The 71850-nt window shown below is 45.7% G+C and overlaps 2 protein-coding genes across 2 annotated transcripts; both read left to right on the top strand.

The window, feature by feature from the left end:
• The first annotated feature begins 30259 nt into the window (after window positions 1–30259).
• rrs1 (ribosome biogenesis regulator 1 homolog) lies at window positions 30260–31425 on the top strand. Its single transcript, XM_072571514.1, has one exon. It carries the CDS (start codon window positions 30291–30293, stop codon window positions 31278–31280), a length of 990 nt encoding a protein of 329 aa, XP_072427615.1. The 5' UTR covers window positions 30260–30290; the 3' UTR covers window positions 31281–31425.
• A 3379-nt stretch (window positions 31426–34804) lies between these two features.
• On the top strand, window positions 34805–70359 carry adhfe1 (alcohol dehydrogenase iron containing 1). The gene is made up of 14 exons (XM_072571513.1): window positions 34805–34921; window positions 37431–37468; window positions 38335–38378; window positions 38522–38575; window positions 41375–41529; window positions 43490–43686; window positions 48363–48440; window positions 50577–50682; window positions 54366–54518; window positions 60860–60958; window positions 63220–63298; window positions 66401–66497; window positions 67207–67364; window positions 69932–70359. The coding sequence occupies exons 1-14, from the start codon at window positions 34869–34871 to the stop codon at window positions 70013–70015; spliced, it is 1395 nt and encodes a 464-aa protein (XP_072427614.1). The 5' UTR covers window positions 34805–34868; the 3' UTR covers window positions 70016–70359.
• Window positions 70360–71850: the final 1491 nt, after the last annotated feature.

Raw genomic sequence — 71850 nt, 5'->3', positions numbered from 1 at the left:
AGAAACACTCAGTATTGCAGGAAGGGTCAGAAGACTCTGCTAGGGTCAGTGCCACCATCTTCACTCTGAAACCTCACATTCACTCTATCTCTGCTCCTGTCAGAGGTCAAGACCTACCATCCACATGATAGCCTGTAACTCCTTTCCTAACTCATTCTCACTCACCCCACTACCCAGACTATTGACCCAGCCGGCCCTCTACAAATGCAACCCACCACCAGGGATATATTTCCCTCCCCACCCCTATCCGCATTCCGCAAAGACCATTCCCTCCGCGACTACCTGGTCAGGTCCACTCCCCCTAACAAGGCACTGTCCCCTCCTGGCACCTTCCCCTGCCACCACAAACCTGTGCCTAAACCTCCCCCCTCACCTCCATCCAAGGCCCCAAAGGAGCTTTCCACATCCATCAAAGTTTCACCTGCACTTTCACATATGTCATTTATTGTATCCATTGCTCCCGATGCTGTCTCCTCTACATTGAGGAGATTGGATGCCTTCTCACAGAGCACTTTAGAAAACATCTCCGGGACACCCGCACCAATCAACCCCACCACCCCGTGGCTGAACATTTCAACTCTCCTTCCCACTCCGCCAAGGGCATGTAGGTCCTGGGCCTCCTCCACCGCCGCTCCCTCACCACCCAACGCCTGGAGAAGAATGCCTTATCTTCTGCCTTGGGACCCTTCAACCCCAGGCTATCAATATGGACTTCATCAGTTTCCTCATTTCCCCACCGCCCACCTTACTCCAGTTCCAAACTTCCTGCTCAGCACCATCCTCACGACCTGTCCCATCTGTCAATCATCCTTCCCACCTATCCGCTCCACCCTCCTCTCTGACCTATCACCTTTACCCCCACCTCCATCCACCTATTGCGCTCTCAGCTACCTTCTCCCCAGCCCCACCCCCTCCCATTTATCTCTCCATTCTTGAGGCTTCCAGCCTCATTCCTGATGAAGGGCTCTGGCCTGAAATGTCGATTCTCCTGCTCCTCAGATGCTGCCTGACCTGCTGTGCTTTTCCAGCACCACACTCTCGACTCTGATCTCCAGCATCTGCAGACCTCACTTTGCCCTCTGTGCTGCCTATTCATTCCCTCAGGACCCCTGCCCACCTTTCCCCACCTCATCAGCACCTGTGTCACTTGCTTTCACCTCACTCTATCCGTCGCTTTCTCGTATTAATGAGAAAATGCTCCCTAACAGTGTTAGAAAAGTCAGGATCAGGGTGATGTCATAGAGTCATACAGATGTACACAGAAACAGACCCTTTGGTCCACCTCATCCATGCTGACCAGATGGGCTGTTGAATATTCATCTCCTCAGTCATGAGGTAAAGAGGAGCAGGTAAAGACCAGGAGTGTTACTGTGGAGATGCTGCAACTTTGCTGTCCTCGTCACTGAGTGAGAAGCATCAGTCATTGCACAACCCTCCCATTTCTCCCATGTTGGATCTATTGTTAATGTGCCATGACTCCCTACCCTTGGTTGTGAGGGGGATTTCAACATGGCCTTGGTCAAGAGGGTGGCACCGCAAAACATGTCCACCTCCATCTCCAAGGAAGAGAGTATGGGTGCCTCAGCAAGACGGCCTCCTGCACCTTCCACCAGCTCAGAATCTAACACCTCAAGGGCTATGTAGTCCAGAATGAGCCAGGGCAGCTGCTGGTGAATCCGACTCTGCCATGTCTCCGCAGCTGGTTGAGGAGCTGCCACTCACAGGCAGGACTGGATCCCATGCTCATTACTACCTCTTGGTCTTGTTTTCAGAGGAACATCCCAGAATTCGTTTTCCTCAATTGCCCTCAGTTTTTGTTTAAAAACCCGTTTCTTTTGACTTTTGGCAAATTCATGGGCAGCTGCAACCTGCCGAAGGGGCCTGAAACTGGGGTTCGGTTGTATCTCTCAGATTCCACTCTAGATGGAGGGTTTTCTTCAGACACAAGGTTTAAAGATGCAGATTGCAAACTGCATCAATGACACTCAGACTCTCGAATGTGTTGGTACATTTCTGACCAACAGCAACTCCCAGAATAAATGCTCACTTTCAAAACAAAATTTAGGGCATGTTTTCAGGATGCAGTCCTCACGTCAATCATAAAAGAAAGAGACTTGGGTCAACAATAAATGTTGTCATTTAAAAAATAAAGAATTCTACCCAGAAATCACATTCAGGAAAGGAAATGGTTTCCATATCAAGCACTTTACAAGTTACTGGTGTGAAAAACATTTCTACTGAAGAGACAAGCCAAATGGAATGCTAGCCTTCATCTCAAAGGTAATGAAGACCATCTACATTTGAGACACCACCCACACCCTTCACTTCCTCCAAAATTTCTGTTCCCTCTGCCCTCAATGCCTCACCTTCGCCATGGACATCCAGTCCATGTACACATCCATCTACCATGACAAAGGTCTCCAAGCCTTCCGTTTCTTCCTCTCACACTGTCCCAAATAGTACCCTTCCACCGACACCCTCATCCACCTGGCTGAACTGGTCCTCTCGCTCAACAACTTCCCCTTCCAATCCTCTCACTTCCTCCAAACCAAAAGCATAATCAGGGGCACCTGCATGGGACCCAGCTATGCCTGCCTCTTCATCGAGTACATGGAACAGTCCATCTTCCGCAGTTACACCAGCACTACGCCCCAACTCTTCCCCCGCTACATTGATCACTGTATCAGCACCACCTCATGCTCCTACGAGGAGGTTGAACAGTTCATCAACTTCACCAACACCTTCCACCCCCGCCTCAAATTCAGCTTGACCATCTCTGACACCTCCTTCCCCTTCCTTGATCTCTCAATCTCTATCTCCAGCGACCAACTAACCACGGACATCTACTACATGGCCACTGACTCCCACAGCTACCTGGATTACTCCTCCCACTCTATCTCCTGTAAAGATGCAATCCCTTATTCCCAATTCCTCTGCCTCTGACATATCTGTTCCCAGGATGACCAATTCCACCTCAGAAAACCCCAGATGGCTCTTTCTTCAAAGATCGTAATTTCCCTTCCCAATCATTAACGATGCCCTCCATCACATCTCCTCCATTTCCCGCACCTCCACCATTGAACCCCACCCCTCCCAATGCAACAAGGACAACCCCACCAACCTTCACATACATCGCATCATCCTCTGTCACTTCTGCCACATACAAACGGACCCCATTACCACAGATATATTTCCCTCCCCACCCATATCAGTACTCCAGAGAGACCATTCCCTGTGCAACTCCCTCATCAGTCCCACCACACACCCCCCCCCACCCCACCAGCCCACACCCCACTCCCAGCACCTTCTCCTGCCACTGCAGGAAATGCAAAACCTGCACCCACACCACTCCCCTCACCTCTGTCCAAGGCTCCAAAGGATCCTTTCACATCTGACAGAAATTTATCTGTACCTTCACCAATGTCATCTACTGTATCCATTGCACCCAATGGGGTCTCCTCTGCATCAGGGAGACAGGATGCCTACTTGCAAATCATATCAGAGAACATCTCTAGGACACCCACACCAACCAACCCCACTGCCCCTGGGCTGAACACTTCAACTCCCCCTCCCACTCCGTCAAGGACATGCAGGTCCTGGGCCTCCTCCCCGACCAAATCATTACCACCCAATGCCTGGAGGAGGAATACCTCATAATCCACCTTGAGACTCTCCAACCACACGGGATAAATGTGGATTTCATCAGTTTCTTCATTTCCCCTGCCCCCACATTATCCCAGTCCCAAGGCTCCAACTCAGCACCACCCTCTTGACCTGTCCATCACCTTTCCCATTTATCCTCTCCACCATCCTCTCCAATCTTTTACTTTCTTCCCCTCCTTCATCCACCTAGCACATTCTCAGCTGCCTTCCCTGCAGCTCCATCACCCCTTGCATTTATCTCTCAGCCCACCCGGCCCACAATCCTCATTCCTGATGAAAGGCTTTTGCCTGAAACATTGATTCTCCTGCTCCTTGGATGCTGCCTGACCTGCTGTGCTTTTCCAGCACCATACTCTCGACTCTGATCTCCAGCATCTGCAGTCCTCACTTTCTCCAAATGAAACCCATAAGTCCATTAGATGTAAGGGCAGAACGAATCCACTCAGCCATCAGATCTATTCCACCATTCAATGATGCCTCTTACCTTTCTCAATCCCATTCTTCTGCCTTCTCCCCATATCCCATAATCTCTTCAAATGTCTTCCGTCAGGATCAACAGGTTCCAGAACAGTTTCTTTCCCGCTGTTATTGGATTTCTGAATGGACCTCTCAGATTTCAAATTTAATGTTGATCTTGTTTTTTTTTGTGCACCTTCTTTGCAGCAGTAACTCTGTATTCCTCGCTCTGTCCAGTCACCCTATGATCTTTGTATGTATGATCTGCCTGTACTGCACACAACACAAAACTTTTCACTATAGTTAGGTACAAATGACAATAATAAATCAAATCAAATAACAAACCAGTTAGGCAGCTCTTCTGGCTTCAGTCAGCACAGTACATCTGAATGTTGGGCAGTGAACTCTCTCAGGATATCGAGCAGAATCATCCCCTTGTGACTCTTGCTGTCTTATCCAGCCCCCAGTCGCGAACTTTATGGATATTTTCAATGAACCTGTTAAGGCACATCTCTGGAGCAGGTAGGATTAGAACCCAGGACACTTGGGGTCAGAGGGAGGGACACTACCACTGAACCACAGAAGACCCCTTTTTAACAAGCTATTCAGAGTTGATATTACACACCTCAGGAGCAGGTAGCACTTGAACCCCGGACTCCTAGCTTTGAGGTACGGACACTACCACAGCATCACATTGTTAGCCAAAGTATCACCTGGACTTAACATTTTTAAAATTGGCGTTATGAGTTTGCCTTGACTGAATCGACTGCAGTGATTGGTTTGCTGGACACATTATTGATCAAACCGAAACAGAGATGTGGAAATTGCAAACAAGCTAAAACCAAAGTAAGTTTGTCTCGTTCATTAATTTCAGATTGTACACTGCCATCTGCTGTATTTTGGATACATTCCAGTTACTTTCATGCTTTTTATAACTTTAACAAAGTCTCTTCATTCAAAGCAGTAACATGAACATGGAAGATTCATTTTAATTTTTTTGCCTGCAATGATTGCAGTAATGTGAAATAAATATACATTTCCCACTGTTTGTCTAATGTATATAAACCCATGCCCTGTTCTTCTCACTATCTCCATTACTTTTCCTTCATTTCTTGAGGTTACTGACGTACAAAGCTAGGTTTACATTGACCCCTGAATTCCTGACACCCCTCCAAAGTACTCAGCAGGTTGGGCAGCATCTGTGGAGAGAATTCAATGTTTATGTTTTGAGTGAGTTCAGTATTGAAGAAGAATCACTGGACTCACAGCATTCACTCTGTTTCTTTCTCCACAGATGCTCCCAGACCAGCTGCGTTTCTCCAGCGATTTCTGTCTTTGTTCAGAAAATCCCAACATATGCAATTTCACTTCTCATAAAATGAATACCAGATCCTTGATTGATTGTTGTTTTATTTTAGTTAACCTGTTCAGGCATGCTGTGATACACATCTGGGACAGATAGGACCTGAACCCAGGCCTTCTAACTCAGAGGTAAGGACACTATCACTGTACCACAAGTCCCTCAGATCCCTAACTTAGATCCAAGCCACAGCCCACAGCATGATCACTTACAACATTCCAATCTGATTAGCATACCTTAGAAGAGGCTGATGGCTAATTGGTTTAAGGGAAACATGAACAATCTCTAATTGGTTGTTGACTGATTGATTCTTCGTCTCCCACTATCTCCTGACTGATTCCTTACGCTGTCAATTATTTATGTCTTTATTAATTTTTTTATTGTCATTTTACTGATATAAATAAACTTTCCCTCTTTGTCAAAGAAAACAAGGGATGCACTTGCAGTCCGGACTCAAAATCTGAAAGAGTTGAGCTGAGTTTGGCTGAGTTTCCATTAAATCAGACACTGACTTCTCACTGACCATTTGTTGTTGCTGTGTTGAATGCATGGAAACAGTTCATGTTGCCTTAAGACAGAAGATCAGAAAGAATACAAACTGTTTTAAAGTCTGACAGAGTACACAATTACAAACTTAAACACATTAACTCTAAAATAATGATTGCACTTTAGTCAATTGCCATATTTCGAATATAGCAATACAAGCTATGGTTATGATTAGTCACTAAGGGCTAATACGCTCAGGGGTGCACTGTGTCTGCTTTATTCAACATTGGAAACCTGAATCTGAAACTAAACAGACCTACCTCAGCCTCACAGTTATTTAAAGCACTAAGCCATTGTCTTCACCCTATTCACAACCCTATGGTGTATTTCTTTGTTAAATGAAGCTAAGCAGAGTCACATGATGTTAAGAGTGCTAAACCCTGCATTGGCTGCACATAAGCAGAATAATATATTAGATTAATCAATGAACCTGATTTACTCACGTGATTTATAACGAAACTAAGTTAATCATGATAGTTTCACTACAATGGCATCTACGAGATGCATGACAGTAATTCACTAACTCTTTTTACCAGTATCTCCCAAGGCCGTGACCTCTATCACTTTGAAATTCAAGATTTGGAGACGCCGGTGTTGGACTGGGGTGGACAAAGTTAAAAATCACACAACACCAGGTTATAGTCCAACAGGTTTATTTGGAAGCACTTGCTTTCAGAACACTGCTCCTTCATCAGCTAGCACTTCCAAATAAACCTGTTGGACTATAACCTGGTGTTGTGTGATTTTTAACTTTGAAATTCAACGCAGTAAGTGAGCATAAGAAGTACATGAGAAAGTCATCACCCGCACATTCCCCTGCACCCTGACTTCAACCTATGATGCTACTATTTCACTGTCAACGGTCAAATTCCTGGAACTCCTGTGTGTCCTCACACCTGAACAACAGTGGCAATTCAAGGAGGCTGCTTCTCCACAGCAATTAAGAATGGGTAATAGATGCTGACCAAGACAGTGGTTCCTATCCCATAAACTAATTTCTAAAACTTTTCCCCATGCCCCCTCAGATTCTCCCACGCCAGCTCATATTCTCTAAGCCATCCTAATCATCAGACTCCCTATGCCATCCTGTGCCATTTCTTTGCTGCCCTGCATCCTCCCAACCAGTCAGCCAGTAGGCATTATGTAGTTTTCAGGAGCAGAGAAATATTTTAAAAACATTGGGCAAACAGTAAACCTCTAAAACCTCTAGTGGGCGGCACGGTGGCACAGTGGTACAGTGGTTAGCACTGCTGCCTCACAGCACCAGAGACCCGGGTTCAATTCCCGCCTCAGGCGACTGACTGTGTGGAGTTTGCACATTCTCCCCGTGTCTGCGTGGGTTTCCTCCGGGTGCTCCGGTTTCCTCCCACAGTCCAAAGATGTGCAGGTCAGGTGAATTGGCCATGTTAAATTGCCCGTAGTGTTAGGTAAGGGGTAGATGTAGGGGTATGGGTGGGTTGCGCTTCGGCGGGGCGGTGTGGACTTGTTGGGCCGAAGTAAGTAATCTAATCTAATCTTAAGAAAACGCTGAATTTCAAATCACTATCAGTGATACTGGACTGAAAAACCCTAAGCATAAGGAATTTTTTTTTAAGTGTTATTAGGTTTGTACACAAACAAGAAACCATATCACAGACATATTCTGTTATTATGGGCTCAGCAAAGTTTCAACCATTTTTGGATTAATAGGATCTACTGCAGATCTGAGTCCTTTAAACCTTCACCAAGCATTCATAATTTAATTTGGATAAATGCGAGGTATAGCATTTTGGTTAAAAAAAACAAGGGCAGGACTTATGCAATTAACAGTCAGGCCCTGGGTAGTGTTGTAGAAAGTAGAGACCTCTGGATTAGATTAGATTCCCTACAGTGTGGAAACAGTCCCTTCAGCCCAACAACTCCACCCCATCACCCCCTACATTTTCCAAAACAGCATACCTGTTTGAAATGGGTATATCCACAAAAGACCCCTGCCCTAGGTGCCGACCTCTCACCCTTCCTGGAGTTAACCCATCTCTGTGACTGTACCTGAGACTTTCCCCCCTTCCTATAACTGCCATCCATCACATACTGTTGCTGTTGCAAATTCCTCATCACTTCTATCTGTCTTTCCAACTGATCCACTCGATCTGATAAGATTCACATCGAACAGCATTTATGACAGATATAATCCGCAGTAACTCTTAAACTCTCTTTAAACTGCCACATCTGACAAGAAGTATATGTCACTGCAAAGGCCATTTTTGCTCCTTCACAATCTACAGACCCAGAAAAAAACACCGTCTTATTCCTCTGCACAACACTGCACCAGGTTAAATTAATAGCTATGGCTTAGGTTTTAAGTTTAATCAAGAGACTTATCTCCAAAAACATATAATCAAGAAAGAACCGACTGTACTCACTAAAACAGCTTTACTCTTGGACAGACTTAAAACAACAATGAACTTATCTGATTCTGTGTTGTGAACTTCACCCAAACCGGTTCCTCCAAGAGTAGTTGTGAAATTCACTGTTTGTTAATTTTCCCAGATACACTCCGATGTCCAGCGACACAAGAATTCAAAAACAGCAAAGGCAGTGACTGTGCAGTCTCTTTCTCTCTCTCTCTCTCTCTCTCCTGCACTGTTTGCAGATGACACCAAAATTGGAGGTGTAGTGGACAGTGAAGAGGGTTACCTCAGATTACAACAGGATCTTGACCAGATGGGCCAATGGGCTGAGAAGTGGCAGATGGAGTTTAATTCAGATAAATGCGAGGTGCTACATTTTGGGAAAGCAAATCTTAGCAGGACTTATACACTTAATGGTAAGGTCCTCGGGAGTGTTGCTGAACAAAGAGACCTTGGAGTGCAGGTTCATAGCTCCTTGAAAGTGGAGTCGCAGGTAGATAGGATAGTGAAGAAGGTGTTTGGTATGCTTTCCTTTATTGGTCAGAGTATTGAGTACGGGAGTTGGGAGGTCATGTTGCGGCTGTACAGGACATTGGTTAGGCCACTGTTAGAATATTGCGTGCAATTCTGGTCTCCTTCCTATCGGAAAGATATTGTGAAACTTGAAAGGGTTCAGAAAAGATTTACAAGGATGTTGCCAGGGTTGGAGGATTTGAGCTATAGGGAGAGGCTGAACAGGCTGGGGCTGTTTTCCCTGGAGCGTCGGAGGCTGAGGGGTGATATAAAAGAGACCTAAGGGGCAACTTTTTCACACAGAGGGTGGTACACATGGAATGAGCTGCCAGAGGATGTGGTGGAGGCTGATACAATTGCAACATTTAAGAGGCATTTGGATGAGTATATGAATAGGAAAGGTTTGGAGGGATATGGGCCAGGTGCTGGCAGGTGGGACTAGGTTGGGTTGGGATATCTGGTCGGCATGGACAGGTTGGACCGAAGGGTCTGTTTCCATGCTGTACATCTCTATGACTCTATGACTCTATGACTCTACAGATGACCAAACCACAAAATAGGATATCCAAATATTACTAACAATAAACAAAAAGGTAGATAAATAACTAGATACATGTTCAAAATAGATTTTTATCAAGTCATAACAAAACCTGTATTTATAAGGGATTCCTTCTCCTGGGGACCCCGAACCAGATTGAACCATTACAACAGCTAAGCAAACGCCCTGGATGTAATGACCGAAACATCTGTGTCGGCATAGTTCAAAAAGGGCTGCCATGTTCTGTAAAATAATTCCATTTTTTTTCGTAAGGAAGTCAAGGGGGATATATTCCATGACTAGCCTGTGTCAATTTAAAAGTCCTGGCGGACCTTCGGATACCCAATTCACTAAAATATTTTTCCTTGCACAGGAAAGGATAGTAAATAATTTCCTCCCGTATACATCCAGAGAGGGAAAATTTGGGGAGCATAAAAGTAAAAACACTGGATCCAATCCAATCTCTGTACCTAAAATCTTTGTCAAGGCATTCGCTACTCTGTCCCAATACCTGCAGATCTTATGGCATGTCCACACACAATGCGTGAGAGTACCAACTTCAATTTTGCATTTAGGACACATTGGGGACGCTCCTGCCTTGAACTTTGCGAGTCGTTCAGGTGCCATGTGAGCCCTGTGAAGTATCTTCAATTGTATAGCCTGAGTTCTATTACAGATAGAGATCTTCCTGGCATTTTCCCAGACGTCCTCCCATATTTCTAAAGAGATTTCCGACCCTAATTCTTGATTCCAGGTTTTATATAACCATTCAATGTCCTTCGGTTGGACCTCATTGCATAGTGAGTGGTGGAGAGTACTGACCAAGGGTGGCCCCATCGGCCAAAGCACTCTCCTTTCCCTATCCGATTTATGAGGATTGACTATCTGTGTGGTCTTCTTTTGTATAAAGTCTCGTATTTGGAAATACCAAAAGAGGTCCTTGCTGGGCAGTCCAAACTTCTGGCGCAGCTGCTCGAAGGACATCATGACCTGCCCATCGAACAGATCTCCCAAACAGGAGATACCTCTGGACTCCCAAATTTTGAATGTAGCATCGGTCAACCCTGGCTGGAATCCTGATGTTCCCACTATGGCAGTGTAAGGGGAGGTTTTTTTTGCAGATTACCCTCATTAGCCTCCAGGCTTTAATTGTATTTAAAACAATAGGGTTTTTACAATAGTCCGTAATAATTCTCATCTTGTCCATAAACAATAGATTGATGAGGGGACATTTTGCTTGGGAGGTCTCAATATCTAACCAGATTGATTGTGGGTCACAAGAGACCTAATCAGCTATGTAGGATAATAGGGAGCTCAATTGGTACCTCCTGAAATCTGGAAAATTCAGCTCTCCCCTTGCTTATGGAAGCTGCAGCTTTTCTAATTTAATAAGGGGCCGTCTATGATACCAAATAAAGGAGCCGAGCCAGCTGTAAGGCTTACGCAGCGCCTGTCTCAGCAGCACGAGGGGGAGCATTCTCATAGGGTATAGAAGACAAGGTAGAATATTCGTCTTAACTAAGGCTACTCTGCCTAGCCAAAATATTGGGAGATCTTCCCAGCGTTGAAGGTCCTGCCTTATTTTCTTTAATAAGTGTGTAAAATTGGCTTTATACAGCTGACCAAATACCAGAGTAATAAAAATACCTAGGTACAGAAAACCTTCTAGTGATAACCGAAAGGGAAAACAAGATCCGTCCGGAAAATTGGATACACTGGCATTGCCTCCGACTTCACAAAATTGATTTTGTAACCTGAAACATACTAAAAAGATTGACCACTCGAATTAAGCTGGGCACAGATGTCAAAGAATCACTTAAGAAATGGAGGACATCATCCGCATAGAGAGTAATTTTGTGCTTGCCCGATCCAACCCTCGGGGCCGTTATGTTAGGGTCAGTTTGTATAGCTTCCGCCACAGGTTCAATCACTAGCGTAAATAATAATGGTGAGAGAGGACATCCCTGACAACAGCCTCTGCCAACACTAAAGCTATCCGAACTTAAACCGTTGGTGATCACCGCTGCTTTGGGATCATTATATAATACTGAAACCCACTTAGTAAATACCTTTCCAACACCGAACTTTTCGAGCGTATAGAAAAGATATGGCCATTCTACCCAATCAAATGCCTTCTCTGCATCTAGGGAGACAACTAAACTCGGTATTGTTCCCTGTTGACAGGCTTATTTAAGATCCTTCTGTTATTATTAGTTGATTTGCGACCCTTTACAAACCCCGTCTGCTCCTCTTTCGTAATGTACGGTAAGACCCTCTCCAGTCTTAATGCTAACATTTTTGAAAGAATTTTGAAATCCACATTTAACAAGGATATGGGTCTATATGAAGAGCAATCTTCTGGGGCCTTCCCCTTCTTAAGAATGAGAGAAATATTTGCTTCACTCAACAAAAGCGGGGGGCAGCCCTGACTATGTGAATAGTTATACATATTTAACTGGCCCGGCCAGTTCCCCTATAAATTCATTATAGAACTCAGCCTGGAATCCACCTGGCCCAGGTGCTTTGCCACTCTGAAGCTGCCTAACTGCCTCCTGTACTTCCTGGGTTGTCAGGGGGACATTCAAGAGCAACACCTGTTCTGAGGTTAGGCCCGGGAGGCCCAGATTTTTAAATAAAGACTCCATCTTCCTAGTTCTACCATCACAGTCCTGCGACTTATACAATTTAAAATAGTGGTCATGATTTGGAGATGCCGTGTTGGAATGGGGTGTACAAAGTTAAAAATCACACAACATCAGGTTATAGTCCAACAGGTTTATAGCTATAAATTCTGTGTCTTACAATTGTGTCCTCCACAACCACCGATGAAAGAGCGTCGCTCCTAAAGCTAGTGTGCTTCCAATTAAACCTGTTGGACTATAACCTGGTGTTATGTGATTTTTAAATTTAAAATACAACTTTGATCTTTTTACAATTACAAGTCAGGGTACCAGCACTCTCTGTAATAAAGAATTGGGGAGCCTTTTTCTTTCTGGCAAGGTACCAGGCTTGTCACCGTATTCAAATAATCTCTGCTTCGTGAATAATATCGCCCTCTTTGCTGTTTGAGTAAATGCAGTATTCAAGGCTGCCCTAAGGGCTGTGATCCTCTGTAGCTTAGTAATGGAGGGCCTGTCAACGTACACTGTCTCAGCTGCCTTCAGGCCAGCCTCGAGCAGGCGCTGCTGTTCTCCCTTTTATCTTTTCCGGGTCACAGAATATGAGATGACCAAAGCTCGCGTGTATGCCTTAGCAGTCTCCCACATTGTCGAGGGGTTACTGGCTGTACCTGAGTTGATATCCCAGAAGGTTTTAAATTCCTGCGAAAAATACTTTATGAACTTGCTATCCTTCAATAAGAAAGGGTCCATACACCAATGTCAGGGAACTATCCCATCATCACTAGTCTTAACTTCCATGTATACTGTGGCATGATCAGATATAGCTATGTTGCCCATTTTACAAGACAATATCAGATTCAAAAGGGTTGAGGGGACAAAAAACATATCAATTCTGGTATGACACTTGTGTGGGTTAGAATAGAAAGTAACATTTCTACCCTGGGGATGGAGACACCTCCATGCAGCTGCCAGCCCCAGCTCCCTGTTCAGATCTGCCAGTTGCCTAGATCTCAGAGTTATGCCCACAGAACTCCTAGGTATCCTGTACGTCTCTGGGTCAATGATACAGTTAAAATCTCCCCCTATAGTTATATGGCGGACCCTGAGAGCCATCAACTTAGAGAACGCTTCCGTTACAAATTTAAAAGGGTGTGGCGGGGGGGGGGGCAATAAAAATTCAAAATCCCATATTCCTCTGTATATTAGGGCTTTGATCAATATATGCCGTCCAGACTCATCTTTTATCTGGCTTAGCATTTGGAAGGAAAGACTCTTCTGAACAAGAATGGCTATTGCCCTATGTTTTGAGCTGAAAGATGAAAAGAACACCTGGCCAAACCCACCCTGTTGCAGCTTCTTATCAAGTAGATGTGTCTCCTATAAGAGAGCTATGTCAACCATTTCTTTTTTACGACTTTATAATATCTTTGTCTTTTTGATTGGTGAATTACTCCCCTTGACATTCCAGGTGCACCACCTAAGTAAATGGCTAGCCATGATCGTCCAGGTAGGCCCAAAACCCCCCAGGCAGAAGAACCTCACCCAAAACACATTGAATAAAGACCAGAAAAAATTCACATATAAAAAAACTCTTTAAAATAGTTAAATCAACACAATTAAGAACTACTCCTAAGTAAAAATAACATAAAACATATTTAAAAGGAGCCATTCCACCCCCCCCCCCCCCTTGCTCACAGGGGGCACCACTACCTTCCAATAACCCCCGCCATAACCTCTCCCAGTTATGGCCCTGCCCTCAGCTCAGGCATTACAAAATAGAGTAAATAAATTCCAGTATCTTATACAACAGGAGTTAAAAGTGGATGACCCACCCATACTATCACCTAGATACGCTTAATAAAACAACACAAGATAGAAATATATAAAATTTAAAAACTACAATCCCAGCAAGTATTAAGCAACTAAATAAGAAAAAAGAAATAAAACCCCACTCAGGAACATCCCCCAAAAATTAAATAAGCCGCACGAGCTATAGATAAGAGACCAAAGAAAGAATAGAGAACAAGCAACCCGACCCCCCCCCCCCGCCCGACCCCCAGGGAAAGATGGACAAAAGAAAGATGGAGAAAGAGAGAAGGATAAACAAAGGGGGGGGGGGGCAAATAAAGTTGATATCAATACAGTTCAAGTCCCGCAGTCTATTTGAGAGCATCCAGGAATTATTTTACTTTCTCCCATGATCCAAAGTTATATTCAGATCCTCCATGACTGAAGTGCAGCGTTGCCAGATATTGCATGGAGTATTGAATATTTAAGTCTCTCAGACACTTCTTCACCTCGTCGAATGCTCTCCTCTTGCGGACCACGACCGGTGAAAAGTCCTGAAACAGCATTATCTTGGAGCCCTTGTATATCACGGCTTGGGGATCCTTCCCCAAGACTCTGGAGGCCTCCGGGAGCATTTGCTTTTCCCTGTAGTGTTGAAGTCGAACTAGAACTGGGCGGGGGCACTGGTCCGACCCCAGCCTGCGCACAGCAACCCTGTGGGCCCACTCCACCCCCACCCAGCCCAGCTCCGACTCCAATTTCAGTAATTGTGGGAGCCACTGCTTCAGGAAATCCACAAGCTGGCCTTCCTCCTCCTGTTCAGGAAGGCCCAGCAACCGGACCAGCGCCCCCGCCCAGTTCTAATTTAACTTCAACACTACAGAACCTTACCCAAAAGACATTGAATAAAGACCAGAGTCTTGGGGAAGGATCTCCATGCCTTGATTTTTGAGGTTGTCGATGCGCTCCTCCAGGGTCCGGATTCGCTACTCGAAAGCCCAGACCTGACCTACGGACAATTCAGCAGCAGTCTCCGAGGCCACGGCCCTTTGCTCTGCCCCTCCGACACGCTGCCCAAGTTTTTCGATCTCTCGGTCATGCTTTTCCCCAGAGTTTGACGATCTCGGAGATCAGGCTCGTCTCTGCAGGTACGTCGCCCCAAAGTGGCCGCGGAAGTCTCTGCTGCTGCGGGAGGGGGTGGGGGAGAGGTCCCTGCCTGTTGTGAGCTGCAAGTGTTTTTGCCCTTAGTCTTTTTAAAAAAAGCACCAAACTGTTAAAGTTTGATGCAAAATGGCCAAGAGTGCTGGGCAAAAGCTATTTTGAGTAATTTAACAGGTGAGGTGAAGGTAGGCACTCCACTTTGCCTGAGTCTTGGGCAGAGTTCTGCAGACTCAGACCTACTGGGTCGCTGCCATCTTGAATCTCCCCAGGGAGCATATTCTTAAGCTGAGAGGGGAAAGATTTAAAAGAGACTTGAGAGGCAACGTTTTTTACACAGAGTGCAGTTCGTGCATGGAATAAACTTCTAGAAAAAGTCGTGGATGTGGGTACAGGTACAATGTTTAAAAGACGTTTTTGATTAGTACAAAAATAAGAAATGTTTGGAGGGAAATAGACTAAGCCCGGGCAGGTGGGACTAGTTTAGTTTGGGATTATGGTCGGCATGGACTTACTGGATCGAAAAGTCAATTTCCGAGGTGTATGACTCAATAATAAAATAGCTATCAGATGCAAAGTTTCCAGTACCATTGACAGAAGAGACATTGATTTTAAAACAGAGCATCTATCAAAAAAACAGAGTAGCTTTTTCACTGTGAGGAAAAATACAGCTACACCTGGCTGAGCTAGCTTGGTAATGAAAACTGTCACAGCCTCATAGATTTGCCATTGCAAGTGGAAAAGCTGCCAATTCTGTTTCATTGTGCCTTTTATTTCAGTTGGTGCTGGGAAAGCAACACTTGCAGCCGTTGTGACATACCCACTAATTTCAGTGATGGCTTGTTGATATTCTGTGGATTCCTGTGTTTTGTTTTAGCAGCTTTCAGCAGCTCTGAACATTGCTGTGTTCCTCTTATAGCAGCTGCACTTCTCTACAACTCCTCAACACTTGATTACAGTTCCATTCTGACGCCATGTTATAAGTTTGTAGCACAACAATCTAGCTTGTACTGTGCCTTTATTAAAATAGCTGTAAGATGTATGCCTGCAGTAAGTGCCTCCTGGTAGAGTTGGGAGGTATATTAGTCTTGTATTACATTGCTGTCACAAACACTGTGATACCATTACCTGACCCAAGCAGCTGCAACATGCCCTCAAAGGGGAAGGCTGTTGACTTTGGATTATTTGAGAATTCAAAGGACCCAGCTTTAGACTACATCATCTGAGCAGCAGTGTGGGTTGGCTGGCTGGATAACTGAGTGGCAGTGATGGGAGCGAGAATGCTTAACCGTGGAAGAAGAAAGCAGGTAACAGAATGGCTCCTCAGGAATCTGCTGGAGCACAGATTGCTAGACTACAATGACAGCTTGCATTATCCATTGGGATCCATGTCTACCATCAGCCTGGATGTCACCAGCCATGAGCTCCATCAGAGCTCTCACTGCACTGCTGGGACATCAGTAACCTGCCACCTCTACGAGTTGGGACAACAGTCATAAATATTCAAACATGAGTCACTCAGCAAGTTCTGTGAAAATGGTTCTTATCACTTCCACAGTGCCACATTGGAGCCAGACTCTTGCATGTTCCCTGCCTATGATTGGAGGGTAACTGACATGCCAATGTGCCAGACATCTCAATGCACACTGTCATCAGCGTAGTTCACCCCAATGAGGGCCTCATCAGAGTGCCTTGCAACAGAATTGTCTTCATTGTCCAGGAAGTTTGCACATGAGCCAATCTTTGCTAGCTGCCCAATTACTCTACCCAATTACTCACCATATCCAGATCCTGACCCTATTCTAGGGTTCACACAATGCCAGTATGTGCTGGTTCCTTAAAGAGTAAGATCAAATAATGGTGCCCCTTCACCGAGGTCTGCCCTTGCCCTTACTCTTAAGGCTGTAGTGGATGACTAGGTAGCAATTCCTGATGACAGTATTTGGTAGCACTGGGGTGATCAGAGTAAAGGGTGGGTGGGGAAGAATTCAAGAAATCTACTTTCAGTCCACCTGCAATTTCAATTTCACATCACCTTTCAGGGTGACAGTGAACAGCAAATGGAAAAGGTTTGTAAGGCTTACACTGACTGGCCTTATCTTCACCAAGTGCCAATGGTTCAGTGGCATTATTGTCGATAATCCTAAGCACCATCTCCTCCTCGGTGCTGAACAGATACATAGATGCCCCCAGAACATTTATTGTCATCTGCGAGAGATAAAGGCTGCATGTATCAGGGTGTTGATCATCAGTATGGGTGACATTACCAAAAGTTTACGGAAGGTACGTGGACATACATGTACAAATGTCATGATTGGAAGCGTATGTGGGTGAGGTTTGGTATAAGAATGTTAGAGACAGTTCTCTGAGAGAGAGGAAAAAGGTGTTTAATGAAAACCATGAAACACAAAATGGTCGCAGCAGCATAGCAGTGTTCGGGCTGCTGAGCCTGGGGCTCACGCACCTCTGTATGCTTTTCTTTTTTTTAAAAGAATTTTTTTCCTACTTTTGTTTTTTTTTCTTATTGTCCACTTTCCCTGGAGCGTTGGAGGCTGAGGGGTGGCCAAATAGCAGTTTATAAAGTCATGAGGGGCATGGATAGGGTGAGTAGACAAAGTCTTTTCCCTGGAGTGGGGGAGTCCAGAGCTAGAGGGCATAAGTTTAAGGTGAAAGGGGAAAGATTTAAAAGGGATCTAAGGGGCAACGTTTTCAGGCAGAGGGTGGTACGTGTATGGAATAAGGAAGTGGTGGAGGCTGGTACAATGACAACATTTAAAAGGCATCTGGATGTTGTATGAATAGGAAGGATTAGGAGGGATATGGGCCAAATGCTGGCAAATGGGACTAGATTTATTGAGGGTATTTGGTCGCATGGACGTGCTGAACTGAAGGATCCATTGTCCGTGCTGTCCAGCTCTACCACTCAATGGCACTTCTCTCAATTTTTCATCTCGGTTGTCAGCAGCATCAGCGAGTGGGCCTTGTGTGGAATGGTGGATGAAGATGGCAGCACAGGCCCGGGGAGAGCTGAGGCCAGGTAAATGTTGAAGGAGGAGGAATCTGGCAGCAACGCCTGGACGAGAGGCGTATGGCTCCACCCCAGCGCGATGTCATAAATCCGCAGCAGGAAGAACAGGAGCGTTGACCAGAGGGCTGAAGGTGAATCATTGAATTAAGTAATTACCTCGTAAATAGACAGAGTGCACGCTGAGCAGGAGAGGACTGCTGAGTCAGTGAGATAATATATTTTGGTGGTTTCATTTCCTGAAACACTACTTAGGCAATGTCTCCCAACCATTCTCCTCCTCTAACCAAAAAAAAAGGTTCTGTGTGCTGGATTGGTATGGTGACTAGCTTTTTTTTTTCTACAGACTCTTTGGGAATTTACAACAGTGGGAATGGAGGTTAGGGCAGTTGAATGTTCCTCCTGCAGAATATGGGATGTAAGGGTTACCACTCGTGTCCTGCTGACTGCATCTGCAGGAAGTGCACCCAACTCCAGCTCCTCAAAAACCGCGTTAGGGAACTGGAGCCAGATGAACTTTGGATCATTCGGGAGGCAGTGGGGGTTATTGAGAGGAGTTATAGGGAGGTAGTCACACCTCGGGTACAAGAAAAAGGCAGATGGGTTACTGTCAGGGGATGGAAAGGGAACCAGCAGACAGTGCAGGGATCCCCTGTGGTCATTTCCCTCTTCAACAAGTATACTGTTTTGGACTCTGTGGATGGGGGGGGGGGGATGACCTACCAGAGGTAAGCCATTGGGTATAGGTCTTTGGTGCAGAGTCTGTCCCTGTTGCTCAGAAGAGAAGGGGAGAGAGGAGCAGAGCATTAGTCATTGGAGACTCCATAGTTAAGGGAACAGACCTGTGGGAACGAGAGAGAGAGACTCAAAGTTGGTGTGTTGCCTCCCAGGTGCCAAGGTTCATGATATCTCGGATCGTGTTTTTGGGATCCTTAATGTGGAGGGAAAGCAGCCCCAAGTCATAGTCCACAAAGGCATCAATGACATTGGTAGGAAAAGGGATGTGGATTTAAAGCAAAAATTCAGGGAGCTAGGTTGGAAGCTTAGAGCTAGGACAAATAGAGTTGTTACCTCTGGTTTGTTGTCCATGCCACATGCTAGCGAGGTCAGAAATGAGGTTTCAAGGTCGCAAGAGTTCACTGACAAGCAGGGAGATGGTTTGAAGCCTACTTCAATGCCAGGAGCTTCCGGATTAAGATGAGTGAACTTGCAGCATGGGTTGGTACCTGGGACTTCAATGTCGTGGCCATTTCGGAGACATGGATAGAGCAGAGACATGAATGGTTCTTGCAGGTTCCAGGATTTGGATGTTTCAATAAGAACAGAGAAGGTGGTAAAAGAGGGGGAGGTGTGGCATTGTTAGTCAAGGACAGTATTATGGTGCAGAAATGACGTTTGAGGACTTGTCTACTGAGGTAACATGGGCTGAGATCAGAAACAGGAAAAGAGAGGTCACCGTGTTGGGAGTTTTCTATAGGCCTCTGATTAGTTCCAGAGATGTAGGGGAAAGGACAGTAAAGATAATTCTGGATAGGAGCAAGAGTAACAGGGTAGTTGTTATGAGGGACTTTAACTTTCCAAATATTGACTGGAAATACAATAGTTTGAGTATTTTGGATGGGTCAGTGTTGTTTTTCATGTATGCAGGAGGGCTTCCTGACACAGTATGTAGATAGACCAACAAGGGGCAAGGCCACAGTGGATTTGGTACTAGGTAATGAACCTGGCCAGGTGTTAGATTTGGAGGTAGGTGAGCACTTTGGTGATAGCGACCACAATTCAGTTTTGTTTACTTTAGCGATGGAAAGGGATAGGTATATAATGCAGGGCAAGAGTTATAGCTGGGGGAAAGGCAATTCTGATTCGATTAGCAAGATTTAGGATGCATAGGATGGGGAAGAAACTGCAGGGGATGCACGCAACTGAAATGTGGAGCTTACTCAAGGAACAGCTACTGCATGTCCTTGATAAGTATGTACCAGTCAGCCAGGGAGGAAGTAGTCAAGAGAGGGAGGCATGTTTTACTAAAGAAGTTGAACCCCTTGTCAAGAGGAAGAAGAAGGCTTATGTTAGCATGCGATGTGAAGGTTCAATCAGGGCACTTGAGAGTTACACGTTAGCTAGGAAATACCTAAAGAGGGAGCTAAGAGCCAGGAGGGGACATGAGAAGTCGTTGACAGGTAGGAACAAGGAAACCCCTAAAGCTTTCTATATGTATATCAGGAATAAAAGGATGACTAGAGAAAGATTAGGGCCAATCAAGGACAGTAGTGGGAAGTTGTGCTTGGAGTCCGAGGGGATAGGGGAAGCGCTAAATGAATATTTTTCATCAGTATTCAACTGGAAAAAGACAATGTTGTGGAGGAGAAACTGAGATACGGCTACTAGACTAGACGGGATTAAGATTCACAAGGAGGAGGTGTTAGCAATTCTACAAAGTGTAACAATGGTTAGGTCTCCTATGCCAGATGGGATTTATCCTAGGATTCTCTGGGAAGCCAGAGGGGAGATTTGCAGAGCCTTAGTATTGATCTTTATGTTGTCATTGTTTAAAGGAATAGTGCCAGCAGACTGGAGGATACCAAATGTTGTCCCCTTGTTCAAGGGGAGTAGAGACAACCCAGGTAATTATAGACCAGTGAGCCTTACTTTGGTTGTGGGTAGAATGTTGGAAAAGATTATAAGAGAGAGGATTCATAATCATCTAGAAAGGAATAAGTTGATTAGGGATAGTCAACACAGTTTTGTGAAGGGTAGGTCGTGCCTCACAAACATTGAGTTCTTTCAGAAGGTGACCAAACAGGTGGATGAGGGTAAAGTGGTTGATGTGATGTATTTGGTTTCAGTAAGGCATTTGATAGGGTGTCCCATGGTAGGCTATTGCACTAAAAAATAGAAGCATGGGATCGAGGGTGATTTAGTGGTTTGGATCAGAAATTGGGCTAGCTGAAAGAAGACAGAGGGTGGTGGTTGATGGGAAGTTATTAGTGGTGTACCACAAGGATCTGTTTTAGGTCCACTGCGGTTTGATGTACGTGGAGAAGGATGGGTTAGTAAATGTGAGGATGACATTAAGATTGGTGGAGTTGTGGATAGTGCTGAAGGATGTTGCAGGTTACAGAGGGGCATAGATAAGCTGCAGAGCTGGGCTGAGAGGTAGCAAATGGAGTTTAATGCGGAAAAGTGTGAGATGATTCACTTTGGAAGGAGCAACAGGAATAAAGAGTACTGGGCTAATGGTAAGATTCTTGGTACTGTAGATGAGCAGAACGATCTCAGAATCCATGCACATAGATCCCTGAAAATTGCCACCCAGGTTTTTATTGGTAGAGGAAAATGGAATAGTGCAGGATAGATGAGCTTCAGATTGGTTCCACAGTTAGGTGCAACATTGAGGGCCAAAGGGCCTGCACTGCTCTGTAATGTTCCATGTTCTATGTTCTAGAATCATAGACTCCCTACAACGTGGAAGCAGGCCATTCGGCTCTTCGAGTCCACACTGACGCTTTGAAGAGCATCCCACCCAGACCCCACCCCATTACCCTATCACTATAACCCTGCATTTCCCATGGCTAGTCCACCTAACCTGCACATCTTCGAACTATGACAAGAAATCGGAGCACACGGAGGAAATCCACGCAGACACAGGGAGAATATGTGAACTCCACACAGACAGTCACCTGAGGGTGGAATCTAACTCGGGTTCCTGGCACTGTAAGTCAGTAGTGCTAACGGCTGGGCCATGAGGAGCAGGTTCCAGGCTTAATCCTTCGGTCCAGACTCACCAGGCTGGGCAGAGGGTCCAACTCCATAGGTAGGCCTGGGTGCCTGATGGTGGTAGTGGTAGCAACAGTGGCAAGCTTGATCTCAGTGCAGGACCCTGCAGCACTGGCAGCAAGACCCAGTCCATTGTGAACTCATGACCGCGTTGGTGTTGGTGGAGGCAAGATGGCACCAGAGAGTGGTGACTCTTTGTTCCAGCGGCAGTGAAATGGGGTTACAGCAGTGCTGTTGGTTTAGCCACAGGGACTCAAGGCATTGGTGTGGAGGAGCCTGAATCCAGACCCATAGCTGAGTTAGAAGCCGGAGTTGGTCCAAAGACCACCTCATTTTATTGATAAAACCATAGCTAAAATCCCCCACACAAGGCAATATCCAGGCTGCCTGACCTGCTGTGCTTCTCCAGCACCACACTCTTCAACTCTGATCTTTACCACCTGCAGTCCTCAATTTCTCTGAACATCCTGGTAAACCTTTTCTGTACCCTCTCCAAAGCATCCACATCCTCCTGGTGACCAGAACTGTACGCATTATTCCACATGTGGCCTAACGAAAGTTTTATAAAGCTGCAGGATAACTTGTCTATCCTTATACTCAACGCCTTTCCAATGACAACCAGCATGCTACAGGCCTGTTTTATTAACTTAGCTACCTGCACTGCCACCTTCAGTAATCAGTGGACCTGTACATCCAGATCCCTCTGCATATCAATTCTCCTAAGGATCTGCCATTCGCTGAATATTTTCCATCTGTATATGACCTTCCAAAATACATCACCTCACATTTGTCCGGATTTGTCCAGTTACAGGGAGAAAGGAGGAAAATGGGATTGAAAAACCTATCAGCTATGATTGAATGGCAGAGCAGACTCAATGGGTCAAATGGCCTAATTTCTGCTCCTATGTCTAGTGGTCTAAACTCCATATGCTTTTTTCTGCCAATGCCTCCAACTAATCTATATCCTGCTGTATCCTCTGACAATCCCCCTCACTATCCGCAACTCCACCAATCTTTGTATCATCCGCAAACTTACTAATTAAACCAACTATGTTTTCCTCCAAATCATTATGTAGATCACGAACAGCAGAGGTCCCAGCACTGATCCCCATGGAACACCACTAGTCACAACCTTCTATTTTGAAAAGCATCCTTCCACCGCTACCCTATTCACATCCACCTTCTTCCACCACTACCCTCTTCCATAGCTACCCTCTTCCACATCCACCCCCTTCCACATCCACCCTCTTCCTCAGCTCCCCTCTTCCACAGCTCCCCTCTTCCACAGCTCCCCTCTTCCACAGCTCCCCTCTTCCACAGCTCCCCTCTTCCACATCCACCCCCTTCCACATCTCCCCTCTTCCACATCCACCCTCTTCCACATCCACCCTCTTCCACATCCACCCTCTTCCACATCCACCCTCTTCCACATCCACCCCCTTCCACATCCACCCCCTTCCACAGCTCCCCTCTTCCACAGCTACCCTCTTCCACATCCACCCCCTTCCACATCCACCCCCTTCCACAGCTCCCCTCTTCCACAGCTACCCCCTTCCACATCCACCCCCTTCCACATCCACCCCCTTCCACATCCACCCCCTTCCACAGCTCCCCCCTTCCACAGCTACCCCCTTCCACAGCTACCCCCTTCCACATCCACCCCCTTCCACATCCACCCTCTTCCACAGCTCCCCTCTTCCACATCCACCCCCTTCCACATCCACCCCCTTCCACAGCTCCCCCCTTCCACATCCACCCTCTTCCACATGTTCACTGCCTTTCCAGGCCTCCCTCTGCTCTCCAGATGGCTGTTAGCTGGTGCCCAGGCTCCCTCCTTGAAACTATCCGGAGAAGTGATTCCAAAAACCAAAGTTTTATTGCCACCAATTGTTGGCAAAGTGCAACTGCATCATATATAAGGCAAACATTTATAATCAACATTGGTAGGCACACATCAATCTCCTTGTTGCTTCAAAACTGCAATACGGTTTCACAACTGACTTCATTTAATGATTGCTGCCATGTTTCAACCTTTAAAAACATTTTTGTCAGAGACAATCCTGAACCGAACATTTCCCTCAGACTCTCCCACTTTTATTTATTACCCCAATAACGTAACAAATAGAGATTAGCACCTGGAGTGTATTGATCAAATCTGTGATGATACAATTACAAGATTAGGAAAAAACGCTCTTCTTATTGATGGCGTTGATTGAATACATTTCTCAGAGAGGCCAACATTGAAAATACCTCTATTGGGTACTCATGGGATGGAACAGCGTCTTTTCTGACAGCTTGTGACTTTCTTCAAAATCTTTCCTAATTCTCGCATTTTTCAAACGAAAAACACATTTTCAGTAATCCTTTCAGTTCAGCTCTGTTGGCCAGACAGCAATAGAGTGACACAATCAACATAGATTCAATGCCTACATCAGCTGAGGTTATTATGAAGAACTCTTTCTCAATCTCTCCTCTCACCTGAGGTGTGGTGTCCTTCAGATTAAACTGCCACCAGCCCTCTCTCTCTCTCTCTCTAATGAGAGAGCAGCCCTATGGTCTGGTAAAACTATGGCAACTTTACCTTTAGTGACCCTTTTGTTCTTCTCTTCTCACCTTGTGCGGTGATGGTTTCCTGGAAATAGATTTACATTACAAAGATACACTGCAGCAACTCATCAAAGCTCCTTTGACATAACTTTCCAGAACCACAACATCTCTCACCTAAAGGAACAAAATCAGCAGGTACATGGAAACAGCAACACCTCTAAGTCATACAACACACTGATTTGGAATTAGATTGCTGTTCCTTCAGTGTTAAACATCCTTCCTAACAAAGTTCAAATTTACACATCACCAATTTATAGTCCAACAGGTTTATTTTCAGGTAGATTAGCTGATAAAGGAGCAGCGCTCCGAAAGGTAGAGTTTCCAAATAAACCTGTTGGACTATAACCTGGAGTTGTGTGATTTTTAACTTTGTTCACCCCAGTCCAACACCAGCGCCTCTATATCATCCTTCCTGACAGCACTGAGGCCATACCTACTATTCAAGAAATGTGCTCATCACCAGCTTCTCAGGGACAACTAGACAACAAAACCACACTCTCATCTCTTAATAATACAAAAAATCTCCCTGATCAAAGTAAAATAAATATAAAATAGAAAAACAAAACATTTAAGTGCAAGTGTGTGTGTGAATCCTGCACTTGGGAACGAACTGAACAAACACAACATACAGAAGCCTCCCATTACATGCCTACTATTACTGTTCGTACATGTGGTCAGTTTCAATTTAAAACGATAAAGGATTTATCACTCACAGCTCATTAATTTCTATGCCAATAAAATCTAAGTCTTTTGGATATTGTCTGTAAATTTCAAAGGACCAGGTTCAAAACAGTGGAGGATTCCTTTTCCATAATATGAACAATCTTGTTGTATGTTATAGTCAAAAGGTGTGATGCTGGAAAAGCACAGCAGGGCAAGCAGCATCCGAGGAGCAGGAAAGTCAACGTTACGGGCATAAGCCCTTCATCAGGAATGTTGAGAGGGTGCGGTGCAAGAAGGCGGAGAGATAAATGGGAGGGTGTGGGGCTGGGGGAAGGTAGATGGAAATGTGATAGGTAGATAAAGGTGGGGGATGAGGGTGCCTTGTGGAGGGAGGAGGAGGACTTCTTCAAGGTGGGCATCCTTGAAAGAGGCTTCGCAGTAAGGTTATAATCAGCTAGAGACCTCCTCCAACAGCCCTGAAGGGCTTATGCCTGAAACGTCAACTCTCCTGCTCCTTGGATGCTGCCTGACTGGCTGTGCTTTTCCAGCACCACACGTTTTGATTCTGATCTCTAGAATCTGCAGGGCTCACTTTCCCTTTGTTGTATACTATATGTCTTGCAAAGTGTTTCAGACTGAACTGGGAGCTGTCTGGGATCTATGAATATATGCTGGTTTGGTGGGGTTCAAGATCATAATTACCCACTGTAAACTGTGGATGATTTAGAGTAATTACCTGTTTATTGAGGAGCAGGTTACATATGGATGTGTGTGGGGGAGGGGAAGTGTGTGTGTGTGTGTGTGTGTGTGTGTGGGGAGGGTGTGTGTGTGTGGGGGGAGGGTGTGTGTGTGTGTGTGGGGGGGGGGGTGTGGGGGGAGGGGGGGGAGTGTGTGTGTGGGGAAGGGGGAGTGTGTGTGTGGGGAAGGGGGAGTGTGTGTGGGGGGGAGGGGAGTGTGTGTGTGGAGGGAGGGGTGAGTGTTTGTGTGGGGGGGGAGGGGGGAGTGTATATGGGGGGAGGGGGGAATGTGTGTGTGTGGGGGGGAGGGTGAGTGTGTGTGGGGGGGGAGGGTGAGTGTGTGTGGGGGGGAGGGTGAGTGTGTGTGGGGGGGGAGGGGGAGTGTGTGTGGGGGGGGAGGGGGAGTGTGTGTGGGGGGGGGAGGGGGTGTGTGTGGGGGGGGAGGGGGGAGTGTGTGTGGGGGGGGGGGGGAGTGTGTATGTGGGGGAGGGGGGAGTGTGTATGTGGGGGAGGGGGGAGTGTGTATGTGGGGGAGGGGGGAGTGTGTGTGGGGGAGGGGGGAGTATGTGGGGGAGGGGGGAGTATGTTGGGGAGAAGGAGTGTGTGGGGGAGCGGTGTGTGCATGGGGGGGGAGGGTTGAGTGTGTATGGGGGGGAGGGGTGAGTGTGTGGTGGTAGGGTTGAGTGTGTGTGGGGGGGGTTGAGTGTGTGTGTAGAGGAGAGGGGGAGAGTGTGTGGGGGTGGGGAAGGAGTGAGTGTGTGGGTGGAGGGGTGAATGTGTGTGTGTGGGGGAGGGGGTGTGTTGGTTTGGGGGGGGAGTGTGTGTGGGGGAGAGGTGACTGTGTATGGGGGAGGGGGAGTGTGTGGGGGGGGGAAGGGGGAGTGTGGGGGGGGGGAAGGGGGAGTGTGGGGGGGGGGAAGGGGGAGTGTGCGTGTGGGGGAGGGGTGTGTGTGTTGTGGGGAGGGGTGTGTGGGGGAGAGGGGTGTGTGTGGGGGGGGTTGGGGAGTGTGTGTGTGGGGAAGGGTGACTGTGTATGGGGGAGGGGGAGTGTATGGGGGAGGGTGAGTGTGTAGGGGAGGGGGAGGAGTGACAGTGTATGTGGAAGCGGAAGTGTGTATGGGGGAGGGGGAGTGTGGGGAAGGGGGTGTGTGTGTGGGGTAGGAAGGGTGTGTGTGGGGAGGGGTGTGTGTGGGGTAGGAGGGGTGTGTGTGGTGGGGAGGGGTAGTGTGTGTGGTGTGGAGGGGTAGAGTGTGTGGTGGGGAGGGGTAAAATGTGTTGGGGGAGGGGGAGTGTGTGTGGGGGAGAGGTGACTGTGTATGGGGGAGGGGGAGTGTGTGGGGGGGGGAAGGGGGAGTGTGCGCGTGGGGGAGGGGTGTGTGTGGGGGGGAGGGGTGTGTGTGTTGTGGGGAGGGGTGTGTGTGTGGGGGGGGTTGGGGAGTGTGTGTGTGGGGAAGGGTGACTGTGTATGGGGGAGGGGGAGTGTATGGGGGAGGGTGAGTGTGTAGGGGAGGGGGAGGGGTGACAGTGTATGTGGAAGCGGAAGTGTGTATGGGGGAGGGGGAGTGTGGGGAAGGGGGTGTGTGTGTGGGGTAGGAAGGGTGTGTGTGGGGAGGGGTGTGTGTGGGGTAGGAGGGGTGTGTGTGGTGGGGAGGGGTAGTGTGTGTGGTGTGGAGGGGTAGAGTGTGTGGTGGGGAGGGGGAGTGTGTGTGTGGGAGGGGGAGTGTGTGTGTGGGAGGGGGAGTGTGTGTGGGGGAGGGGGGGGGGGGGGAGTGTGTGTGGGGGAGGGGGAGGGGGAGTGTGTGTGTGGGGGGAGGGTGTGTATGTGGGGGAGAGGGTGTGTGTGGGGGGAGGGGGAGAGGGTGTGTGTGGGGGGAGGGGGAGTGTGTGTGGGGGGAGGGGGAGTGTGTGTGTGGGAGGGGGAGTGTGTGTGGGGGAGAGGGGGGGAGTGTGTGTGGGGGGAGGGGGAGGGGGAGTGTGTGTGTGGGGGGAGGGTGTGTATGTGGGGGAGAGGGTGTGTGTGGGGGGAGGGGGAGAGGGTGTGTGTGGGGGGAGGGGGAGTGTGTGTGGGGGGAGGGGTGAGTGTGTGTATGGGGGAGGGTGTGTGTGTGTGGGGGTGTGTGTGGGAAGAGGGGTGTGTGGGGGGAGGGGTGAATGCGTGTGTGGGGAAGGGGTGAGTGTGTGTGGAGGAGGAGTGTGTGTGTGGGGGTTGATTGTGTGGGGGGGAGGAGTGTGTGTGGGGGAGGGGGGAGGAGTGTGTGTGGGGGAGGGGGAGTGTGTGTGTGGGGGGGAGGGGGAGTGTGTGTGGGGGGAGGGGGAGTGTGTGGTGTGAAGGGGAGTGAGTGTGGGGGGGGTAGTGTGAGTGGGGGAGGGGGGTGCGTATGTGGGGGAGGGGTGTCTGTGGGGGGGGGAAGTGTGTGTGTGGGGACGAGGGGGAGTGTGTGTGGGGGGGAGGGGGGAGTATGTGTGGGGGGGAGGGGGGAGTGTGTGGGGAAGGGGAATGTGTGCGTGGGGAAGGGGAGTGTGTGTGGGGGGGGAGTGTGTGTGGGGGGGGGAGGGGGAGTGTGTGTGGGGGGGGAGGGGGAGTGTGTGTGGGGGGGGAGGGGGAGTGTGTGTGGGGTAGTTTGTGTGCGGAGGGAGTGTGTGTGGGGTGTGTGTGTGTGGGGAGGAGTGTATGTGTGGGGGCGGGAGTGTGTGTGGGGGGGGGAGTGTGTGTGGGGGGGGGAGTGTGTGTGGGGGGGGGAGTGTGTGTGGGGGGGGGGGAGTGTGTGTGGGGGGGAGTGTGTGTGGGGGGGGAAGGTGGGGTGTGTGTGTGTGTGAGGTGGAGAGTTGAGTGTGTGTGTGGGGGTGGGGAGTGTGGGGGAGTGTGGTTGTGTGGGGGGAGAGGTGAGTGTGTGGGGGGTGGAGAGGTGAGTGTGGGGGGAGGGGGGAGTGTGTGTGCGTGGGGGGGGGGGGGAGTGTGTGGGGGTGGAGGGGGGAATGTCTGTGGGGGGGAGGGGGGAGTGTGTGGGGGGATGGGTAGTGTGTGTGGGGTTGTAGGGAGTGCATGTGGGGGAGGGGGGAGTGTGTGTGTGGGGGAGTGTTGAGTGTGTGTGTGGGGGAGTGTTGAGTGTGTGTGTGGGGGAGTGTGTATGGGGGGGATGGGGGACGTGTGTGTGGGGGGAGGTGTATGTGTGGGGGAGGGTTGAGTGTGTGTGTGGGGCAGGGGGAGTGTGTGTGTGTGTGGGGAGGAGTGTTTGGGGGGGGTAGTATGTGCTTGTAGGGGGGAGTGTGTGTGTGCGTGTGTGTGTGTGTGTGTGGTGAGGGGGAGTGTGTGTGTGCGGGGGGGAGGGTTAAGTGTTTGTGGGGGGAGGGTTGTGTGTGTGGGGGGGGAGGGTTGAGTGTGTGTGTGGGGGGGGAGGAGGGAGTGTGTGTGGGCGGGAGGGGGGAGTGGGTGTATGTGGGGGAGTGGGTGTGTGTGGGGGAGGGGGGAGTGTATGTGGGGTCGGGGGGAGCGCATGTGGGGGACGGGGAATTGTGTGGGTTAGCGGTGTGTGCGTGGAGGGAGGGGTGTGTATGTGGGAGGAGGGTTGTGTGTATGTGAGGGGGGAGGGGGTGGGGTGGGGAGTGTGGGGGGGAGGGCGTGTGGGAGGAAGTGTGCGTGGGGGAGGTGTGTGGGGGAGAGGATGTGGGGGGAATGGGTGTAGGGGAGGAGGGGTGTGGGAGAAGAGTGTGTGTGGGGGAGGAGGGGGTTGGGGGTGGGAGGGGGTGTTCGGGGAGAGGGGGTATTGGGGGGGAGTGGGTGGTGGGAGGAGGAGTTGTTGGGGGAAGTGGGTGTGGGGGAAGGGGGTGTTGGGAGCAGGGGGTGTTGGGGGGAGGGTGGTGTGGGGGGAGGGGATTGTGGGAGAGGGGGGTGTTGGGGGGAGAGGGGTGTGGGGGGGAGAGGGGGGTGTGGGGGAGAGGGGGGTGTGGGGGAGAGGGGGTGTTGGGGGAAGGTGGGTGTGGGGAGAGGGGGTTTTGGGTGGAGTGGGTGAGAGGGTTGTGGGAGAGGTGTGGGGGGGGGAGGTTGGGGGGAGTGGGAGTGTGGGGGAGAGGGGGGTGTGGGGGAGAGTGGGGTGTGGTGGAGAATGGGGTGTCGGGGGGTGTGTGGGCGAGAGGAGAGGTGTGGGGGGAAGGGGGTGTGGGGGGAAGAGGGGGTGGGGAAGGGGAGGGGGGTGTGGGAGAGGGGAGGGGAGGGGTGTGGGGAAGGGGTTTTGGGGGGAAGGGGTTTGGAGGAGGGTGTGTTGGGGGGATGGGGATGTGGGGTGTGGGGGAGGAGGGCGGTTTTGGAGGGAGGGGGCTGTGCAGGGGGAGGGGGTGTGTCAGTGGGCGGGGATAAAGCTCCTGACCTGCTGCTGCTCCGGCCGTTGGGCGATCACGTGGCGCGCGCTCGGAGGAAGTGACGACACCGGCGGAAGTGAGGTCGGGTGAAGATGGCGGCGCTGGCGGCGGAGCAGCTGGTGGCCGAGGCCGAGCGCTCGGTCCGGGTGGAGCGTCCGGTGGAGTTGGAGCTGGACCTGGGCAGCCTGACGGCGCTGGACACGAACCCGCTGAAGGCGGGGGGCCAGCGGGAGGCCGAGGCCTGGCTGCGCTCCCTGGCCCGGGACAACACGCAGCTGCTGGTGAACGCCGTGTGGCAGCTGCCGAGCGAGAGGCTCCAGGAGGGGGTGGTGGCCTCGCTGCCCCCGCCCTCCACCCGCATCCCCCGGGAAAAGCCGGTACCCAAACCCCGGGCGCCCACCCGCTGGGAGCAGTTCGCCAAACTCAAGGGCATCCGGAAGAAGAAGAAGAGCGGCCTGGTGTGGGACGAGAGCCGGAAGGAGTGGCGCCGCCGCTGGGGTTACCAGAGAGCCAACGATGAGACCAAGGAGTGGGTCCTGGAAGTGCCCGACTCCGCCGACCCCAACGAGGACCAGTTCGCCAAACGGGTGGCCGCCAAGAAAGAGCGAGTGGCCAAGAACGAGCTGAACAGGCTGCGGAACATCGCCAGGGCCCAGAAGCACAAGGTGCCCGGCCTGGGGCTCGCCCCCACCCCGCAGCCCAGCAAAGCCGAGCTCGGCGAAGCCATCCGCGTGGCGAGGGCCTCCACCGCTTCGGTCGGCAAGTTTCAGCCAAGGCTCCCCAAGGAGCAGGAGCCGAGGAATGCCGGCCAGAGGAGGAAGTTCCAGCCCCTGATCGGAGACTTCTCGGCGGAGAGGCGGAGGCAGCTGGAGCTTCTCGACGTTATCTCCAGCAAGAAACCCAGGCTGGACACCACCAAGGCCGCCAACAGGCAACTTCGGGAAGACGATCAGGAGCAGGCGGCGAAACGGAAGAAAATGCGGCCAAAAGGCAGGAAGGGAGGGAACAGTCACAATCGCAATAATAAGGGGAAAGGTCAACATCGGAAAACGGGCATGAAACCGCATGGGAAGCGAAAATGAGCCCTACTGAACTGTTAAATACTGTACTCTTGTTTTAGAGAACGTTGTAATTTTGCGAGGGACATACCTTGTTTCTTTTTTAAGAATTTACGTTCTGACAGTTGTTTTTCATGAACTTAAAATAAAGTATTTTGTATTTCTTATGCATCTGAGTAACTATATATAAAAGTAGATGATTATACTTGACACAGCTTGAATTGTACCCATAGCCATTTGTTTGGTTTAAAGATTGTAATTGGAATTGCCTGTTACTGTAATCCTACATGCGGTTGACTGCTTCAAAAGGGATTCATTGGAATTATTGTAAGACACTGTGTTACAGTAATTAACAAAACCTGAAAGAACTGCAGCTTCTGTAATTTAGAAATAAAAACAAGTTACTCTAAAAGCTCAGCAGATCTGGCAGCATCCGTGCAGAGAAATCAAAGTTACATTTTGGGTCAGTTCTGAGGAAGGATTACCAGACCAGAGACATTAACTTTGAATTCTGTTCACAGATGCTGCCAGACATGCTGAGCTTTTCGGACAACCTCTGTTTTTGTCTTTGACACTAAACTTGTTAACTGATATTGAAATTGACAAATTTAATTTTGGTCACATATGTTTGACTTTACAAAAGTAAAGGCTCTGTATTTGAATGTACATATCATTCCTAACAAAGTAAATACATTTATAGTGCATATTGAAATGAATTGATAGCTAAACATAACCAGGTTTGGGTTCTGAATATTAACATTCAATAGTGTTAGGTTATTGTAGTAACTAGTTTCCAAATAGGTTCCATTCTTGAGTCTGCACATTGGTTTGTATATATGTCAGAACATATTGCAGAATAATATAAAATAGTTCTTCACAAGTAGAAGGAAGTGTTCATATGTCAAACTTTAAGTAAACCCTGTGTGGGATTGCATTTGTAAATCAGATGTTTATAGATAGAGGATCTCTCGTATTAGGTAAAGGAGGACGGGTAGCGCTGTTAACCAAGGCTGAGATCCATGCAGGAATAAGAGATTGTCTGATTTAGGGAATCAGGGCACAGACTCTCTGGGTGGAGATATTGAACAGGGGACAGAGTGACTAGTGGGGTTGGTCTGCAACCCACCATCCCCTAACAGTAGCCACAGTCTCAGACAAAACGTGAAGAGAAATATTGCAGTGAGGGGATGGCAATAACGTTAAGTAACTTTAGCTTATACTGAGGAAAACATCAGATTGGTAAGAGTAGCTTCGATGAGGAGTTCGTAAAAACTATCTTGAAAACATTGTAAAGCAATGTTTCTGAACCAGCAGGATATGTTCCACCTGTAGACTAGGTGGGACTCAGTTCCAAAAATAACTATTAAAAGTTCCAAAATTAAAAACAACTATTCAGATAAGAATTAAGATACTATTTATACATATACATGTGAACAACAGAATATGAACAATTTAACAACAAAGCTATTCAGAAACTGCTACCATTTTCTTCTGTATATCTTTATGAACAAGTCTTCTCTACAATGACAACTATGAGAACAGTCTTCAAAGTGAAACAGTTCTTTGCCTTTTCAACATTAAACTGCTCGTGTGACCCCTTGCCAAAAAGGAAGGGAGGCAAAAAGCAGATAACTATAGGCTGATTAGCTTAACAATTGTTGGAAACGTATTGGATTTGGTTATTGAGGTAATAGAATATTTGGAAAATTGTGATCCAATCAAGCAAAGTCAGCATGACTTCATGAAAGGGAAGTCGTGTCTGTCAAATATACTAGAGTTTTTTGAGGAAGTATTAACCAGAGTGGACTTCCAGAAGGCCTCCCACACCTCAAAAGGTTAAGTCGTAAGAGCCCCTGGTGTTGGAGGTCATATATTAACATTGATAGAGAATTGGATCATGGGCAGGAAACAGTGAGTGAGGTTAAGGGGTTCTGGTGACCTGTTAACAGTGGAATTCAACAAGGATCAGTGCTGGGACCACATCTTACAATATTGATTAACATATTGGAGGAAGGAAGTGAATGTACAGTAGCCAATTTTGCAGATGACTCTAAAACAGGTGGAAAGGCAGGCTATGAGAGGGATACAAAGTTTACAGAGAGATATTAAAATGTTAGGTATGTATGCAAAAGGTTGGCAAATAGAGTGAAAAATGTGAAGTTCATTTTGGAAGGGAGAACAATATTATTTAAACAGAAAAACTGCAAAAAGCTAGACACAAAGATTCTTGGGACTTGTGCATGAAACAGTAGGCTAGATACAGGCAGCAGGTAATCAGAAAGGCTAATGGAGTTTTGGCCCATATTTCAAGGGTTTAGAGTATAAGAGCACTGCAACTGGACAAGATGCTGATGAGATCGCATCTTTGAGTAGTTTTGGTGCCTGATTTAAGAAAAGATATTTCACTGGAGGCAATTGAGAGAAGGCTTAGTAGGATAATCCCAGGTTTGGAGGGATTGTCTTATGAGTGAAAGTTAAACAGGTTGAGACTACTCACGAGTTTAGAAGATTGAGGTGATCTTACTGAAATATGTAGGATTTTTAAGGGGCTTGACAGGGTAAATGCTGAGAGGATGTTTTCCCCTCATGGCAGAGTCTAAGACTAGAGGAAATAGTCTCAGAATAGGGAGACACCAATTTAAGAGTGAAATGAGGAAGAATTTCTTTTCTCAGAGGGTTGTGAGTCTTTGGAATTCCTTGCCACAGAGAACTGTCAGGGTAGAGACATTTTGTATATTTAAGCCTGAGATAGATGCTTATCAAGGGTTATGGGGCAAATGCAGAAAAGTGGACGTGAGGGACATCAGGTCAGCCATGATCCTATTGAATGGCGGAGCAGGTTTGAGGGGCTGAATAGCCGCATCCTGTTCCTATTTCTTATGGTCTTCTTAGCCAAGAATTGATGTGGAAGAGCTGGGGTGTATAAAGTTTTAAAAATCCCACAACACCAGGTTATAGTCCAACAGGTTTAATTGGATGCACAAGCTTTTGGAGCAGTACTCCTTCATCAGGTGGATCCTGCTCTACAACCACCTGATGAAGGAGCAGTGCTCCAAAAGCTTGTGCATCCAAATAAATCTGTTGGACTATAACCTGGTGTTGTGGGATTTCTAACATTAGCCAAGAATCGACATGCTTGCCTATGAGATGCAACCAGAGGTGTTATCATCTCATTTTGTTTGGTTTTTGCAATTTAGCAATAAAACATAGACAATTTTTAATACCCCTCAAAGATCTGGTGCAGCCAAGTGGAGTGGCTGAAACAAACCAAAACAGAAATTGCTTGGGAAACTCAGCAGGTCTGGCAATATCTTTCGAGAGAGGCGCAGTCCTGAGGAAGCGTGAGTGGACTCGAAAGGTTAACTGCACAGAGGCTGCCAGACCTGGTGAGTTTCTTGTTTGTTTCAGATGTCCACAGCTACTTTTTTTTTATCTTAAGTTGAGTGGGCTCCTGTTTTCGGATCCTGCGCTTTTGTTTTATTCTGTTCTTTTACTGGAATATCAACAAACATTGCTGAATTTAAAAACAGCGCTGCAACAGGACTGAAGAAATGTTTAATTTGTGAGAAACTGAGTGCCCCCATCCCAGAGTTCTCCACTGTCTGAAAGGGCATGGCAGGTCGAGATAGAGTTACCCACTTGTTGAAGCAGCTGCAACTGGCGTCGTAAGTCAATGAAGGCAAAGCAAATGACAGTTTCTCTTTCGTGCAAAGCCAGTGCATTCATCTTTCCGCTGTTTAGACTGAATTTGCAAATAGTATTGAGCTGCTGGGGTGGGGGGCGGGGAGAGTCACTGTCAGTACTCGGATCAGCAGCTTTTGCAGGAACAGGGCGCCACTCTATAAGCAATCAATCCGGAGCAGACCGAGCCCATAACTGCTTCGAGCAGCAAGGCCAGCAGATTGTATCTGTCGGTCCCCAAGGACATTAGCGGCTTGTGAATGGTCCCAGCAACTGCGCTCGCTCAGCCTGAGCTGCATTTGCAGGAATTGAGCTGCAGTAACTCTCTCACACTGGGCCTGATTTATTATGTGCACCCAGACAATGTGTTTTCTGGCAGTCACATTCAACCATGGGTCATGGTACCCAAAAAAATACTAAACAGCGATGTTAAACCTGAATGGAAGCTACCATTAGTGAAATGTCATGATCAGATTGGAGAAGGATTTCTTTCTAGAGTGTTTGTCCGTGGGGTATGCGGGGTGCTAGCAAAGGCAATATTTGTTACCAATCTCTCATTGCCTTTCAGCATTTGGCAATGAGCCCCCATTCCCCCCGCCCTCCTGAACCATTAGCAGTTCCACCTAGTGCAGGTACACCCACAGTGTTGTTAGGAAGAGTTACAGACTATGACCTAACCAGAGTGAAGGAACCAGGGTATTGTTCCAAGTGAGGATGGCATGTGACTTGAGAGGTTTGCAAATGATGGTTTCCCATGTGTCTTCTGCCCTGTCAATCTCAGTGGTTGCAGGTTCAGAGGGTGTCTCATTGCAGTGTTAACTTGTAAACAGGATGCACTGCTGCCATTTGTTCTGCTGATGGAGGGGAGTGAATGTTGTGATCTCTGGGGTGCAGGGGGCTGCTTCCTGTTGAGTGTTATCAAACCTCTGGCCTGCTGTTGGATTTGTACTCAACCAGGCAAGTCTTAACTTGTGCCTTGTAGATATGTAGACTTTGGGGAGTTGGGAAGTAAGTTATTAGCCATTGAATCCTCTGGTCTGCCCCTGTAGTCACAGTAATTATGTGGATGGACCAGTTCAGTTTCTATTTAGTGGTAATCCCCAGGATATTGATAGAGGTCAGGGATTTAGCAACGGGAATGGCATTGAACATCATGGGTAGGTGGTTCAATTGTTTCATGTTGGAGGTGGTCATTGCCTGGCATTTGTGCAGCATGAATATTTCTTGATACACATCTGAATGTCTCCAGGTCTGTGTGTGTGGGTGTGTCAGTATCTGAGGAGTTACAGTGAACATTGCCATCACTGGTGAACATTGCTATTTCTAAATGGGGTGGTGATGGCCTATTGAAATTATCATTGGACTGCTAATCCAGAAACCCATGTACAAATCCTGCCATGGTGGAATTTGAATTTTAAAAATCTGGATTTAAGAGTCTGACGATCACCATTGTTGATTGTTGGAAAACCCATCTGGTTCACTAATGAAGGAAACCGCCATCCTTACCTAGTCTGGCCTACATGTGACTCCAATCTCACAGCAATGTGGTTGACTTATAACTGCTCTTTGGGCATTTAGGGATGGGTAATGAATGCTGGCCTAGCCAGTGACACCCTCATCCTGTGAATGAAATTGATGATATGCCCTAAAGATCAAAAATGAGGCCAGGTGGGTTGAATGTAGGACCAAAAACACCCCAGCTTAGAGAATGCTAAACATCCCCAAAGAGGCAGAAGGAGATAGGAAAGCAAATATGTTGGCAAATTGTTGAGAGTATAGATAGGGCTGTTCAACTCCTTTTATATTACCTTGAATAAGACCAACATTAAAATAAAGTTTTGCGATTTACATATGAAAGAACTGAAACCAACATGGTCATTCTAAAAGATGAGAGATTGAACAAACAATCCAGATCTTTTTCAAGATATAATTTCAGTTGCATCACACTGTAAACTTTTGCTATAAATTCTGTGTCTTAGGGTCTTATTCTCGACAACCACCTGATAAAGGAGCAGTGCTCCAAAAGCTAGTGCTTCCAGATAAACCTGTTAGACTATAATCTGATGTTGTGTGATTTTTAACTTTCTGGATTTAGTTTTAGTGAGGGATTGGAGCATCAGAATCATGTGGAAAGCTGTGCCCATGTTTCAGTCACTGAGGCCTATGGGTTTTATAACCAGCCTTGGCACCTGCTCCCCAGTGCTGTCCTGGGACTCAGAAAACCTGAATCCTGCAAGTCCCTGTCTCCAGGAGATGAAAGCAAGATAGCTGTGGTGAGAGACTGATGGAACTGGGTTTCTGAAATCAGGGAAACATGGTTTGTTGTATTTCCTGGTCCATGTACAGTAAAGCAAATGTGAAACAATATTCGACACATATAACTACCATATGATGATTTAATGCTGATTATTAACCACAGCCATCTTTGTAATTCTTTTATACTTAGACAAGTAATACCATTTGAATACCTTTAATTCTTTATTGTTTGTCTAGATGTCGGTGCCCTGCTCACTCTCACGGTTATTCACAAGGTAATCCTCAATTATGAGAGCATTATTCAATGCTATAGAAGGTGAAAATAGCACATAAGTTAGAGATAAATAATTCTATTCAAAATATAATTTCAGCAGTTTGGTTAAAACATCAATTAAAATACTGGCAGTTGCCTCGTGATCTGTTAATCAATTCAAGAATATAAACTTGTGTCAGTGGCTGTAATAAATGGCTGGATGCATTTTTACCAAGGTCAAAAATCACACACTTTTTTTGTGTGTGTTTCTGATTAACTTCAAGAGGAGTTTGATCTTTGATACTATGATTTCTATGATATAGGAATGTGACCTGACCAGACACCAGGATATAAACATAGCAATCTCAGAACATAACATTGGACTTAGGCTTCAGATTTTACAATTTTCAGCATATTGTAGTACAAGTAACTTTTGGGCATTAGTGACTACTTTCTCCTGCTGAGATTGAGGAGCTTGATTATTTTTCAAATCACTGAATTATTACAATCCAAAGGAGGCCATTCAGCCCATTTTGTCAATAGAAAAAACTCCATTAAGTGCTCTGTGAAATCAGGTTCAGTTGCTGACCCACATTGTAATGTGAAATTTCCCACTGTATTTAGGAGACAGGTGATAACACCGGGATTTAAAAATTGTTAATCTCTTCCACAGCAGTTGATAGTTGCTGAGCATAATCGGGAAACAGCAATTTTGGCGAAACTTTATCTGCACGTTCTAACTATCAGTTTGTGTTCAGAATTGGATTGTAGAGATAGACGTTCTTTCCTGTCATTTCAAATTGTTTGAAATCTTGAGGTTCCCATTTTCTCTGCAGTGTGGTGTGAGGAAGCTGTGAATGCTTTTCAATGTTATTGTTTATGTTTCAGCTCCAGAACATGTTGCAACCAGGACAACAGATTACGCATTTGAGGTACAAATGTTTCATTTCAGGCGTCGTGAGTCTTTTAGAACTCAATCATTTCATCATTCGGTGTTGTGGGAAAAGTTATAAAAAAAGGAATTGAATGTTATTTGCAAGGCTGATGATCTGTACGGATAATTATTCTGTTTTAGATGGCCTGTTCCAACATTCGATATGGAGAAGGGGTGACAAATGAAGTTGGGATGGTAAGAATATTCCCTCTCAGATTATACCGATTGTTTTACATGTGGTATGCAGCACAGAAACAAGACATTCAGCCCAGTTTACAGCAGCACAGTGGGACAGTGGTTAGCACTGCTGCCTCACAGCACCAAGGACCCAGGCTCAATTCCATCCTTGGGCGAATGCCTGTGTGGAGTTTGCACATCCTCCCCGTTTCTGTGTGGGTTTCCTCCATGTGCTCCGGTTTCCTCCCACAATCCAAAGATGTGCAGTTTATGTGGATTGGCCATGGGAAATTGCCCATAGTGTCCAGGGATGTGCAGGGGAGGTGGATTAGCCATGGGAAATGAAGGTTTAGGGGGGGATGGGTTTGGGTAAGATGCTGTTTGGAGGATCAGTGTGACTCAGATGGGCTGAATGCTTCCACACTGTAGGGATTCTATGAATTACTCCATACTGGTATTTATGCTCCACGCAGCCTCCTTTTATCTTACCTCAAATAAATCACCCTCCCCTCTAAATAACTATTAGCTTCCCCTTAAAGGTTTGGATATTTCTCTGACTTTATTTTCTTCTTTCTACAATAAATATGTTCAATTGTGCTAGTGAGGATTAATTTGGCAAAGAATCAAGAGGATATTACTTGCTTCGTAATTTTGTCTGTTCAGTCTTTAATGCACTTTAACCATTCAAACAGACCTCGGGATGTGCTTTTTTATACAGAATTACAGAATGAATTGACTTAAAATAGCAAAGTAAAATTCATATAGATGGAGATAAATGACTAATAAAGGAGCACTCACGTTAATAGGAATAGTTTATAGACCACCTATTAGTATTTCCTGCCTCTCCCCACACCTTCGCTAAGTTAAAAGCCCTCACATTTCTACTGCCCTACAGCTTTGTTGAAAGGTCATTGACCTGAAAGATTAATTCTGTTTCTCTACACAAATGCTGCCTGAGCTGCTGAGTTTTACCAGTCTTGTCTGAGATTTTCAGCATCTGCAGTATGTTGCCTTAGTGTTATGAATTGAGTTGGTTCCTTCAACTATCCGATATTGTGGAGAGAATGCATGGTGTACCTGGCTGAACCTGCCTCCGACGGCAGCTCTGGTGTTCAGCGACTGTGTCCCCCTGTGCAGAGCTCAGAGAGGACTGAGCCCAGTGCCACAGGCCTTTCTCAGTTCTCCCTGCCACCAGCGCCTGTCGGTGCTCGCATGTGAAGTGTAGACCCCAGTGAACTCTCAACGAGAACCCATTGTGGTGTGAGTGTTTGCACAGGAGCAAGACCATACATTCTGTGGTGATTTGGTCATTGACAAGTTCATAATTTTGACAATTATCACTGTCCATGGTACAGTTATTGATTAATTACTGTCAGCATATGTATTTCCCAATCTATCACCAGTTGCATGTAAGATTCTTGTGTCTTTGTCATTGGCTGAGAGGCATACAGAGATGACACTTACCTCCTGGGCGTTGCCTGTAGATCTATATCCAGTTTGAATTACTCACCATGACCAACCTCTCCCTTTCCTGTAATTTTTCTCATCTCAGACAAGGGTGAATCAAACAGATTTGTGAGTGAGACGATATCAGCAAGTGGATACCCTGCAGCTTGTGAGGCTGTCGAAGAGACAGATGGATGGTATTGCAGAAGGATTGAGATGGGTGACAATGGTAGTTGGATGAAGGGAAGGTGATATAGTGATGGCAGTGGCTGGGGTGAAGAGTGAGCTGATGGAGATTTCTGATCAATACAGAGTGAAAGTGTGGAGGACCTAATGAAACAGCATTGCAGAATCAACAAAAGTACTCCCATTTCTTGGCCTGGCTAAGTCATTAACTGCAATCAAGATCTGGGGACAACACACCAGCTCATTTCCTCAGCAACTTCCAACCTGGCTTTTTCTTTGTTGAAAGACATGGGTTTCCTCTTCCCATAGATAGAGAAAGTATGTCCTTCCTGCTCCTTCCTGTACCCAGGAGTAATCACAGCAATGCATCATTCAATCTGAGTGCTGATCTTGCTTGATGTGTGCATTCCCTCCTAAACTCCTCAAACTTCCATTCGTGCCTTTCCCCTTTAAATGGAACTAAGACTGCATCCTATGGTGTACATCACAACCACTGTGCTCTTTGGAGACACAGGATCCAGAAGTCAAAGCGAATTGGTTCAACTGTAGACGGACCGAGTTGACTTGTAACCCATGGTATTGCACAGCTTGCCTGCCTACAGAAACTGAAACTGTCCTCACAGGAATATCGAGCACGATGTGTCAAGTGTAGCCAGAAACCCTTTCCTTTTCTGTGACATCGACATTGATTTGCCAGTCACCCTATCATTTAGCAAACTGACGTGTCTGTCCTAAACAAGCAAACACAAAGTTTAAAAACCGAAAGAACTGCAGATGCTGTAAATCAGAAACAAAAACAGAAATTGCTGGAAAAGCTCAGCAGGTCTAGAAGCATCGGTATAGAGAAATCAGAATTAACATTTTGGGTCCGGTGACCCTTCCTCAGAACAGTCATTTGATCCCCTGAAATGTAAATGCTGATTTCTCACCACAGATGCTTCTAGACCTGCTGAGCTTTTCCAGCAATTTCTGTTTTCTAACACAAAGTGCAACTTGTTTTACAAAAGTCAACTCTTGCAAGTGTCAGGATGCTTGAAAGCAACTTGGAACCTTGGTCTTTTTTTCCTGTGTTTGAGATGCAGCAGAGGGTAAGAGTAGAACTCTGGCAAATGTATGAGCTCTTCATTAATTTGCTGTTCATATGTTTTTCATGTTAAAACATTCCAGCATTTGGTATTTCTGTAGGATCTACAGAACATGAAGGCCAGGAATGTTTGTGTCATGACTGACAAGAATTTGGCCAAACTCCCTCCTGTTAAAGCAGTCCTGGATTCATTGGTTAAGAATGGAGTAAATTTTAAAGTATTTGACAAGGTCAGAGTGGAACCGACAGATGGAAGGTAAGCAGTAACTCATTGTGAGTTATGGAGTAATGTCATTGTGGTATTATTGTTGCTCATATCCCGAGTATTACTATTCCACTATTAGTAATCTCTCAATTTAAAAAGTCTGTACTTCAACTGGGTATATAGTTTGAAGAAAATGCCTACCACACAACACATTTAGCACAGGTTGAAGAAACTGCCTCATGTGGACATTCCTCACCACAGTGACCCAACAGATAGATAGGATAGTAAAGAAGGTATTTGCCTTTATTGGTCAGTGCATTGAGGATATGAGTTGGGATGTCATGTTGCAGCTGTATAGGACATTGGTGAGACCACTTTTGGAATACTGTGTTCAATTCTGGTCTCCCTGGATAAGGTAAAGGTCTTTTTCCCAGGGTACGGGTTTAAGTTGAGAGGGGAAAGATCTAAGGGACAGCACTTTCACACAGAGGGTGGTCCGTGTATGGAATGAGCTGCCAGAGGAAGTGTTGGAAGCTGGTACAATTACAACATTTAAGAGGCATCGGAATGGGTATATGAATAGAAGGGTTTAGGGGGATATGGGCTAAATGTTGGCAAATGAGACTAGATTAATTTAGAATATCTGATCGGCGTGGACGATTTGGACCAAAGGGTCTGTTTCTGTGTTGTACAAATGACTCTGGGATGGTTTGCATTCTCCTCCAGGTAATGGGACAATAACATTAATGTGGGTGGGAAGGCCAGTGGCTCTCCATCTTGATGAGGATTTCCTTCTAAATCACTGCTGGCCTTCCTCTTTACTCACTGGAATTCTGATGAAGGGCTTTTGCCTGAAACATCGATTCCCCTGCTTCTTGAATGCTCCCTGACATGCTGTGCTTTCCAGTGCCACACTTTTCAACTCATTGTTTCTACTATCAATAGGGTAGGCTGAATGGGCGGCACAGTGGCTCAGTGGTTAGCACTGCTGCCTCACAGCTCCAGGGACCCCAGTTCAATTCCAGCCTCAGCCAACTGTCTGTGTGGAGTTTGTATGTTCTCCCTGTGTCTGTGGGGTTTCCTCTGGGTACTCCAGTTTCCTCCCATAGTCCAAAGATGTGTTGGATTGGCCATGCTAAATTGCCGATGGTGTCCAGGAATGTGCAGGCTCGGTGGGTTAGCCCTGGGGAATATAGGGTAAAGGGATGGCTCTGGGTGGGTGCTCTTCGGAGGGTTGGTGTGAACTCATTGAGCTGAATGACCTACCTTCAGATCACTGTACAGATTCCAGGAACCAAATGGGTCTAGTGTTCCAACAGAAAGCAAAGGCTTTTTACTAGTGGGGCGATGGGAAGGATCTACAGGCAATAATACAAACTAAAATATAAATGAAACAGGAAGGGCAAGGTCCAGACAGAGTAACCTTGGGGAGGAGGTGAAATTGCCTGTGAATAAACTGAATTATCCAGCTGAAGTAAAACGATACTTCCAAGTAAAGTGATAGGCCTTGTTAGCTAAAATAAATTAAACTACAACTAATGTATAGTGCCAGTGAAATAGTCCAGGCTGATTGTTGTGCTTGTTAGGATCAGTTAGCTCAGCACAGATTAGGGAGATAGTTTCTCGTCAACCTACTGTTACACACCTCTGCTGCAAGTGGGACTTGAACCCAGGCTTCCTGGCTCAGAGGTAGGGACACTACCACAGCATTACAGGACAGCTACCAGCGTAGACTAAGGATAAAGCCCTGGGTGCATTCAGAATCCCAGAAGCTCTTACTTTCCAACTGGAAATTACCTAAAATCCCGAAGAAGGGTCGCTGGACCTGAAACATTCTCTCCACAGATGGTGCCAAACCTGCTGAGCTTTTCCAACAATGTCTCATTTACCAAGAGCTCTCCTTTCAAAACAAAAGCAAAGTGTAACACTTGTTTAATTTTTTAGTATATACTATTCTGGTGCAATGTTTTGGTTTACATTGATTATTCTCCACTTTTTGAAACTACATTAGCTTCAAGGAAGCAATAACATTTGCTCGTCAAGAACAATTTGATGCGTTTGTCGCTGTCGGAGGTGGATCAGTGATGGACACGTGCAAAGTGGCCAACCTTTACGCCTGCAGTCCCGATGCTGAGTTCTTGGACTATGTCAATGCACCAATTGGAAAAGGCAAACCAGTTGTTGTTAGTCTATGCCCTTTGATAGCAGGTGAGTCTGTGCTGCTGATTTCATTCTGAGTTGGTCTGTATTGTACCATTTCAATATTTCTGTGTAACATACAGATTGTGATGCTCAACTTTGTGTTTAGAGAGTGAACAATGGAAGTGAAAAATATTGATTCGCAGTGCTACTAACTCCATGCGAAACTGCGCAATGTGGGCGGCATGGTGGCACAGTGGTTAGCACTGCTGCCTCACAGCGCCAGAGTCCCGGGTTCAATTCCTGCCTCAGGCAACTGACTGTGTGGAGTTTGCACATTCTCCCCCATGTCTGCGTGGGTTTCCTCCGGGTGCTCTGGTTTCCTCCCACAGTCCAAAGATGTGCAGGTCAGGTGAATTGGCCATGCTAAATTGCCCGTAGTGTTAGATAAGGGGTAAATGTCGGGGTATGGCTGGGTTGCGCTTCGGCGGGTCGGTGTGAACTTGTTGGGCCGAAGGGCCTGTTTCCACACTGTAAGTTATCTAATGTGCAAATAATGAAAATGTGTGATATTGATTTAAGTACTTGACAACATCATCAACAACATTAACCATCATCAAACACCCATTATATCAGCACACGCAGACATTGGACCCTGCTATAAATGTACCAACCTGTACAGTTGGTTAAACATTTATTGTCATGTGCAATGTATTTTCATTTTGTATTTGGTATATTCTAAATCACCACTTTTTTCCTTCAACTTTTAATAATGTAAGATCATTCAAATTGTGGACTGAATGATTAGATAAAGGGGGTTTTCAGAAAGATCATCACTCACCAGTCTGTATTATACTAACCTATAAAGAGCTGCTGGTTCAAATAACTATGAGTTCGCTTTACTAATTTAAATCAAATATCCTGTCAATTAGAATCAAGGTTCACAATAATTTATTATTCCCAAAATTGGAGCTTTAAAATGGTGGAAGTGAAAATTATTTGGAGATGCAAACTTTATCTCTCCAAATCTCTTTTCCCGCAATCTTTCCCTCCCCACTGCCCTCTCACTCTGTCTGCATTCTCTGTTCTCCTCTTTGCCCCTTTAAATCTTTCCTCCATCTCAGCACTCCTGAAAAATGCTGTTAGTCTTGATTATGTTTACAGTGCCTTTGGAGATTAACTGGTGATGCAGTCATAAAGATTGTTGCATATAATGTAGCCATATAACAATAGCAACAGAACTCCCATTATAAGACTGCACCTTGAAATGTGACTGATCTGCTGCCCCACCATATTCTGCTGACCCCCACTAACCACATTTTACATGTTGCCCACTGTCTGCACCTCCATCACCCCCAAATCAGGCTCCACTCCAGACATTATCCACTTGCCTTTAGTCCATGGATTCTCCTGACTAAACCAATCTCTCCCTAACTGTTCTTCCACTGTATCCTTTTTATCCAGGCTTGCCATCTGACATAAATATTTCAGCAATAAATCATATTTAAATAGTGTAGTATAGGAGTTGGGAAGTCATGTTGAGATTGGTGAGAATCTTCTGGAATACTGTGTCCAGTTCTGGTTGCCCTGTTATAGGAAGGTTTTATCAGACTGGAGAGGGTTCAGAAGATATTTATCAGGATGTTGCTGAATATGGAACTTTGAATTTTAAATAAAGGCTGAATAAGCTGGGACTTTTTTCACTGGAACGTAGAAGGTTGAGAGGCAACCTAATAGAAGTTTATAAAATAACGAGGGGCTAGCAAATTTTGAGAATATTTGTAGCTCAGGCTGAGGTTCTGGATGTAAGTTTGCTTGTTGAGATTTGGATGGGAATCCCTTAAGTTCATAATTACACGACATAAAGTCATAGAGACATACAGCAGGGAAACAAACCCTTTGGTCCAACCAGTCCATGCTGATCATAATCCCAATCTAAACTCGCCCCATCTGCCTGCTCCTGGCCCATATCCCTCCAAACCTTTCCTATTCATGTATCTATCCAATTTTTTTTACTGTTGTTATTGTACCTGCATCCACCATTTATTCAGGAAGTTCATTACTCTGTCTAAAAGGGTTGTCCCTCATGTCTCTTTTAAATCTCTCTCCTCTCACTTTAAAAAGTGTCCCCTAGTCTTGAAATCACCATCCTAGGGAAAAGGCAACTACTATTAACTCTGTCTATACCTCTCATTATGAATGTAAGTTTGCTTGCTGAGCTGGGAGGTTTGTTTTCAGACGTTTCGTCACCATACTGGATAACATCATCAGTGGGCCTCCGGTGAAGCACTGGTGAGATGGCCTGCTTTTTATTTATGTGTTTAGGTTTCCTTGGGTTGGTGATGTCATTTCATGTGGTGATGTCATTTCCTGTGGTGATTTAATTTCCTGTTCTTTTTCTCAGGTGGTAAATGGGATCCAAGTCAATGTGTTTGTTGGTAGAGTTTCGGTTGGAATGCCATGCTTCTAGGAATTCTCGTGTGTGTCTCTGTTTGGCTTGTCCTAGGATGGATGTATTGTCCCAGCCGAAGTGGTGTCCTTCCTCATCCGTATGTGAGGATACTAGTGAGAGTGGGTCATGTCTTTTTATGGCTAGTTGATGTTCATGTATCCTGGTGGCTACTTTTCTGCCTGTTTGTCCAATGTAGTGTTTGTTACTGTTCTTGCAAGGTATTTTGTAAATGACATTAGTTTTGCTTGTTGTCTGTATGGGGTCTTTCAAGTTCATTAGCTGCTGTTTTAGTGTGTTGGTAGGTTTGTGGGCTACCGTGATGCCAAGGGGTCGGAGCAGTCTTGCAGTCATTTCCGAGATGTCTTTGATGTAGGGGAGAGCGGCTAGGTTTTTTGGACGTGTTTTGTCTGCTTGTTTGGGTTTGTTGCTGAGAAATCAGCAGACTGTGCCCATTGTGTATCCAATCTTTTTTAATACACTGTGTAGGTGATTTTCCCCTGCTCTTTGTAGTTCCTCAGTGCTGCCGTGTGTGGTGGCTCGTTGAGATAATGTTCTGATGCAGCTCCGTTTGTGGGTGTTGGGCTGATGGCTTCTGTAGATCAGTATTTGGTCTCTATGTGTTGTTTTCCTGTAGACGCTGGTTTGAAGTTCCCCATTGGCTGTTTGCTCTACTGTGACATCTAGGAATAGCAGTTTGTTGTTGTTTTCCTCCTCTTTAGTGAATTTTATGCCAGTTAAGGTATTATTGATGGTGTTGAAGGTTTCCTCTAATTTGTTTCGTTTAGTGATGACAAAGGTGTCATCCACATAGCGAACCCAGAGTTTGGGTTGGATGGTTGGCAGAGCTCTTTGTTCGAGTCTCTGAATTATTGGCTCTACTAAGAACCCTGATATTGGAGATCCCATGGGTGTTCCATTGGTTTGTCTGTAGGTTTTGTTGTTGAAGGTGAAGTAGGTGGTAAGGCATAGATCCACTACCTTGACGATATTATCCATCCATCCATCCTGGGACAAGCCAAACAGAGACATGCATGAGGATTCCTAGAAGCACGGCATTCTAACCGAAACTCTATCAACAAACACATTGTTCTATTTACCACCTGAGAAAAAGAACACGAAATTACATTGCCACAGGAAATGACACCACCAACCCAAGAAAACCTAAACACATAAATAAAAAGCGGGCCATACCACCAGTGCTTCACCAGAGGCTCACTGATGATGTTACCCAGTATGGTGACAAAACGTCTGAAAACAAACCTTTTGGCTCAGCGAGCAAACTTACTCTGCCAGTTCACACCCATATGGAAGGTCATTTAGGGCCTATATATTATTATGAAGATGTGGGTGTACTTTAAGAGAGTTAAAAGCAACAGAACCACCAGACACAGCACCAAGTGTTCTCAATAAGGCAACAATGTATGTAACATTTGGTCGAACAACTTGATTAGCTCGTGGCCTGGAGACAAAGACAAATTCAAATTTGGCCAACCAGTTTAAATTATACACTGAAAAAATACCAATTTTCAATCAAGTTTGAATTAAGTATATTGACAACCTTAAAAGCCAATGACACAATCCAATGCTTTGGGGTATAATACCGGGGGGATATTGAACAGTTGAGAGGAGAACTGCCAAGTCCTAGCAAGTAACAGACTGCTTGAAAAAAAATCTTTCTTAAAATTACCTTTTTGATTAGTAACCTGTGGTGCAGAAATTCTGAACAAGGAGAAAAGAAGATACAGGAAGATCCGAAGATAAGAACCTCAAGCTGCCTGGTTTTTGAGATAAGAAATGTTGATGTGTAAATCGTAATTGGGAGTTTTATTGGACTAGTATTATAGAAGGGAAGGTAAAAGATAGGTTAGAGAAAGAAATTGTAAATAATGGTTAGTTAATTATTCTCTATTATACTTTAAGAAATAAAGTTGTTAATTTTTACTTTACATAGTTCTTGGCCACTCGAACTTTTACAGATTACTGCATGGGATAAATCTTTTTTGTGTTGCTGGTTTTACATTAAGCAGGAGGGTTTACCCCGTGTCGTAACAATATTTATACCTATTATCAATCAGCCTAAAGAATGCTTCATGTATCATGTTTCTTTAGTCATTACAAATCTTAAAGGAAGACAGATTTACGTTTCTGCCGTGCCTATAGTGACATAAGGCCATCACGAGCCCCATCTCAGCCCATTTCTGTAGTCGGCAAATTAAATATTGGAAGTATATATATGTATATTAAAAAAAGCATATAGCTACTAACTAATCACATTTTAATTTTTTATTCTCAGTTCCTACGACAGCTGGCACAGGAAGTGAGACCACGGGTGTGGCAATATTTGACTATGAAGCTATGAAAGTTAAAACAGGTACAAGTAACCATGACAATGCAAACTCTGATGAGGTGGCTCTTTCCCATGTTAATTTGGTAAGGGTATTTATAAGTAATTACAAATCTGATCCATAGAACCACAGCAGCACCCTCAGAATCCCCAAATAGCGTGTGCACATTTTGTGTGTGATTCACAGTACATGTGATTATTGTTTAGGCTTTTGATTTGATTTGATTTGATTTGATTTATTTATTGTCACGTGTATCTTGTTACAAAAATACAGGGAATAGTGTTGTACAGTGTTGTCACTCTCTGGCACTATAGAACTTAATAGGCTACAGATCTTTAAAGAGGTAAAAACAATGACTGCAGATGCTGGAAACCAGATTCTGGATTAGTGGTGCTGGAAGAGTACAGCAGTTCAGGCAGCATCCAAGGAGCTTCGAAATCGACGTTTCGGGCAAAAGCCCTTCATCAGGATTCTTCATAAAGATACAGATCTTTAAACACAGGAAAATAAACCGAACCATAGAATGTAAAGGCAGAACAATGCAGAAATAAAGAAAGTGTCCAGTTTTACAGCCCTTCTTGTTAAGTGCTCCATCACAGGCCTGTTGGCCAGCCATGAGTCCCCTTCACTGCACCTTCGCGGATGGAAGGAAACTCGCCTGCTCTTCAGCACCATCTCACCACCACCACCGATGCCCTGGCGACTGTGGACCTCACCAATGCAGCCACTGCCAATGCTGCCAGGTACCCGCACTGATCCCAAACTCTACTCAGCCATGAGCCCCCTTCAGGCCCACCTCGCCAATGCGGCCCCTGCCGATGCAGTTGGGGTCTTGTACTGGGCCCAAACTCCCCTCCAATACCATCTCCAGGAACGTGCGCTGGACGCAGATGCTGTCAGGAACCCCAACCTGTCTCTTAACGCCACCACCCTGAGTCCCACACCGTTGCGCACAGTCACAGCTGCTGATGTTGTCACCACAACCAAGCTCCTCGCCGAGAGCCCAGTACAATAACATAAAAAAGAGAAAAAAAGAATGAGAGAAGAAAGGATAAAATAAGAAAAGAGAAGTGAATGGAGTGGATAAACTCAGAAGTATCAGGGAAGGTGACCATGGGGAGTCCATCAGGCTCCTTCTCTGCAGGAGCTGGAGATATTTGCAACATCTGAGTTCTCTACAGTGAGTACATCAGACAGGTCACTGCAGCCTGAGATGTTATATCCCGTCACCTCCTGGGGACTGGGTTACAGTCACACCCTGACTTTGATGGTTCACAATGGCAGGTCCTGGCTGTTGCCTAAGGCAGGGGTTTGAGCTAATCTCTCCCTGCCTCCAGAGACCACGGCAGAGATCCCTCGTGGGAATTGGACCGATACTGTTGAACTTAGTGTTATTATCTTAGAATTTTATCAAGAGAGTGACTTAGGACTGAGATGGCGAGAAATTTCTTTAGCCAGAGAGTGCTGAGCCTGTGGAATTCACTACCACAGAGAGTAGTTGAGGCCAAAACATTGTGTTTTTAAGAAGGAGGTAGATGTAGCTCTTGTGACTAAAGGGATCAGAAGATATAGAGGAGGGTGGGATTAGGGTACCGACCTCTCCCTGCTATAAGAAAGCTGTTGTGAAACTTGAAAGCGTTCAGAAAAGATTTACAAGGATGTTGCCAGAGTTGGAGGATTTGAGCTACAGGGAGAAGCTGAACAGGCCGGGACTGTTTTCCCTGGAGCGTCGGAGGCTGAGGGGTGACCTTATCGAGGTTTACAAAATTATGAGGGGCATGGATAGAGTAAATAGGCAAAGTCTTTTCCCCAGGGTAGGGGAGTCCAGAACTAGAGGGCATAGGTTTAAGGTGAGAGGGGAAAGATTTAAAAAGGACTTAAGGGGCAGCTTTTTCACGCAGAGGGTGGTACATGTATGGAATGAGCTGCTAGAGGAAGTCGTGGAGGCTGGTACAATTGCAATATTTAAAAGGCATCTGAATGGGTATATGAATAGGAAGGGTTTGGAGGGATATGGGCCGGGTGCTGGCAGGTGGGACTAGATTGAGTTGGGATATCTGGTCGGCATGGACCGAAGGGTCTGTTTCCATGCTGTACGTCTCTATGACTCTATGACTGAGCTGGTTTTGTTTTCCCACTGTCTGCTGAATGTTCCATTTTAGGTATTGCCAGCAGGGCTCTGAAACCATTGCTTGGAATCGTGGACCCTTCGCACACACTGCACATGCCTGAGCGAGTGGCTGCTTACAGTGGATTTGATGTACTTTGGTAGGTAATCTTTCCAGGTTCAAAATTGTCTTAGCAACTGCTCCCTCTCTGCTAGCACAACGTCACTAGAGATGTAGTGGAAATCACACCTTCCATTGCTGCACCAGTGAGCACAGATTTGGAGCAACTCTGAAATAATTGTAAGCAAACGTAATAAAAATTTAAATGATCGAAGGATTGACATTCTGTGTAGAAATGTCAGTATGTCTATGATTATTTAACATGTATTTTTCTTAGTTTGATGAGCTTTTTTTTTACTAATTTTGTCAAATTTGAAAATGCACATTTTGTTGTGAACAATCAGATTTCTCACATAGTCCTTCTGTATTGGCTGAGAGATCTCTGAACATCTCTTGAGAATTGCAGCTATTCACTTTATACATTACTGATCGAAGGAACTAAGGGCAGTATTGCTAAGCCTGCAGATAACACAAAGATAGGTGAAGGGACAGGGAGTGTTGAGGAAGCAGGGAGGCTGCAGAAGGACTTGGACAGACTGGGAGAGTGGGCTAAGATGTGACAGATGTGGGAAAGTGGGAGGTTATGCATTTTGGTTGGAAGAATAGAGACATAGACTGTTTTACAGAAGGAAAACGGCTTTGGAAATCTGAAGCAAAAGGGACTTGGAAGTCTTAGTTCAGGATTCTCTTCGAATTAACAGGCAGTTAGGAAGACAAATGCAATGTTAGCATTCATTTCCAGAGAGCTACATACAAGAGCAGAGATGTACAACTAAGGCTGTGTAAGGCTCTGGTCAGACTGTGTTATAATATTGTGAGCAGTTTTGGGCCCTGCACCTAAGGAAGGATATGCTGGCATTAGAGGGGGTCCAGAGGAGGTTTACAAGAATGATCCCAGGGATGAACGGCTTGTCGTATGAGGAGCAGTTGAGGAGGTTGGGTGTGTACTCAATGGAGGTTAGAAGGATGAGGAGGAATCTGATTGAAGCTTACAGAATACTGAGAGGCCTGGGTAGAGTGGACATGGAGAAGATGTTTTCACCGATAGGAGAGACTGGGGAACCCAAGGGCACAGCCTCAGACTGAAGGGACGACCCTCTACAACTGAGATGAGGAGGAATTTCTTCAGCCAGGGGGTGGTAATTCCATGGAACCTATTGGCGCAGAGGGCTGTGGAGGCCAAGTCATTGAGTGTGTTTAAGACAGAAATAGACATGTTCTTGATTTGTAAGCAGTGATCAAGGGTTACCAGGAGAAGGCAGGAGAATGGTATTGAGAAACCTATCAGCCATGATTGAATGAAGGCAGATTCGATGGGCTGAGTGGCCTACTTCTGTTCCTATATTATGTTGTCCTAAAGTACAGGAGCTGTCTGATTCTTCAGATTATTGGAATTAGTATAATGCATTTATAGTAGGGTCTTATTTTTGATAAAAGCTGTGAGGGTAATTTTTGTTTGGTTTTTCTTAAGCAGCCAAACTTGTAATTTCAGTTTTATTTCCGATATAATTTTCTTCCATGTAATTGAGATGGTCTCATTCTTGATCTTTTGGATGTTCTAACTTTATAGTGTCTGTAACATGCAATACAGAATCACAGAGTCATACAGCACAGAAACAGACCCTTTGGTCCGACGAGTCCAAACTGAACATAATCCCAAACTAAACCAGTCCCACCTGTCAGCACCTCCAAACCTTTCCTATTCATGTGTTTATCCAAGTGTCTTTTAAATGTTGTAATTGTACCCACATCCACCACTTCCTCAGGAAGTTCATTCCACAAATGAATCACCCTTTGTGTAAAAGATCTGCTCCTCATGTCTTTTTAAAATCTCTATCCTTAAAAATGAAGCCCCAGTCCCAAAGTTCTCCATCCTAGGGAAAAAGGCACCCACCATTAACCTTATCTATACCCCTCATGATTTTATAAACTTCTATATGGTCACCTCTGAACCTCCTACACTCCAGTGAATGGCTGTTACTGCACTGTTTTTGCCAAATATGTCAGTTAGGCTAGGGAAAGACCAGGCGGGTTCCAGTCCTGACCATTGAAATAACTGTTGGGAAGTGTCTATAGATGGCCATCATGGCTGTGATATCCCAAACCCAGTGCTCAACACTCATGTACAATATTGGTAACTTAGCATGCTGAATGATCAGACCCATATCCAATAGCATGTCTTCAAGAGGTGAAATGAACATTGTATCTTGTCATCAGACAATCAGCTCATCTTTGGCATATAATTGTATTGTGATAGTTAAATATGAAGTAATTATTCTGTTTTTTCTTCAGTCAACATAATTTCATTTTCCCAGAAATCAATACATTCTTCCAGTTGCTGAACAATCTCTAAATTATGGTGTTGAATTTCAACAAATGTTTGATCAACATTTAATATAAGCTATGTTTTGTTAAAGGGAGTTGAAGCACACACCCTTGCTAAGGATAATGAAACCACTATTTATTTATTTATTTAGGTGAACACTTGAAACAACATGGCACACAAGGGTCTGGGCAAACTACTGGGAAAGGGATTGGTTTGAGGGTTGGTGCAGCCAGAATGAAATGAGGAGCCTCTTTTTCTGTTACAAAACACTGACTGTAAATTACATTTAATGTTCAAGAAAGAGACCACATATTGTTTTGCAGCTAGTGCTGTCATTAACAACCTCTACGAACCTCTCCAAACTGCACAGTATAAAAGGCAGGAGAGCTTTGTGACATCGATTAAAGTCTTACTTGCTATTCACCTGCTGCTGCAGATAACAGAAGGAGATTTCTGAAAAGCCAGTGGGAGGCTTTGAGGAACCATTATTTCATAAAGTTTCTGAGAGGGAGTAACTCTACCTAATTGGAGACCTTATAAGAGCAATGAGATGAAAAAGAGCTGGAAAAGCCAGAGGTAGTTGCCTCAGTAAAGACCAGACTTTGGCGCTTAGGAAGGAAGGATGGAGTGGGAGAGCAAGCTGACAGGGTCGGTAGATAGCAATGTAGTAATCTGTCACATTTATCCATCTGTGAAATTGCATTGTAAGCCAGATGTTGGCAAACATCATCGAATGAGCATTTATGGCCAAGGTTGTTGCTGATAAACTAGAGTTCGGACTATGGTGGGGCAAGTTTAAGAGCAGCCAAAAAAAATTAACATAATTTTCACCAGCTAATCAAATTATTAGAAGGCACATCGACCATAAACTAATCAAATTGTTCAAATAGCAACAGATGGTTCTGACGCAAAATTCAAAAGACCACTCACAGTGGCTCAGTGGTTAGCACTGCTGCCTCACAGCACCATGGACCCGGCTTCGATTTCAGCCTCGGGCGGCTGTCAGTGTGGAGTTTGCATGTTGTCCCCATTTCTGTGTGGGTTTCTGCCGGATGCTCTGGTTTCCAAAGATGTGCGGGTTAGGTGAATTAGTCATGCTCAATTGCCCATAGTGTTCAGGGTGTGTAGATTAGGTGCATTAGTCAGGGGTAAATGTAGAGTCATAGGGTAGGGGAATGGGTCTGGGTGGGTTACTCTTTGGAGGGCCAGTGTGGATTTGCTGGGCTGAAGGGCCTGTTTCCACACTGTAGGGATTCTGTTCTATAAATCAAGCTGTCTAGAACTCTTTTTTTAATCATGTAGAAACTTTTTTTTTAAGTTCCAACAGTCACATTTAAATTCCTCCACACACAGGAAATAGATTTAAAGTTGTTGATATTCTCTGTTCTTGTTCACAGCCACGCTCTGGAGTCCTACACTGCACTCCCCTACAACCTACGGTCACCCTGCCCATCTAACCCAATCAATCGTCCAGCTTATCAAGGGAGTAACCCCATCAGTGATGTCTGGTCCAAGCATGCCTTAAACATCGTGGCAAAGTATCTGAAACGGTAACACGAAACCGATCTCTAGCTATGACTGGTTACAGCTTTAATAATTTGGCACCAAAGCAGAAATTGTTTGGGGAAACTCAGCCTCAGAGTGAAGAGACGACCCTTTAGAATTGAGATGAGGAGAGATTTCTTTTGGCCAGAGGGTGATGACTATATGGAACTTATTACCACAGAGGGCTGTGGAGTCCAAGTCATTGAGTGTATTTAAGACAGAGACAGATAGGTTCTTGCTTAGTCAGGGGATCAAAGGATTTGGGGAGAAGGCAGGAAAATGAGGTTGAGAAACATATCAGCCACGATCGAATGGGGAAGCAGACTCGATGGGCCAAATGGCCTAATTCTGCTTGTCTTAACTTTTAGAGTGCAGTCAGTGACCCTTCTTTAGATATCATTTGATTTTAATAATGTGGTGTTTTGTGTTTGAAGAGGAGTTCGGCTTGCAAAATAGAATAATTAGTAAATAAATAATGTCAAACTTAAACTTTTGAGGAAGGATATATTCTCCAGAAAAGGATTGGGAATCGTTGTTTTGGCCCAGTTATTCCCAGGCTGCTGCCAGTCACACAGCTAACCCACAGAGGGCAGTATAGCCATTCCAGAAATCAGAGGCAAGTGAATCTGTGGAATTTGTCTGCACACACAGGGCTGTTCAGGCTGGGTCAATAAATATATTTGAGGCTGAGGAAGGCAGATTTTTAATCAATAAGGGCAGTAAGGGTGTAGGCAGGAAAGTGGACTTAAGAATCATCAGATCAGCCACTATCTGATTAAATGGCAGAGCAGATGCAATGGGCTGAATGGCCTGACTTTGCTGGTACATCTTGATGGTGACACAGTCATCAGCAATGTGAGCCTTTGTTAGAAAAAATAACTTTATTACAGAGAGAACAATTAACCTTATCATCAAAGTTTCTTAGCTGCAACATAATGGAGGAAAAATGAAATGAATTCTTCCAAAGTAATCAGTCTGTACCAGGTTTTAATAATCTAACTGGTTTAATAATCTAATCTAGTGTATGATGACAGCTAAGATATATTCTTTGTTTCTTCTCTGGTTTATTTAATACTGTACATGGTCAAAAATATCATGGTTAAAGTTAACAATAAAATGTTATATTTATAATACCCTGAGTATTTCAAACATAGAACATTACAGTACAGGCCCTTCGGCCCTCGATGTCATGCTGACCTGTGGAACCAATCTGAAGCTGATCTATTGTACACTATTCCACTTTCGTTCATATGTTTATCCAGTAACCATTTAAATGCATTTAAAGCTAGCAAGTCTACTATTGTTGCAGGCAGTGCTTTCAGCGCCCCTACTACTCTCTGAGTAAAGAAACTACCTCTGACGTTTGTTCTATACCTATCGCCCCTCAATTTAAAGCTATGTCCCCATGTGTTAGCCATCACCATTCAAGGAAAAAGGCTCTCACTGTCCACCCTATCTTAGCCTCTGATTATCTTCTATGTCTCAATTAAGTCATCTCTCAACCTTCTCTCTAACAAAAACATCCTCAGCCTTTCCTCATAAGACCTTCCCTCCATACCAGGCAACATCCTAGTAAATCTCCATTGAACCCTTTCCAAAGCTTCCACATCCTTCCTATAATGCAGTGACTAGAACTGTCTGCAATACTCCCAAGTACAGCCGCACCAGAGTTTTGTACAGCTGCAGCATAACCTTGTGACTTCAAAACTCAATCCCTCTACCAATAAAAGCTAACACACCATATACCTTAACAACCCTATCAATCTGGGTGGCAACTTTCAGGGATCTATGTACATGGACATCAAGATCCCTCTGCTCATCTACACTATCAAGAAGTATGGTGTAGGTTTGCTCACTGAGCTGTAGGTCTGATATCCAGACGTTTCATTACCTGGCGAGGTAACATCATCAGTGGCGACCTCCAATAAAAACCAGGGGACAACAGCTTCGCTTCACTTGGAGGTCGCCACTGATGATGTTACCTAGCCAGGTAATGAAACGTCTGGATATCAAACCTACAGCTCAGCGAGCAAACCTACACCCTAAACCTCAACCTGGGCTACAAACCTTCACAAACCTTGCAACTACCAAGAATCTTATCATTAGCCCAGTACGCTGCATTCCTGTTACTCCTTCCAAAGTGAATCACCTCACAATTGTCCACATTAAACTCCATTTGCCACCTCTCAGCCCAGCTCTGCAGCTTGTCTATGTCCCTCTGTAACCTGCAACATCCTTCAGCACTATCCACAACTCCACCGACCTTAGTGTCATCCACAAATTTACTGACCCATCCTTCTACACGTTCATCCAGGTTATTTATAAAAATGACAAACAGCAGTGGCCCCAAAACAGATCCTTGCGGTCACCACTAGCAACTGAACTCCAGGATGAACATTTCCCATCAACCACCACCCTCTGTCTTCTTTCAGCAAGCCAATATCTGATTCAAACAGCTAAATTACCCTCAATCCCATGGCTCAGTATTTTGTGCAATAGCCTACCGTGGGGAACCTTATCAAACACCTTACTGAATCCATATACACCACATCAACCGCTTTACCCTCATCAACCCGTTTAGTCACCATTTGAAAGAACTCAATAAGGTTTGTAAGGCACAACCCACCCTTCAGAAAACCGTGATGACTATCCCTAATTAACTAATTCCTTTTTAGATGATTATAAATCCTATCTCTTATAACCTTTTCCAACACTTTACCCACAACTGAACCCGCCTCAGGCGACTGTCTGTGTGGAGTTTGCACATTCTCCCCGTGTCTACATGAGTCTCCTCCGGGTGCTCCGGTTTCCTCCCACAGTCCAAAGATGTGCAGGTCAGGTGAATTGGCCATGCTAAATTGCCCGTAGTGTTAGGTAAGGGGTAAATTTAGAGGAATGGGGCTGGCTGGGTTGCGCTTCAGAGGGTCGGTGTGGACTTGTCGGGCAAAGGGCCTGTTTCCACACTGTAAGTAATCTAATCTAAGTAAGGCTCGCTGGTCTATAATTGCCCGGGTTGTCTCTATTCCCCTTCTTGAACAAGGGGACAACATTTGCTATCCTCCAGTCTTCTGGAACTATCCCTGTAGACAATGTCAACATAAAGATCAAAGCCAAAGGCTCTGTAATCTCCTCCGTGGCTTCCCAGAGAATCCTAAACTAAATCCCATCTAACCCAGGGGACTTATCTATTTTCACTCTTTCCAGAATTGCTAACACCACCTCCTTGTGAATCTCAATCCCGTCTAGACTAGAGGTCTGTATCTCAGTATTCTCCTTGACAATATTGTCTTTTTTCCAGTGTGAATACTGACAAAAAATATTTATTTAGTGTTTCCCTATCTCCTCGGACTCCACACGCAACTTCCCACTACTATCCTTGATTGGTCCTAATTTTTCTCTTGTCATTCTTTTATTCCTGATGTACATATAGAAAGCTTTAGAGTTTTCCTTGATCCTATCAGCCAATGTCCCTTCTTGGCTCTTCTTAGTTCTCTCTTTAAGTCTTTCCTGGCTAATTTATAACCCCCAAGCGCCCTAATTGAGCCTTCAAGTCTCATCTGAACATAAACCTTCTTCCTCTTGAGAAGAGGTTCAACTTCTTTAGTAAACCACGGCTCCCTCACTCGACCACTTCCTCCCTGGCTGACTGGTACATACTTATCAAGGACACGCAGTAGCTGTTCCTTGAGTAAGGTCCACATTTCAATATGCTCATCCCCTGCTATTTCCTTCCCCGTCCTATGCACCCTCCATCTTGCCTAATTGCAACATAATTGCCTCTCCCCCAACAATAACTCTTACTCTGTGTTATATATCTATCTCTTCCATCACTAAAGTAAACATCACCAAATGTGGTCACTATCACCAAAGTGCTCCACTTACCTCCAAATCTAATTCCTGGCCAGGTTCATTACCCAGTACCAAATCTAATGTGGCCTTGCCTCTTGTTGGCCTCTCTACCTACTGTGTCAGGAAACCATCCTGCACACAATGGACTAAATTTGACGCATCTAAAGTACTCAAACTATAATATTTCCAGTCAATATTTGGAAAGTTAAAGTTCTCCATAACAACTACTCTGTTATTCTCACTCCTATCCAGAATTACCTTTGCTATCTTTTCCTCCACATCTCTGGAACTATTCGGAGATCTGTAGAAAACTCCTTTCCTGTTTCTAACCTCAGCCCATACTACCTCAGAGTCCTCAAACGTCCTTTCTGACACTGTAATACTGTCTTTGACTAACAATGCCACACCTCCCCCTCTTTTACCATCGTCATTTGCTGTAGGACTAAGCTCCAAACTAGCTGAAGAATTATACTTGGGGTAGAATTAAATGAGAGGCATGCAGCCCATAACTGAAGGTCAGGGCATGGGCACAACTGCTGCCCATGGGAGCTGCACACGAGCAAGCACACGACAGATTGAAGGGTGTGACCCACATCTTGTCATGCACTGGAAGATTGCATTCTGTAACCTACCTCCTCCCAAGCTGCTGATCTCCAAGTGACAAGAAGGTGAAGTGGCCATGGAAGAAACACTGAGGCACTCTAGTGCTGGTATATTATTGTAAATATCACAGCATACCTTGTTCACTTTCTTATTGTATGGGTTAGTTGGAATCTCCTCCTTTAGACAGCTTTCTGCACTGTCAGGCATTCCACGTGGCAGCTGTTGGGTGGGATGCAGAGATAGCAGATGGCTAAGAGTCAACTGCTTGCATCCGGTGTTAGAACAGTGTTCTCCCCATAGTGCTGTTGGAGGTAGGGATGGGTGAAATGAGGTAGTTCTTGATGGAGACTGGCAGAGAGATGGTTTGCAAGTGAGGAAAGATGGTGAGGTCACAGTATCACTTGTGGTCAGAACGATTGAAGATTGTTGTCTCTGATAGTCCTGACTACGTTTCTGCCTGGTTCTGGCACCTGGGAGATCTACTCTGAGATCTCAGTCAGTGTGGTGCAGTCTGGGAAATGTTCCCCTGAAGTGAGCTCCTTGTAAAGGGATTTAGAGCCACGGTTACCTTTGAGGGTGATTGGCTTGGGTTCCCTCCGAGGCCTCTGAGCTATAGGGTGAGTGACTGCCTCCTGAGAAAGCTGTGTCCAGCATTGCGTCTTGGGCATCTGGAGATAGTTGGTGTGCATTCTGAACATTCGCTGGTGCTCCTGCACTCTGCAGTTTCCAGCATCTGCAGTCCTTGTTTTTACCTCGTTGATTTTAACCCTACTGCGAATCCTCTTGCAAGTGATGAAGATGACTTCAGTTAGGTTTCTACCGACCTCCCTCCCCCCTCGGTTGATGGTCTTGTGGCCTGCGTTTCTGTGTGACCAAGCTGTCCTCTGGTAGCAGGTGAAGCTGCAGAGAGACTGGGTGTATGTTTGAGACCCATTGCACATCCACGAAGGGGACTGTGTGGAGGTGGCAGACAACGATGTGTGCACCTCTGAGGACATGGTCTTCATTCCTATAGCACCTGGAGTTAATCAGTGGGATTGCATGACCCTCCCATGGGCCATGCCCAGAGCCCCTCCCATCCCACAGTGGCTTCCTCCCTGATCTGCAATGTGGTGGATGCCCACCTGATCTCCTGTGAGTCAGCAGCTTCCAGTGGATGCACTGACCTGCCCAGTTCCCTTCCCTGACCATTGGCCTTCCATTGTGGTGCAACTGTCTCCCTGAGACACACAGGACCACAGCGCTGCAGTGATAACCCCTTCCCTAGAGGATGAAGCCTGGATTCCTTCAGGTACTTCCACCTCTTAACCCTCTGCTTCAAGACTTGGGCACCTTTTTCTAACCACTATGCTGTTTGAGGACCTGACTACTAAACTGTGTAGCCCCATCTTCATCCTTTCTGCTACCATCCCTGGTAACTCCCTCCATACCTGGTGAGGTAGACAACGCCAAACCCTCCCCTCAAATCGAAAGATTAAACATTGGGTGCACACCATCTTTAAGCCACGAGGAAGCCAGAGGTAGATTCCAGACTTAATCCTGTAGAAAGACCGAATTTGATGTGCTCCCCAATGGATGAGTTTTCAAGCTCCACAAATGAATGGGAAATAGTTTCCCAACATCCACTATCATGTTGGCTGCTTTGCCATTGACATGCTGCCCAGTATATCATACAACCTCAAACTGATGCTGCAAACTCAAGATGGCAGCTCCCAATAACATACCCTTCCCACGCCCTGAGCCTAGCTCCTTCCCATTCTTACAAACCCCATTAAATCCTGCCCTTGGTATCGCCTATTATCGCCCATGTTGAATGTCATAGGAGATTGTTCAGGTGTTTTCCTGTGAATGCTGTATCACGTGTAAAATATTAATTTCTCCTTCATACTGCTAGTGCTGTTAGACACCCTGATGACATCGAGGCTAGATTCAACATGCACCTTGCGAGTGTTTTTGCAGGAATTGGTTTTGGAAACGCTGGTGTCCACCTCTGGTAAGCAATGCAATATATGTGTGTGATATGAATGCCAATCTTCCACAGATAACACACCTTTTCAGAGCTTAATATTTTAGTGTTTTATGGACTGATTTGCCTTTTCCTTTCTTTGCAGTGTATTAGTTAAAAGCAGTTGGTTAGCTCAGTTGGCTGGACATCTGGTGTGTGATGCAGAGGGATAGCAATTGTATGGGGTCAGTTCCCAACCCCAGGTGCTAAGTTCCCACCTTCTCAATCTCACCCCTCACTTGAGGCATGGTAACCCTCAGGTTAAACCACTACCAGTTCTCTCTGTCTCTGTCTCTGTCTCTCTCTCTCTCTCTCTGTCTCTCTCTCTGTCTCTGTCTGTCTGTCTCTCTGTCCTTCCCTCTCTCTCGCTCTCTCTCACTCTCTCTGTCCCTCCCTAATGAGAGAGCAGCCCTGTGGTCTGGTAAGACTATGGTGACTTTACCCTATTTTACTACTTATCTTTGAAGTCTGCAGATCCAGCAACATCTGTGCCAAGAGGTAACATTACTGCAGAGTACCTCCTCCATATAAACCTGCCAATAATTATTGGCTGATATCAATCAAACAGCATTATAAAGGGATCGCCTAAAGTATGTGTAACTATGATACTGCTACTTGCAGTGGGACCTTCTTTAAGTCTTGAGTATGTGTTTTATTATCCTTCAAAAGATAAGAGAATAATTAAAGTAAACATTACTCCCTTCGAAGCTGAGAGAGGAGAAATTATAATGGAGAATGAAAAAATGTCAGAGATATTAGAACAAATGTCCTGTATCTGCCTTCATTGTAGAAAAATATATTGCAAATGCTGGGTTAAACTAGCGTTTAAACAGAGTGGGGAAATTAAGGTCATTAATATCTGCAGAAACCTGACATTCTGACTATTCCCCAGGTCCTAACAGACTGAAACCTTGGGCTGTAAAAGAGATTGCTGTCACCTTCATTGTACAATCGCTGGGATTTTCCAAACTGGCCCAGCTTTGATAGTGCACCCATCAGTTTCAAAACTGGAAAATGTAACACCACTTTTAAAAAAAGAAGAGAGAGAAAGTGAGGCATTGAAGACCTCACCTCAGATTGGTTGTTGTGAGAATGCTGGTGTCGGTTATCAAGGGAACTTTAACAATTCAGTCACATTACAGAAGTCACAAGGAAGGGGAATGCTGGGAAGGGGGGATGCACAATGCCGATGGAATGATAACCCTGCAGCTAGCCAGCCCTCTGCTGATTGAATGCCAATGTGCAGCACACATTGCCTTCTGGACAGGAGGGGCAAGCATTCCGAATTGGACCAAAGAGAAGCAGCAGGGTGGCAGGATCTTTACTCTTCACATTGCAAACCCAAAGACATGGCTCAGTCCTGCCCCTGAACCTGGGCATTGATGGGTCATCAAATTCCATCTACCTTACTATCTAACTGCTTCACAAACCCCGACACACTGTCTATTGAAGCCCTTTGTCTCTCGTTTCGAAACCTGTCAACTTGGCAAACAGTGTATGCCCTTAAAAAAACATCCATACTGTCTCTGAAGTAATTGTGGATTCAGGTTAGTTTTAACATGAGACTTTTAAAATTATGTTGAATTTTCAGATCTCTTGAGTTACACAAGAGAAAATACAGTAACTCAAAACTGTACTGAAAACAACAAATTTTAGATTAGATTCCCCACTGTATGGAAACAGGCCCTTCGGCCCAACAAGTCCACACCAACCCTCCGAAGAGTAACCCACCCAGACCCAATACCCTACCCTATATTTATCTCTGACTAATGCACCTAATACTATGGGCAATTTAGCATGGCCAGTTCATCTGACCTGCACATCTTTGGACTGTGGGAGGAAAGCTACACAGACACGGAGAATGTGCAAACTCCACACAGACAGTCACCCGAGGTGGGAATCAAACTGGGTCCCCGGTGCTGTGAGGCAGTAATGCTAACCACTGAGTGACCGTGTCACCTTTTTTTTTCTTCAATTAAGCCTGATGTGATTTGAACATGCAACCTTCTGATCTGAGTCAGACATTCTAATGTTGCACCACAAGCCCATACTCTTTGCTGGAGATCACAGTGGGTCAGACAGCATCCAGGGAGAGAGAGCAAGCTAACATTTTGAGTCTAAATGACTCTTCATCAGGGCTTAAAGTGTGGAGGGGGGTGGTGGGGACGTATTGGGTGCTCGTGGTGAAAAGATGTGGGTAGCTTACATTAGGTGATCAGACTCAAACTGTATATTTTGTGTACTCTCAGTCATGGAATGTCGTATCCAATAGCAGGAATGGTGAAAAACTTTACAGCAAAGGACTACAACGTGGATCACCCTTTGGTGGTATGTATTTGCAGTGAATGTACATCCGGCTGACTCAGACATAAATCATGCAGGGAATATGATAAAGATGTATTACAAAGCAGTGACTTATTGTTGGAGTAGGGTGATGTGACAAGGTTACAAAGGGGGGTATACTGCACATGGGCTGTATGCCTAACTTATAATGTGTCACATTAGAAACTTGGAGCAGGAGTAGGCCATTCAGCCCTTTGAGCCTGCCTCATCATCCCTGACCCTCTATCACAGCGTATTCCTGCTTCTCCCCATACCTCATGGTGCCTTTGAAATGTAAAAAATTGTTGTATTCTTGTATATATTATTCATCTGACTCATGAGTAACTTTCTCACTTAAGAGTGATGAGCAAAGACATGTTGCTGAGATTAAAACACTGTGCAGTACATTTCTATGACTCTATGACTTAAATACAACAGAAAACATGGTTAGTAAGTTTGTGGATGGCATCAAAATTGATGGTAATGTGGACAGTGAGGAAGATGATCTAAGATTACCAAGGGATCTTGATCAATTGGGTCAAAGGACTGAGGAATGGCAGATGGAATTTAATTTGGATAAATGAGAGGTATTGCATTTTGGTAAAAGAAACATGGGCAAGAGTTCAACAATTAAAACTAGGGCCTTGGGTAGTGTTGTAGAACAGAGAGACCTAGGGGTTCAGGTACATAATGTTTTGAAGTTTGCATCACAGGTAGACAGGGTGGTTAAGAAGGCGTTTAGCAAGCTTGCCTTTATTGCTCAGTCCTTTGAGCGTAGGAGTTAGGAAGTCATATTGAAGTTGTACAGGACATTGGTGAGGTCTCTTCTGGAATATAGTGTTCAGTTCCGGTCACCCTGTTATAGGAAGGATATCATTAAGCTGGAGAGGGTTCAGAAAAGATTTACCAGGATGTTGCTAGGAATGGAGGGTTTGAGTTTTGGGGAGAGGCTGGATAGGATGGGACCTTTTTCCTGGGGTGTAGAAGGTTGAGGGGTGATGCTGCAGAGGTTTATAAAATCATGAGGGGCATGGATAGGTCAATGGTAGGTGTCTTTTCCTTCGGGTGAGGGCTTTCAAGACTAAACGGCATATTTTTAAGGTGAGAGGAGGAAGATTTAAAAAAGACATGAGGGTCAATTCCTTTACACTGAGAGTAGTTCATGTGTGGATGAACTTCCAGAGGAAGAGGTGGATGCAGGTACAGTTACAGTGTTTAAAAGACATTTGGATAAGTACATGAATAGGAAAGGTTTGGAGGGATATGGACCAGGAGCAGGCAGGTGTGACTAGTTTAGTTTGGGATTATGTTTGGCACGGACTGGTTGGACTGAAGGGTCTATTTTCGTGCTGTATAACTCTACAACACTGTATTTTGCATTCTGTTCTGTTACCCTGATGCACTTCTATGGTTTGGTCTGCCTGTAGAACACACAAGACAACGCTTTCACTGTATCTCGTTGCATATGACAAGAAGAAATCAAACTCAAACTCAAACTCGTGACTCTTTGTCAGTCACCTAGTTTATTCTTTAAATGCAGCAGTTCGGTCACCCTGTTCCAAACTCTGATAGGTTGTAAACCGTGTCAAAAATTACACAGATCTCAAGTGACTCACCTGGTCTTATAAAGTAGCTCCAATTACAATAAAGAATTTTGTTATAATGAGTCTCACGGGGTGATCACTTCTGTAATGTCAGAGAGCGTTAACATGTAAAACCTCTGTTATCAGCTCAAAGACTGATGATCACTTTTAGCATTCCTCACAGTCAAAAAGGGTGAATCTTGTGCCGTCCCTCACAGAGGGTGCGCTGGGGAATGTGATGGGAAGGTTGCACCTTCTACCCCATCCTAATCTAAATCAGTAGCAGTTATGCCAGTGGATGTCCACCACTGGTATTGACCCAGTGAAGGGTGAGATACCCAGTGGGCAACACAACAGGATGACTCCAGAATTGGGGTGAGTTTGGATTGAAATTTGGTGGTGTTCCTGAGGTGGAATATTGTGAATGTGGAAATAAGGTAGAAAATTCAGATTAAGGTCAAACCAAACGCCAAGGGCTAATTCCAGTAGACTAAATTCGAGTGAGTAACTCATAGAATCCCTACAGTGTGGAAGGAGGCCATTTGGCCCATCAGGTCTGCAGCAACCCTCTAAAGAGCATCCCACCCAGGCCTGCTCCCCATGCCATGGCCAATTCACCTAACCTGCTCATCTTTGGACTGTGTGAGGAAACCCACGCAGACACAGAGAGAATGTGTAAACTCTAAACAGTCACCTGAAGGTGAAATCAAACCTGGTCCCTGGCACTGTGAGGCAGCAGTGCTAACCACTGAGCCACTGGAGATGTTAATGGGGTGACTTGCAGAGAGATGTTTGTGAAGGTTTTGTACAGCAACCCAGTGACTGATTTAGGATATCTAGTCAGCATGGACAAGTTGGACCAAAGGGTCTGTATCCATGCTGTACAGCTTTATGACTCTATGACTGTCTCCACTGAAGCTGCCAAACCTGCTGAGTTTTTCCAGCAATTTCTGTTTTTGTTTCAGATAAATCTTATTTGGATTGAACCCGTTAAATATTAAATCTGCCCATTGCTATCATAGAATAAACTAAACCTTGTTATGTAAGTTAAGTGCCTGCTCTTGTTAGGATTCTACTGTGGTCTATCCTCAACTGTTGGCAATCAGACAAGCCCTTGCACTAAGAGTAGAGGAGCTTTAGCTGGGATTGCTGTAGCACCCCATTCATGATACTTTGGATAAGTGTCTGTTGCAGTTCTGTACATTTCCCTTTGGCAGCGTGAATGTTGGTTTTGTTACAGGCAATGTGACATTACTAACTTTACTTTGAAAGAGCAGAAAGGAGGATTGATGGTAGTAACCTACCTCAGCTAGTGGTTGGTAATATGACCATTGGGATTGAGTGGAGAGAGGAGACAGAGTCGTACAAGAGATTTATTTTCACAGAATCACAGCTAAAGGGGATCTTGGTGAAATCATGGATATGAGGATTTGGAAGGAAGTTGATTTTAGGCATTTCCTTACTTTCCACGCGTTTTGTTGGCAATTTCTTCTCCTGCAACATAAGCTTTGTCCTCTCTTTGCAGCCCCATGGCCTTTCGGTGGTTTTGACTTCACCTGCGGTCTTCACTTTCACAGGCTCTGTGTGTCCCGAACGACACTTGGAAGCAGCGGAGATACTAGGTGGGAGAGTACAATTCTGGCTGATCACTTTGACAGTACAGTAGCGCCTTGACTTATGAACTTAATCCGTTCCGGGACCCAGTTCACGAACCGAAAAGTTCGCGAACTGAATCAATTTTTCCCATTGTTCGGATAGCGTAAGAATGCTTGGATGTAGCAACAAACGCTGTTCACAGCACACGCACCAAAGACGAACTCAATAGATCATGCGGGGCCCGAGAGCTTTCGCGTTCAACAAGCGCGTGGCAATGCAGAACAATGAAACCACGTGGTCGCACACGGGCTTTTTGTGTTCATACCTTCGTTCATACCTTGAATTTCGTACGTACATTGAAGCAAAATTTTACGTACAATCCTGTTTGTAAACCGATTTGTTCGTGAACGGGGTCATTCGTATGTCGAGGCGCTACTGTATTAGAATTGAGCACTTGAAAGTGAATTTGCAAAATCTGTAAAACGTACCTTTTCTTCAGTTCATTTCTGGTAATGTCCTTACAAAAACATTTTTGCAAAATTCAGATTGATAAGGTTAACAGCTAATCTCATTGACTAACTGAACAAAATACAATGCTTTTATGCATGTGATTTGATTGTCACATTTCCTGGAATCAGATGTAGAAGAGAGTAAAATGATGTTGTAATTTACTGAGTATACCGTATAACCTCCTTTCCGGCTGATACTACAAACTGAGCACTTTGTTTCCTACAGGGACTGACGTGCGGACTGTGAAACGTGAAGATGCAGGATTAGTTCTGGCTGATACTCTTCGCAAATTCCTCTTTGAGTTGAAGGTTGAAGATGGCCTAACTGCAGTTGGTTACAGCAAAGAAGATATTCCAGATCTGGTCAAAGGAACTCTGCCTCAGGTGTGTAGTAGTCTAAAGCACTGCTTCAGCAAGGAGAGATTAGTTTTGATTTTTACAAATTTAGGCACAATGGCTCAGTGGTTTGCACTGCTGCTTCACGGCGCTAGGGACCTGGGTTCAATCTCACCCTTTGGCAACTGTCTGTGTGGAGTTTGCACATTCTCCCTGTGTCTGCGTGGGTTTCCTCCAGGTGCTCTGGTTTCCTCCCACAGTCCAAAGATGTGCAGGTTAGATAGATTGGCCTTGCTAAATTGCCTGTAGTGTTCAGGGATGTGCAGGCTAGGTAGGTTAGCCATGGGAAATGCAGTGTTACAGGGATAGGGCTGGGTTTGGGTGGGATGCTCTTTGGTGGGTTGGTGAATGCCCGATGGGCCGAATGGGCAAAAGTGAGGACTGCAGATGCTGAAAATCAGAGTCTAGATTAGAGTGGTGCTGGAAAAGCACAGCAGGTCAGACAGCATCTGAGGTGCAGGAAAATCAACATTTTGGGCAAAAGCCCTTCATCAGGAATGAAGGCAGGGAGCCTCCAGGGGAGAGGTAAATCGGAGGGGGGTAGGGCTGGGGAGAAGGTAGCAAAGAGTACAATGGGTGGATGGAGGTGGGGATGGAGGTGATAGGTCAGAGGGGAGGGTGGAATAGATAGGTGGGAAGGAAGATAGGTAGGTAGGACAGGTCATGGGGACAGTGCTGAGCTGGAAAGTTGGAACTGGGGTAAGGTGGGGAGAGGGGAAATGAGGAAACTGGTGAAGTCCACATTGATGCCCTGGGGTTGAAGTGTTCCAAGGCGGAAGATGAGGCGTTCTTCCTCCAGGCGTCAGGTGGTGAGGGAGGCCCAGGATCTGCATGTCCTCGGCAGAGTGGGAGGGGGAGTTGAAATGTTGGGCCACGGGGCGGTGTGGTTGATTGGTGCGGGTGTCCCAGAGATGTTCCCTAAAGTGCTGTGCTAGGAAGCGTCCAGTCTCCCCAATGTAGGGGAGACCGCATCGGGAGCAACGGATACAATAAATGATATTGGTGGATGTGCAGGTAAAACTTTGATGGATATGGAAGGCTCCTTTCGGGCCTTGGATAGAGGTGAGGGAGGAGGTGTGGGCGCAGATTTTACACTTCCTGCGGTGGCAGGGGAAGGTGCCAGCAAGGGAGGGTGGGTTGTTGGGGGGGGGAAGCGCGTGGACCTGACCAGGCAGTCATGGAGGGAACGGCCTTTGCGGAAGGCGGAAAGGGGTGGGGAGGGAAATATATCCCTGGTGGTGGGGTCCGTTTGGAGGTGGCGGAAATGTCGGCGGATGATGTGGTTTATGCGAAGGTTGGTAGGGTGGAAGGTGAGCACCAGGGGCGTTCTGTCCTTGTTACGGTTGGAGGGGTGGGGTCTGAGGGCAGAGGTGCGGGATGTGGACGAGATGCATTGGAGGGCATCTTTAACCACGTGGGAAGGGAAATTGCGGTCTCTAAAGAAGGAGGCCATCTAGTGTGTTCTGTGGTGGAACTGGTCCTCCTGGGAGCAGATACGGCGGAAGCAGAAGAATTGGGAATACGGGATGGCATTTTTGCAAGAGGTAGGGTGGGAAGAGGTGTAATCCAGGTAGCTGTGGGAGTCAGTGGGTTTGTAAAAAATGTCAGTGTCAAGTCGGTCATCATTAATGGAGATGGAGAGGTCCAGGAAGGGGAGGGAGGTGTCAGAGATGGTCCAGGTGAATTTAAGGTCAGGGTGGAATGAGTTGGTGAAGTTGATGAATTGCTCAACCTCCTCGCGGGAGCATGAGGTGGCGCCGATGCAGTCATCAATATAGCGGAGGAAGAGGTGGGGAGTGATGCCAGTGTAACTACGGAAGATGGACTGTTCTACGTAGCCAACAAAGAGACAGGCATAGCTGGGGCCCATGCGTGTGCCCATGGCTACGCCTTTGGTCTGGAGGAAGTGGGAGGATTCGAAGGAGAAATTATTAAGGGTGAGAACCAGTTGAGCCAAACAGATGAGAGTGTCGGTGGAAGGGTACTGTTGGGGACATCGGGAGAGGAATAAAACGGAGGGCTTGGAGGCCCTGGTCATGGCGGATGGAGGTGTAGAGGGACAAATGCCCTGCTTCCACACTGTAGGGATTCTATGATTATCCAATAGAGGGACAAAACAAAATGTAATACAAGAAATAAGGGAAATCAATTGAAAAATGGTGTATTAGTGAAAGATACCTCCCACCCTCTGTGTGCAGAACTGCTTCCTAACATCTTCCCTGAACGATCTGGCCCTAACTCTCAGACTAAGCCCCATAATTCCAGAACCCCCAACCAATGAAAATAGTTTACTTTTTTCTAACTGGTCTTTTCCTGTTAATATCTTGAAGACTTTGATCAGATCACCCCTTAACTCTCTAAATTCTAGAGAAACAATTTGTACATTCTCTCCACATAACCAACTCCCCCCTGAAATCCACGTATCTGAAGTTTTTCTTCAGGGAACCAGACCCATTGGCAGCTTATTCCAGGGGCATGTGGCGCATGTAAACGGAAAAAGAACCACCTTTAACACCTTGGAGACAATAAACCGTTTTTCTGCTGATCTCACTTAGGAGAGAGTAACAAAACTGTCACCAAGGCCTCAGACAGAGGAAGACCTGTCAGCTTTATTCGAGTCCTCTATGAAGCTGTATTAATCTTGTTCTATGAAGAAGCTCAAAACTATATAAAGAAAAGGGGAACCTTCACTGAATACAAAGGAATGTAAGCAAACCATTAGTTTTGTCAACCAACTTGTCAATAAGTTGAAAATATTTCAAGTTAATGATAGTAATCAGTCATTATTTTATGATTTTCTGAATCACCTATTGCTTTATTATTTCACTGGCATGTATTGGTTACCTAGTACCATTGCAAGGTCAAAAATCACGCACGATAGAGTCATACAGCACAGAAACAGACCCTTCAGCCCAACTTATCTATGCCAACCAGGTTTCCTAAATTGAACTAATCCCATTTTGATTAAATTAGATGCACTACAGTGTGGAAACAGGCCCTTTGGCCCAACAAGTCCATACCAACCCTCCAAAGAGTAACCCACCCAGACCCTATTTCGCTCTGACTAATGTACCTAACACTATGGGCAGTTTAGAGTGGCCAGTCCACCTGACCTGCACATCTTTGGACTGTGGGAGGAAACCGGAGCACCCGGAGTAAACCCACGCAGATACGGGGAGAATCTGCAAACTCCACACAAGCAGTTGCCCGAGGCCGAAATCGAACCTGGGTCCCTGGTGCTGTGAGACAGCAGTGCTAACCACTGAGCCACTGTGCCACCCCTTTTGTGTGCATTTGGCCCACATCCCTTTAAACCTTTCCTATTCATGTACATGTTCAAATGTCTTTTAAATGTTCTAACAGTACCCGCCTTTACCATTTCCTCTGACAGCTTATTCCATACATGCACCACCCTCTGGGCGAAAAAGTTACCCCTCAGGTCCCTTTTAAAGCTTTCCCCTCACACCATAAACCTATGCACTGATGAAGGGCTAATGCATGAAACATCAGTTCTCCTGGTCCTTGGATGCTGCCTGACTTGCTGCGCTTTTTCAGCAACACACTCTCCACTCTGATCTCCAGTATCTGCAGTCCTCACTTTCTCCTAGGGAAAAGACCTTGGCTATTCACCTTATTCTCTGCCCCTCATGATTTTAGAAACCTCAATGAAGTCACCCCTCAGCCTCCTATGCTCTGGGGGAAAAAAGTCCCCATAGTGTTAGGTACATCAGTCAGAGCGAAATAGGTCTGGGTGGGTTACTCTTTGGAGGGTTGGTATGGACTTGTTGGGCCAAAGGGCCTGTTTCCACACTGTAGTGCATCTAATTTAATCAAAATGGGACTAGTCTCTCCTTATACCTCAAGCCCTCCAGTCTTAGTAACACCTTTGTAAATTTTTTTTTGCACTCTTTCTAGTTTAATACCATCCTTCCCATAGCAGGGTAACCAGAATTGTGCACAGTACTTCAAATGTGGCCTTACTACTGCCTTGTACAGCTATAACGTGATTTCCCAACTCCTGTACTCAGTGCTCTGACTGATGAAGGCCAGCGGACTAAACACTTTCTTCACCACCCTGTTTTCCTGTGACGCCACTTTCAAGGAACTATGTACCTGAAACTATGTACCCTATTTCAACAACATTCACCAGGGGTCTCCCATAGACTGTGTAAGTCTTGCCCTGGTTTACCTGATCAAAATGCAACATCTCGCACTTATTTGAATCAAACTCCCATCTGTCATTCCTCAGCCCACTGGTTCAGTTGAACAAGATCCCATTGTAATCTTAGATAACCTTCTTCACTGTCCTCTATGGCACCAATTTCAGTGTCATCCACAAATGTACTAACCATGCCTCTTACATTCTCATCCAAATCCTTTGTCTAAAAGGCCAACAACAGTGGACCCAGCGCCTAAACTTGCAGCACACCAGTAGGCACAGGCTGTCAGTCTGAACAACAACCCTCTATCACAG

Source organism: Chiloscyllium punctatum, chromosome 5, assembly GCF_047496795.1.
Source record: "Chiloscyllium punctatum isolate Juve2018m chromosome 5, sChiPun1.3, whole genome shotgun sequence".
Taxonomy (NCBI): domain Eukaryota; kingdom Metazoa; phylum Chordata; class Chondrichthyes; order Orectolobiformes; family Hemiscylliidae; genus Chiloscyllium; species Chiloscyllium punctatum.
This window is presented reverse-complemented; position numbering and strand designations above follow the sequence as displayed.

What these genes read in the sequence shown, in the direction of transcription:
- rrs1 (XM_072571514.1), top strand. Translation starts at nt 30,291, where the DNA reads ATGGCGGCGCTGGCGGCGGAGCAGCTGGTGGCCGAGGCCGAGCGCTCG.
- adhfe1 (XM_072571513.1), top strand. Translation starts at nt 34,869, where the DNA reads ATGGCAGGTCGAGATAGAGTTACCCACTTGTTGAAGCAGCTGCAACTG. An exon ending in CAACAGATTACGCATTTGAG is followed by an intron (nt 38,379 to 38,521) that starts GTACAAATGTTT and finishes ATTCTGTTTTAG; the next exon opens with ATGGCCTGTTCCAACATTCG. An exon ending in AGCTATGAAAGTTAAAACAG is followed by an intron (nt 48,441 to 50,576) that starts GTACAAGTAACC and finishes GTTCCATTTTAG; the next exon opens with GTATTGCCAGCAGGGCTCTG.